Genomic DNA, 71690 nt, shown 5'->3' with positions numbered 1-71690 from the left:
GCCGGCCTCCTCCATCCCCAAATCCTCTTGCCCTCCACGGCTCCACCATGGACAATGTCTGCGGTAGAAGGAGTCTCCTTCCCTCAAAGCTCGTACGCAAAGGCTTCGAAGACCCCCGAGATGAAGCCGGCGGCCACCGCGCCCCCGAGGATGCTGATCTCGACATCGCTCACCCACTCGCCCACCTCCGGCTTGCGCCGCATCATCCACTTGACGGCCAGTCGGACCACGAAGAAGCACCCGGCGACGAAGGCGGCCCCGTGTAGCGCCGCGGGTTGGAGGCGATGGTCCGGAGGCGCTCCGGGTCCTTGATGGACTTTCCCACCATCTTGTTGTCCGGCATTGTCTGCCACGTCTCGGCCGGGCCGAAGAGGAGGCCGTAGAGGAAGAGGAGGACGCGGGAGGGCTTCATGTCGTCCGGGATGACGAAGAGCGGCGCGGAGAAGATAAGCCCCGTCCAGACGCCCGGCTCCGGGGTGTGGAGGTACATGAGGAGGGTGGTGGCACCGCCCATGGACTCGCCGAAGAGGAAGGCCGGTAGGGACGGATGCTCACGGCGGACGGAGAGGCAGAAGGCGAGGGAAGCCGTGGCGACGAACTCCATGTCGCCGAGGTAGCAGCGGATCCCGTCGGAGCGGCCGTGGCCGAGGAGGTCGGCGCAGTAGACTTTGCAGCCCCAGGTGGCGTAGGCGATGGCGATCTTCTGGAAGAGCCAGCCGGTGTCGGAGCCGTAGCCATGGGTCATGAAGACGAGCGCCTTCACGGGGAGGAGCTCGCCGGTGGCGCGGTCAATAGGGTGGAAGGACTGGGTGTAGAGGTGGCCGTGCGGGGTGGCGAAGTAGGCGCCCAGATTAAATTTTATTTTTTTATTAAACGGGTTAAACGGGTCGGGTCGGGTTACTCGTTTAATAAACAGGTCGGGTTCAAGTTGTAATTTTCTGACCTGTTTAATAAACAGGTCGGGTTCAGGTTTACAATTTTCTGACCCGACCTGCATGTGACCCGACCCATTTATGTCTAACCCGACCCGATTGCCACCCCTAGCTATAATAGCTTCTTCTTTTTTTATTCTTCTATTCTCTCTCTCTCTCTCTTTCTTTTCTGGCTTACAGCCTCTGAACCAGGATTTCTTTTTATCCCCCGGCCCCTACCCGGGTCTGCCTCACCCTCATTTGGTGGGATGTGTTCTCTAAATCATCAACATAATGAAGCATAATCTGTGCTTTGTTGACTTTACAAAATATCTTATCTCCTTAGAGGCATCTTATGAAATTGGAATAATATTGCAAAGTACTTTCATAGTCACATTCTTTTTTGATAAGTTATAGTCATATTCTTTCATGTAATCTATCACTTATGGTAGTTCAATATTACTTGCACATGTTCATAGATTATGCAAGGCTTTGCCCAAAAATTAACATAATTTCCTAGGCTTAAGCCTGCCTCGGGCTTGCTGAATATTTATTCCAATTTTAAAAATTACTTAAAATGCTTAAAAATGCTGAGTATGACCGACAACAAATAGCAATTTCAACACTCAATAACTAAAATAAGATACTCTAAGATTCTAGATCTTCTCCCTTAAGTTTACATATTAACAAAATCTCAGAGCTAATCATAAAAAATAAGGATTAAAATGTTTCAGGCCGGGTCGGGCTAGGCTTTAATCTCCATGCCCAAGGACGGTCCGTTTATCATGTAGCCTTATTTTTCAGGCCTGGCCAAGCCTGACGAATCTAAAACCTTGTCCCAAGCCCGCCCAAAAGGCTTCCAGCTTGAGCGGGCCACCATTTGTCTATGTATAAGCCGCCATAGAAAATTAATAGCTGCCATGGTAGACAAACTATTTTGGCAGATGATTGAGATCAGTTTTATGAGAGATCCATGAAACAAATCAGGTCCATCTTCAACATGGTCAAGTAGATAACTACCATCAACATGATTGTTGTAGGATAGAGGAGTTACAATTACATCCCTCTTTCAATGCAATCTTTGGATTATCGGTTGCCGTAAACTATAATCTATTGATTGAACATTAGAACCCAAGTGCACTCGAAGAGTTAAAATCCAATATATTAGATTTACCAATTGTAACTTATGAAAATACGAAAGAGTATGTCACACTTTGAAATAAATATCTTTAATCATAATTGTTGTAGTTCAAATTTGGCCCGAGAGTGACCATGCCGGTGGAGTCGAGGGAGCCGCCGATAATTGGAAGGGAAAGACGGGAGCCACCTCCTGCGCAACGGCCGCAGACCTGCACAAAGCCTCACCGGTGTTCCCGGTGAGGGCCCTTCGACAATCAAGTTAAAGTGGGGTAAGTTTGGTCTAGCCAAAAGTCCATTCGAAGTTATCAGATCGAGCTATTTATAATCTCGGTGGAGTGGCCCAGGTGGCAGAGGCACTGTTAGCCCTCATCATGAGGCAGCATGGCTCTGAGCCGGATGGCGCACAGCTTAAGCTGGCTGGTGGCGTGCAGTACTGCCCGTTCTTAAGAACCATAGGATGTTGACAGTTACGACAGGGTATGGCCGGAGTAGTCAAGGTGTCATCTGATTGATGAAGGCCGGTTATGAAGAAGTGACACGGTAGTGTTGTGAAGTACGGCTGTGTAGGTTGGTGTAGGCCCGCACATGGGTGCGGTCGTTGGCGAGGCCGAGCTCGTTAAGTAGTCGCGTCATGCGTTTAACGAGGTCGGCTTGGCGGGGGCTGAAAATAGCTCGGCTTTTCGGGTTCCGATGCGTGCTTGGTGGAGCGCCCCAAGCTCGAGGGTCGGGGCATACAGCTGGAATAGGCGCCCCGAGCTTGGTCGGGGTGGGCGGCGAATGTTTGGAGGTACCTCGAGCTTGGTTGGGGTAGTCGGCGAATATCTGAAGTTGGTGGAGCTTTTGGCAGAGTCCCGAAGTCGAGCTGACTCTGGGCCGAAGTGAAGATTCAGCTGATTGTCGTTGACGTTTACTGGGCCGAAACTGGACAGCCTTTTAGTTGTGGGCTGGACGATCCATTTTTCTCCCTATCAATAATGTTTAGAACTAAGTTATGTTGCTATGCCCATATGGCCAATTCTTAGCTCATGAATTGATGTGTGAGGATTCATGTGGACATATATTTAGTCCCACTCAGAAGATTTTGGATGCTAATATAAAGTTAAAGAACCCAAATAATACCTTATGGTTAGCATTCTTGGGAGAGATTTTGAGTCATTATAAATGGTATTAGAGTAGATTTAGCCCATGGTCTATGTGAATTAGGAGACACTAGCACGGGTCCATTGAGGCTAAAGATAGACAAGACATGATGCTTGTGATTGAATTTGAATGAATTTGGATCCTTAACATGGCGAGGACGCCAGAGCTTAAACGAAAAAAGTATACTATGATCCGTATGTATATATATTTAGTCTCACATCAATTGTGTATTGAATGAATCTTGGATACTTATAAAGAACCAAGAAACTTAAATAGTATATTCCAGCTAGCTTTTTTGGGTGAGATCTTAAGTTGTTACATGATAGAAACAAATTTAGTTACAGCAAATCATGGTGTTTAGATGTATTGCATGTTAAGATTAGAACTACAATTAAGTTTGCCTGCATATGCAATTGCACACATGAACAAGAGGGAGCTAATTAGAAAGGGTTTGATGAAAACATGGGAACTTTAGATATATAGAGAGAGAGGGGAGAGAGAGATCCTCTCTCCTTCAACATAAAAGAAAAGATAACTTGCTTAGTCATAGATTGCCCTATCATGCAGTTATGCAAGGGTTATAGGAGCACCAAGCGATGATAAAAGAGGAAATTCATAAGGTTTGTAAAGCAGGTTTTGCTTCTTGGTCTTGTTCTTCATTTGCCGGCTTTGCTAGATATGGGGATAGATAAATAACTTCTATTATTTTTTCTCCTTTTAAATTTTTTTGAAAAAAAAGAGAGAGAGAGAGGGAAAAAGAAGCAAGAATGTAGCTTGGGGTCTCAGGAATCTGTGGGAAAAGAATCCCCCTTTGCATACCTTGGGATCTAAAATTTTATTTTATTCTTTTGGATAAAAAATAAAAGTGATACAACACAAGGACATCCCAGGCTCTCGCACTACCATGCTTTATTATGTCGTTATGATTGAATCTGATGTTCTAGTTTTGATATGATAAGACTACTAAATTGAAAAAATTAACGTATTGTAAAAATAGAAGAACTCCTTTTCTTTTCCTCTCATCTTGGCTTAGTAATATGGAAAGAAGAAAAGATAGATCGAATGTAAAAATATATAAGAGATGCAAATCATGAAAGATAATATAATTGTTTTTAAGTTGGACAAGGGTGATGGTTGACAAAGATGCATGTAATCTCCTACAAGCTATATCATTTCACTCAAAAGTAGTTCAAAGTGTCAATTGACAGTTTTGCTATTATAGTAGTTCTCTTGTGTACAAATATATGCATGCCTTTCATGTTAAAGTATATATGAACCTTTTATTAAATATTGTAAATAGACATTGCTTCTTCTTTTTTTTTTCCTTTTTTTTTTTTTATCAACACCCAGGATTTGAACTTTGGACCACATGGACATCACTAGTTGTTATCAATACTAACAAGTGTCGTACCCATTAAGATGTTCGTTGCCTCCTATATAATGCATGAAAAACATGAGATCCATAAGGAACTACCTTCTTCAGTGATTCTAATGTCCTTAAAGTTATTTTTTTTTTTTATCATATGAGATGTTGTCTAGTATCTTGGTGTGACATGACCTTTTCTCTGAGAAGTCCATGAAAACTGAGTAGACCAATGCATGAATATGTATATGTATATGTGTGTGTATGTGTGTCTATATATATATATATATATATATATATATATATATATATATATATATATATATATATATATATAACTTCATGATTTTCTTAATTTATTTTGTGCTAATTATTTAAATTCACAAGGTTGTAGAAATCCCAATAATTGGTAGAAGGTAGTGAAGGCTATGATAACAAGAGCTAAATTGCCTATGGAAGGAGATGGGGGTGCAAAAAAGTCTCCTAGTGCTTCTTATTTGTTATGGTTTGTTATTAACAACAATTTGTAACTGCTATTCCCAATGCCTAGTTCTCTCAACCCAACTAAGCCATAATCCCAAACTAGTTAGGGTTGGCTAATGATTAGTTGTAATAACCAACTAATTGTAAATGGGTTCCCAATTCATTATTTTTTATAATGTCCAATGATTAATGGTCGTAATTAAACAGCTGGCTATGACAATCCCATCTCGAAATGTCTTGATTTCTAAGAAAAAAAAGAGAAACCATCTAGTCACAATGCTAATAACAGCCAATTGTCATGAAATGAGATTTTTTTGTAGAATTTTATGAATATCTAAGCACATAATTCTAGAGTAAGCTTTTACTAAAATTTTTTCCTGATGCGTAATTTTGCCACTGTATTTATCTTTGATCTTGTGGTAATTTTCTTCAAGCACGCCGAAACAAGTTCTTATCATGAATTTGAATAGAGCCAGTGTTGATCTCCCATTTTAGAGTATTTTGTGTGTCAAGCTTAGATAAGTGACAATTAACTCAACCAGCCTGTTAGCCTTTATTTGACACAATGACTGGCATTTTGATTTTAAAAAAAACTTATTATTATATATATATATATATATATTCTTAATTATGTACCGCCTATAAAACATAAGTATTTGTATCAGTTATCTAGAGATAAATAAGTGTTTTAAAGCGACAAAATACTATGGTTGTCTTCTTTTAGATCCTCAAAGGAACATTCAATAGTTTCAGATGTTCGGAGGGGCAGACATGCAATTTCCAAACTTTTCTTAAATGGATATAAATGTACATTAATCTTTTGTAAATAGAAGACAAATAAATACTTTTTGAAAGCAATATATACAAAAGTAATTGAATCATCAAAAATCTCTTGTTTGTTCTTCATAGCCTCCATACAAACTTCTTGCTCATGATGTTGTAGACTTAAAGTACACGTACACTTGGTAATGGACATGTACAGTCGGCCAATGTCTCGGTAACACCAAAATCCCCAAACAATAGATCAACAACTATTGTCATTTATGCTTATAAAGAATAGTGACCATTCACTACAAGAAAAAGGAGCATTAGCGACGCTTTTTAAGATCTTTATCGACGTTTATAAGCGTCGGTAAAGATTCGTCCGACGCTACCAAAAGCGTCGCCGAAGCGTCGGCGATACCTGAGTAGGAAAAATTTTTTCCGACGCTTTGGAAAAGCGTCGTAAAAAGTCAGTTTTTAGCGACGGTTAAAAACGTCGCTAAAAGCCTCAAAATTTTTTTAAAAAAATATTTTCTTCAGAAGACGAGCCACCAGCAAGGACGAAGACGAGCCGGAGCTCGATCCCTTAGCAGCTGCCCTAACCTCGGCGTCGAAGCCAAGAAAGTGGATTACTCGGAAGGCTACAACTCACCATGCGATTGTTATCAAGAAACTACAAGAACCTCAACTCACCATGGATTATTTGGGAGGCTGCAACACCAGAGTCTCCTTCTTGCCGCCTCTCTTCCGCTATAGCCACCGCCGCTGCTCGTGTCTCCTTCCCGTGCTCGAAGGCCCTCCTCCGCCTGATTCAATCATGGCCGAGCAAACCGAGAAGGCATTTCTGAAGCAACCGAAGGTGTTTCTCTACTCAAAGAAGGCTGGAAAGGGAAAGAGGCCTGGTAAGGGTGGGAACAGATTTTGATAGAGGGAGGAGTTTGGAGAGAGGACCGGAGGAGACCTGTAAGCTATTGGAAGCTCCTGATCAAGCCCCATCCATGGGAACCACCGCTTGCATAGATGGGACTTGACCCATGTACCTGTTAATGGGAAAGATGAATATTCTTTCCAAACACTATCATAACAAATCTAGAATGAAGAACAAGAACAGGTTGCTCACCCAAAAGAAGGAAGGCCCCAGTGACGACGGCATCTCGAAGAGCACCATACGAACTCTGTGGACGGCCCCAGTGACGACCTCGGAGCCATCGCCAAAGTACGCCCTCTTCCTGACAGAGTTGCCGAGGCCGACGACGCCGTCGGCGAAGCTCCAAGGGGAGCGGGCGGCTGGAGGGTCGGCAGGGTCACCAACGACGAAGAGGGAGAGCTTAAGGAGGGAGGAATCGGGCATGGCGGCTGGGACTGAGAGGGAAGAGATCTGATGATGAGAGAAGGAGAGGAGAGGAGAGATTTTAAGGGATTGATGTTGGCGCAGGGGGTAGCTAGGGCATCGATCGAGAGGGGGGTGAGCGGTTGTGAAGGGATTTGGCCTCCGACGATGCTTTTAAGCGTCATCTTAGGTCCAGACTTTCGGCGATGCTTTTAAGTATCGTCTTAGGTCCAGATTTACCGACGCTTCTAAAAAGTATCGGCAAATTTTGGCGCTGAACCAAAATTTTCCGATGCTTCCTCATAGTGTCGGAAAAAAAGCATCGGAAAATCTCGCTTTTTCTGTAGTGATTGTTTGCTTGAATTATTGTTTGCCAAATAGAAAATGATTTTACTAGCTGGCATAGATATTGAAATCTAAATAAAGAGCAAAAATGTTTACTAATAGCTGTCATTCTTATTATATAACAGCATCTATGACCAAATTATATATATAACGACCATCGGATAATGATCACTGTTTTGACTTTTTTTTTTTGCTTAGAATCAAGATTTGTGACATAATTAGAGGCCTCTGAAATCGTTATACATCATGACATTATAACAGCCATTATTTTAAATCTTTGTTTTAAACCCTAACGGGCCATTACAACATTATATAGAACCGAAACTCCAAGAACACATGCACTTGGAAACTAACACGGCAGCAATGGATAAGAGCACCATGCACAAGAATAGGCTTCAGATGGTGCAGACGTTGCTCCCAAAGGCCTCTTTTTCTAGGGGCCATGAACGCGGATGGGGACTGTCCCTATCTCCATGATGATCCAACTCTACCGTTAAAGCACTAATAGCCATCCAAGCCCTGCCCCACCAAGCCCAGAACACTCTTTCCCTTGTTTTTTTTTTTGGGTAAACCACTCTTTCCCTTGTTTACCATGGGTACAAGCTATGAACAGCGTCCACCGGCTCTCGGCCTGTGATCTTTTTTTTTTCTTTTTTTCTCTCAATCCGAAGAATAAAGCCTAAAGAATCCTCAAACCCACCAAGCCAAGCCTAGTGGCTTCCAAAGGCAACACAGAGTAAAACCCACCTTGTTCTTCTTCGTCGTCTTCTCTCTCTCTCTCTCTCGTTGAGAAGTAGGGCATGCAGTAGGCTTATTTGGTTCAGCCAAAACGAAAAGGTGGAATAGGAATAGAAATTTCTCTGCAATAGTTATTCTACAAGTTATTCCTTTTCTTTTCTTTTTTTTTTTATAAAAAAAGTGGAGTCGAAAAAGCCCGTATATAGGGTGGTACATAACGGGGTAAGCCCCTTCCCAGATATTTATAACCATCCAGACCCCAGTGTAGGCAGGATATGATCCTCAAGTTATTTTGTACAACTGCCAAATGACTTTTTCAACTTGGTAAGTTGGCACCTTTAATTGCAAGTCATTTCTGTTTTTCTGTGGCTAAAGTTCTTGGAGTCACTATGGACTATTTTTTAAAAGAAATGCTCCAGAAGCCTTTCTTTGGAATAGTTATTCCAGAAGTAACTATTGTGCCCTTATTCCTGTTTCATTCCAAATACTATGCCATCTTTCTTCGAGAACCAGATGCAACACCCTAGAGATATAGTCATAATTACTGTTGTTAGTAGCCTTTTAAGAGGAAAAGGGTGGGGTTGATGTGCTACACCGGTCAGGAGCCAGAGCCACAGGGCTACTCAGGCTCAGCCATGCAGAGAGCTAGCTAGCATTAGCAAAGAGCAAAGCAGAGTGATGCGCATCAGACGAGTTGTAACTCCATGACTGAGGTAGTGACAGCGAGAAATTATAATGGTCTGATAGAGATTTTTATCTACCACCATTCAGTCATCACCTGAGGATGACACCCAGCTCTGGCCGTTTCGAAAGCACTATAGCATCGGGGAGGGGGGTCGTAGGTTTTGGACGCAGCTAGAATGACCTGAGAGAGCTTTAAACTTCACAACGTCTCCTACATCATAGGCTCTAATCCAAGAAGTATATCTATCTGTAAGCTAGCAGGCTGTACTTCTACTCTTTTTTTTTTCTTTTTTGAATGAAAGCTAGTAGGTTGTAGTTGAAACTTGAAACACACCTGAACGGCTCTCTTATATATTCTTTCACAAACACGTCTATATTCTAATTGTATGCATAGATTCCTCGTACAACCCATGGCTTAAAACAGGGTCTTCTATTGTTGAAATGTATATCGTTAGGGTCCATTTGGTTGCTTGGGTTTGGTTAGGGTTCCCATTCATAGTGTGGTCCGGAGAAAGCGATGGAAGTTGAGGGGAAAGGGTGGGGAAATGGTCCCACTTATAATTTAAGTTAATGGACCCATTGGGCTTTCCGGGAGAAACCAACACATCTACCACACAAATCACTTGCTTCTATTAGCAGAAGAAGCTTTAAAAAATGGAAAATGCTTGCGTGCCCTCAGCTTACCCTGAACCGGTTTCATGTGAACAACTTGGGATGGAGTGGGCAATAAAGTCCTTCATGAACTACCTACCCCGTGTGTGGTGCACAAAAATCCAATTTGGATCTCCTTTTAGGTACTCGGATTAAGGGCTATGCCAAGAAGTACTCTCGAAAAATTTTCTCCATTGGTCCTCCTCTTGGTGTATTAATGATCTATATACATCATGGTCTTCCCCTTCTCTCTCTTTTTAAAGTGTGTTACCCCAAAGTAGAGTCAGGTATGTTTGATGCAGACTGAAATGACCGTGTGTTGGGTATCCCGGCCGGATTCGTGAGAAAACTTTGCTCAAAGAGAAAGAAAGGAAAGTCTTGTTACAAAGAATGAGATGATGGAGAATGTGGGCAACTTAGCGAGAAGGAAAAGAATTCTAATTAACTTTAAACATCACTGCAGATCCAAGGAAGAATACTACTCTACCGATTAATTGTAACAGATTTGGCTAAGCTGGTGTTGCTGCAGTAATTTTTTTTTTATCCGTGGTTCATATAAATGGGAGAGGTGGATGAGTAAATGCTTGTCAGGATACATATGGGTACGTGTCAGAAGTGGATCCCTTTGTGAGACCCATAAAGGTGAAAATATCTCTCAAACCAAGGAATGTGCCATTTTTTAGACGGTGGGATGGGGGGATTACGTGATCCTGTGGTCGGGATAATCTTATTCACAGTGCGGGAATAGAGGAAATTTCGGAGGTCCAAGGTAGCAGGGGGCCTAATGTGACGACAAGTGTGACGGTGTTAAGGTTGGCTCGGCAATCGAGAAAAAAGAAAAAAATAAAAGACGGCATGATGCTGCCTTGTCAACCTAAAGCACTGTACGACGGCCGACACGTAGCACAGTGATCACGCTCTGCCCGTCACGAGTTCGTCCCCTCCTCTTACATCGGACATTACCACCTAGTGACCAGAACATAGTAAGACCAAAAGGGTAATATCCTTTCATCTCCTCTTTCCACATTTCTCTCTCTAAATTAATGAAAATCTTAAATTACTTCCCATTGGAATAAATAAAAAGGGCCTCCTTTTAGAAAGAGCAGAGATAGGAGGGTGGTAGCATAATTTCATTTCGGCTCAGCAGAGGAGGGAAGGTGGGATGTTTGGGGAGGTCGGAGACATGGCATTGGAGGGACCATTTTAGCTCATACTAGCATTTTTTTGGAAAAATATTCCCATATTCAGCAGAAGAAATTATCAAAAAGGTGGAAGGGGCTTCCATCTCTAATTTTCCCATTTGAAATTAAGACAGAGTGTCAAAGTTTTTAGAGCCCTTTTGGTTGGAGGTAATCTAGCATCTAAAAATAAATTCCATATCAGATTACCATATTTCGTGGGAAAAGTAAATAAAAGAGATAGTAAAATAAGTAGCGGATTTCATGCTTATTGTTCTCATAGAGAAGATAAAATAAGTACCACCATGGAGGTATTATTCATTTTTCTATGTTGGATTACCGAATGGAGATAATCTTTAATTTTTTAATAAAAATACCTCCACCTATATTATACTAATATTATATTCATTTTATTATATAATTTATCTTAATATATTTGTTAATAAAAAATTATTAATTTTCCATAAGTCTAACATAGGATTTATTAATAATTAACATATTTATTTATATAACAAAGCATATTAAAATTTGTTTATCACAAAAAGTATATTTTCTAATATATTTATGTCGACGGGCCATAAATAGATAATAAATGGATCGAGAAAAAATATTATTACTCGAATTATTTATTTAAAAATATTATTGAAAATTTGATAATATTTTCATATAATGTTACCTCTAATCAAATACAGTAATCTTTGGATGTTATTTTTCAAAATAAATTTTTCTATAACTAATAATGGTAAAATTCATTTTTTTTAGATAAATAATTTTTAAAAATCGTCAAAATATTATCTCAACCAAACGGTAAAACACAAAGAAAGAAAAAGGACGAGAGAGAAGAGGAAAAAAATCGACAGTGCTAGTGCCCTTTCTTGTCAGCGTCTATTATTCTCTCCCTTTCACTCAGCTCCTTGCCTTCCATTATTTTAACCTCTCCTCGGGCAAGTGTTTGGAGAATACAAGCCAAAAGAGGAAGCAAAGCTTGGAGAGAGGAGATCGGAGAGAAAGAATGGGGAGGGGGAGAGTTGAGCTGAAGAGGATCGAGAACAAGATCAACCGCCAGGTGACCTTCTCCAAGCGCCGCAACGGCCTGCTCAAGAAGGCCTATGAGCTATCCGTCCTCTGCGATGCCGAGGTTGCACTCATCGTCTTCTCCAGCCGCGGCAAGCTCTACGAGTTCGGCAGCGTTGGGTATAATATTTCTTCTCTTCTCTTCCTCTTTTCTTGCTCACTCTCATCTCCCCCTCTATCTACTCTAAGAGACTCTCGCTCCCTCTTTATGATTTCCTTGTTCTCACGATCTGATGTTTAAAGTTTCGAGCGGTTGAAATTAGGGTTTGGCGGCACGTTTCTTGGCGTTTTTATCGCATTTCTTTGTTATTTATTGTATTCAAGGCTTCAGACCTCTGATCTAATTCTTTGCCATTTTTATGCTAAGATGGACGGTAAAAGTTGTGGCTCTTTTTTGCCTGCTTCATTTCTTTTATCCTTTTTCATTCTCTCTTCTTGGAAGAAAGAGAGTAGGTTTAGGACTAGCGATCTATCATCAGATCACTATTTGTTTATTACTGTTTCATTTTTAGGATATCCTGCCGTCGCTTTTGCGTTATGCTCTCTCCTGCCTGTCCATGAACAGCTCTAGCATTAGGTCTGGTATGGGGCAACGACTGGATGTGGAATCTTCCCCTCCAATCTATAAACCCTAACAATAGTTTCACCCTCCAATATTCTCTTTGTAGGGCACCTCTCTCTCATACTCTCTCTCTCTCTGGTGGCCAAGTCTTCTATTAAGAAAATGATGGTTAGGATTACAGGTTTGTAACGAGAAAGATGAGCTTGTTCTTTCTATTTTTGTCTGCCGGCGTTTGAATCGTCTCAGTGTATTTATGATTCGTCTATCTCACTGCCTTAGTGATTTTTTGTCTCTTTTCACACATGCCAGCTACCGATCTTCTTCTTCTTCTTCTTTTCTTGTGTGTGTTTGATGATAAGTGAGGTAAAAACCACCGGGCCAGCTGCCGATCTAGGGTTCTTCTTTTTCACCTGAAAACCATTCCTAAATTTTTTTTGAATTCAAAAGAGACCTTCTACGAATTTCTATTTAGCTTTTCCAGTTTCGGTGTTATGTACGTTGAGATCATGTTGTGTTATAAATGCTAAGCAGGCGAATACTTCTTGATATTTCTCATGTGAAGCGAGTTGTTTGCACGTCATCTTGTGCAGTGTTTCGAATCTTTCAATCTTACTGCATTTTAGTTTGTATTATGTCTTTCTTCCAACTTAATTTTATTTCCTTTTGGAATAATGAGTAAAAGAAATTTCTCTCTCCTTGATTTTTACCTTTGTATGATGTAGTTATTGAGATGGCACTCCTATAATATGTCAGGCGAGATCATTAGCTCAATAATAGGATGATCCTTCATTTTTTCTCTGACAGGTTAATAAATTATTTTCAGGTGCTCCGTTTTCATTTTTCCTTCTCTGAGACAGCAAACAAAATAGTTTTAGGTGCTGGTTTTTTCTTTCAACCCCTCGGATAGTTAATTAATAAAATTGTCTTAGAAAGTCATCTTAAAGCTTTAGTTATTTTTGATTTTTTTATTTTTTTTTAGCAAGACCCGTCGACCTACTCCAAGGGCAAGCCTTAGGAGAAGGATGCTAATTGTTACCATTTTCTTAGGCTAACTGATCTGGCTAGCTCTATGCTTTTAGGTGGATAGGCATCTTTTTTTTTTGGTGAAAATGGATAGGCATCTTTAAAGTAGCTGTATATTTAGCCATTCGAAAGGCGAAATTGATAACAAGAAATTCGAACAAGATTATGCAAATTGTAGGACGTAAAATGAGCGATGATGTTAACTGCTGTGATGGCTGATAATCATCCAACTTTTATGCATAATATAGTTCAATAAGAATGACCATGATGCCTTATATAATCCTTTAAATGTTAATAGGAGAAAAATCTTACAACACTTTGTGATTATAAAACATAATATGAATGAATACTGTTGGTTTATTTACTTGTTCCTCCTGGTCAGATGATGGTGCAAGTATGGTCCAATGTTAATCAGATTTTTCTTGTCAATTGAGAAAGTTCAAATGCATCGCACTGCATAGTTTCAAACTTATATTTACTGCACTTGGAGGCTTGTTTTAGGACAATCTTATGCTATATTATGCATTTTAGAATCTTAATCAAACAGTAAACCTATAAAACTCCAAATATACTTCAAGAGCATAATACACAAATGACCAATATTATGTGAAAGTATTCAACATAAGTTGCATGGAAATATATTCTATGATTATCTGGAATTTGTTAGTGCTCTGTTAAGAAGAAAACGCTCGAACACCTCCAATATACATGGTGATTGGTATGAGTTAAGTATTGAAATTCCAACATAAATAAGAAAAAACATCAAAAAGGCATGTAACTTGAGTTATCAATTCATTAAAACAGTAGTTTTATTCATGCATGTTTAAAATTAGAATTCTTATATAAATAAGAAGAATATATGATTCAATTTCTGATTGCTTATTCACCAAGAAATGTATAGCATGAGTCGCTATACTACCAAAATTTCAAATTTTGTTTCTAAGGATTGAAGTTAGTTATTTAAATCTGTCTAGTTCTACAATGGAGTATCCACTTTTCTAGTTAAGCAAGTTACTGCTTCTTTTATTTGTTAATCCTTTCTTTCTTTCGTTGGAGAGAAGATGAGCTCAGCACCAAGCTATAAACAAATAACTCTCAATTATGACCACCAATACAGAAGCCACCCGAATAGTGTTAGCTCCCTTCGAATTCCTTCCAGATCAACCGAGGAAGCCTCAACACATGTGTTCCGTTTTCTCCCTAACAAACCTCAACAAACTCCCAATTCCAGAATGTTCCTAGGAGGGTTATAAAACCTCTGCCTCACCTTCTCTTGTAGCCATGGAAGTATGAAATGAAATCCCGTTATCTTCTCCACCAACTCCCTTCTCCTTCTTTCTTCACGAACATGATTCAGTAACTGGCACTTCAGTGCCAGCTACTGTTCACCGTTCGTGCCAAGGTATAATCGTCCTAGTTATCAGTGATTTCATGGTATCAGAGCAGGGAATCCTCCCTGTGCGTTCGTAAGCTCCTGACATCCTCTCTCCCACAGTTCATGCCATCTAACTCAATCAACCTTGAAGTGATCTTACCTCCTCTCCACGACGAAGCCATGGCATCACCTGGGTCGACAAACAAATCCAACGAAGCCTGCAGAAGTTTCTCCAACTCTGCTATTTCTCCAAATCTGAAATTCTTAATCACCAGGATTCAATCCCTGGTTCCAACTCAGCTCACCGCTGAGTATTACCTTACCTGGCGCTCACAAATCGCTCGTGTCTTCAAGGCGAGTGGTTTCCTTAGCTTTCTAGACGGTACAACACCCCCAGTGACCTCCATTGACTCAGAAGAATTCGAAAATTGGTCGTTTACAGACCAATTTTTATCCACTGCACTGTACTCTACCATCTCTCCATCTCTTCTTCCTTTTGTGGTCAATCTAGAACACTGTCACCAGATCTGGAGGACTCTTGAAAACCGTCTGAATTCAGCCACTCGGACACATATTATCCAGCTGAAGAATGAGCTACACAACATTCGGAAGAACAATCTGTCAATGCAACAGTACCTCAACGAAGTCCGATCAAAGGTCGATGCTCTGGCAGCCGCTGGATTTAACCCAAAAGCTGAGGACATCATTCTCTACATCCTCAACGGATTACCAACCTGCTATGACTCCTTTGCCACTGCCATTCGAATTTGTTCTTCCTCCATAACTCTTGATGAATTATAGGCTCTCCTCTGCAGTAAGGAAATCATCATGAACTCCAAAGAAAAGCAACACTCTGCATTCGATAATTCTTTTGCTCTAATGGCAGCCAGAGGACGCGGCCGTGGTCGTTTCTTCTCCACATCTCGGGGACGTGGTCGCTCAAGACAAGGCGGCTGGTTTCAATCCTCTCAAAGCAAGGATTCCAAACCTCCCATTGAATGCCAGATCTGTCACAAGCAGGGTCACTCAGCAGCTGGCTGCTGGTTTCGAATGGATCCTAGTTATCAAGGCAATCACTCATTCAACCGTCCACAAGCTCACATCGCTCATTCATCGACAGGATCTTCCCCTGGTGATTGGATCATGGACAGCGGAACCTCATTACATATGACACCAGATTCGTCCTTGGTTCATCAGCCAAGTTCCTACTCCGGATCAGACAAGGTCATACTCGGCGACGGCTCTTCCACTGATATCAGTTATACAGGTTCAGGTATTCTTCACACTCCCTTACACACGTTCCACCTCTCTACCTTACTACATACCCCACACATATCACATAACCTTCTTTCAGTCCATAAACTTGCTTTGGATAATAATTGCATCCTCATCTTCGACTCCTCTGGTTGTGTTATCAAGGACAAGAAATCCAACAAAACTCTATTTCACGGACGATGCTCTGAAGGTCTTTACAAAATTCCTTTCACTTTCATCCAGTCGTCCTCCTCCTCTACATCCCCTAAAGCCTATACAGCGTCTACATCCTTAACTTCTTCAATCTGGCTCCTTCGTCTGGGTCATCCGGCCAACAAGGTGCTGCAACACCTCTCCAACAACCTCCGCCTTCGCCAGACAAACAACTCCTCTTCTCTCTGCGAGTCATGCTGCATTGCCAAGAGCAATCGCCTTCCCTTCAACTCACACTCAAGAACTACAAAGTCCCCTCTAGAACTCATCCACTCCGACGTCTGGGGTCCCTCTCCTCCAAGCTCAGACAATGCCGCTTGTTTCTATGTGTTGTTTGTCGATGATTTTACTCGTTACTCTTGGGTCTATCCCCTAGCTCATAAATCTGATGTATTTGACACATTTTTACAATTCAAATCCTTTGTTGAACGGCAATTCAATCACTCAATTAAACGCTTTCGCTCTGACGGAGGGGGTGAATTCGCTAATAATAGATTCAACTCCCTCTTCTCATCTCTTGGCATCGTCCATCAATTCTCAGCACCGTATACCCAGAGCAAAACGGAATAGCAGAAAGAAAACATAGACATTTACTTGAAGTTATTCGCAGCATCCTCATTCATTCCTCCTTACCCACAAAGTTCTGGATCGACGCCCTGCTCACAGCCACATATCTAATAAACAGGTTGCCTACACCCACTCTCCACTTTAAATCCCCATTCGAGGTGCTTTACAAACAAACTCCAGACTACAACTTTCTCAGAACATTCGGCTGTCAATGCTACCCCTGGCTACGTCCTCAATCCAATAGCAAGCTTTCCCCTCGTTCTGCACCTAGCATCTTCATCGGTTATTCCCCAAACCACAAGGCCTACAGGTGCTACAACCCAGCTACAGGAAAAGTAGTCATCTTCAGGCATGTTCGCTTCGATGAAACTCATTTTCCTCACTTTTCACCTCGCTCCACTACTTCAGCACAACCTCCTCTACTGCCCTTTCCCTGCCTTGTCCCACCCTCCTTACTACCCAACACTTCACACAACATTTCCATTCCCTCTCCCCCCCAATCCCCACAATCTCCAATAGACTCATCTTCCCATGCCTCACCACAGCTAGACACTCTCGACTCATCTTCCTCCATAAATGACACACCTCCACCGCCCACCCGCCACCACATGATCACCAAACAGCAAACTGGTTCCCTCAGACCTAAATATATATTCTCACTCCTCAGCACCTCACCAGAACCCTCTGAACTGACATGCTACACAAAGGCAGTCACTGATATGTAGTGGAGAAAAGCCATGTCCACCGAGTTCGACGCCTTGCTCAATCAGCACACATGGGATCTGGTACCTCGGCTTCTCTCTCAACAAGTTCTCGGATGCCGATGGACATATAGAATCAAGAGGAACTCAGACGGATCCTTAGCCCGGTATAAAGCCAGATTAGTCGCCCAGAGATTCAAACAGCAATTTGGCATTGACTACATTGAGACATTCAGCCCAGTCGCCAAATTCCAAACCATTAGGCTCCTCCTTGCTCTAGCAATCACCAAACATTGGCAGGTTCGACAACTGGATGTATCTAACGCATTCCTTCATGGAAAACTAGAGGAGCTGGTCTACATGGAGGAGGAGATAATTGCATTTCCTAGATATTCATCATAATATGTAGGATCAGATTCTCTAGACAAGATGATCATTATGGTGGGTGTGTGACTGTACATATGGACTACCATATCCTTTAAAGAATGATTATTCTCGGAACTTGCACTCAGGTGAATGCCTTGGAGGGGTTACACATTTCTATTTTATTAGATTCAGGCAATAAAGTGCCTAGCACGTTTGCATATGAGAGAGGATTCTAGTTTTTGTGAATTTTGCGGTGCTTTTTAGTATAGAAGAAAATTCCCATTCATCCCAAAATATTAGGTAAATAAACAAATAAGGAAGAGGAGATATGACAATTTGGTGATAAAGTAAGGCTTTCAAATTATGTGGCGAGTCTAAATTAGTTTTAAAATTGTTGCATGGACCTAAGGTGGCTCTTATCTATATATTTTAAGAAATTATACTTCATTCATCCAAAGGGGACTTCAGCAGGCTTGATAAGGTCAGTTGAACGTTAGCTACGAATTAACGGCAGATGGATATTGTAAAAGAGAAAGAGGTGAGCTGCCTCTGGATAGGAGTTACCCTATCTTGAGTTAACCAAGATTGGTGGAGTGTAGTAGCAGTTTAGTCCAGGAGATGGTTTGCTCATGATCTAAAAGTGAGGAGGAAATGTTGAATAACGGAAGTTCTAGATACATGTGGCTCCAATTCTGGATGCCCTCATTCCACACTAAATGAAGAGTTTTTTTATGCTGATTTGGTGAAGTTTAGAGGTTAATCAGTAATTGAGGAGTTGGAACTATGCAGAGATGGAAAAAATATGATAGTAATAATGCATTAGAAGTCGTATTAAAGGGCATTATGTAGCAAACAATAGACCAAGATGAGATATTAGTGGGGCTACGTGCTAATAATCACATAATTTTTGAGATTGAGAGATGGATGCTGCCTTTTGCAAAATCTACAGGAATTATCCATAGGAATTTGGACATGATCCTATTCCTTCTGCTGATAATACAGAACATGCTTTAGATGTCATGGAGTTAATGATGGTTTCTACTTAAAATTTTATTCAATATTATCAGATTTTTCACAATGTTAGATATGAAAGCGCATGATATGGCACAGACAGCTCCTTATCAGGGTTTTATCACATTGGCTAACCCAAAATATCTGATATTTTGTGAGTCTGAATTAAGTGAGGAGTATAATGATGCCAATTACTAGGTACAGTTATTCTTCTCGGAAGAAAAGCACATACGTGATTGAACTAAGAAGCGGTATAATCACAATTGTTATACTTTTTCATTAGCATGATATCAGCTAAGACCGCAAATAGATGTAATGTGATGAAAACTTACAGCCACAGCAACTCTCCACTAAAACCCATCCCATTTTGGGTTTCCCAACATTGCTCTTGTTGGAATATAGTCAAAGGCCTTGTCTAGTTCAAGATCAAGGTTTTTAAATGCTGAGATCTTGGTCATTTCAGTAGACAACCAATACTAATTAAGATGAACTGAGATCTTGATTTTTCTTTCACAAGGTTGAAGGTAAAAGTTTTTGAAAATATTCTTGATTCTCCTAGATCGAGTCTGCTATTTTAAAACTATTTAAAAGTCAGTCGATATTGTATATTTCACATTATCAGCTATTGTCAAACTCTCATTTTGAAATTACTTAATGTTTATTAAAAGTTTTTTAATTGAGAAATATACTTTGATATGTATTGTATTGGTTGATATCTTGATTTTTATGATTGAGAAAGTAGGAGCTGAGATTTTCCTGCCTTAATATTGAGGAGTGCCCAATACCAATATAAAACAAGATCTAGCATGAGACGGAAACCTTGCTCATGGTTAATGCATAGATAACCCATTTTATCCCTTCCTATTTCATTTATTCAGCCAAATGGTCAACTTTGATCCCAATTTGAGCATATTTACAATGGATAGAATGTAGATTTCCAATAATTGGTAACCATAATTTCCACTTACTCGGGCTGCAATGCCAAAGCAAATTATAATCCTACCAAAGTAGTAGAATGAATTTAACCAAGTTAACCCTTTCATTTCTTTGAAAAAATTCATGTAAATCCCTCAAAGAAATTCCTGAAATGATATATGCCAATTTACTGCCTCTATTAAGCTAGATCTGAAGTTTATTTGGTCGGCTTAAACAAGAATCAGTGAATTAAAAACTCAAGCAAAATGAACTCCCCTCCGCACCACCACAACCGATAACAATTTGTGTAATATTTAGTTAATGTGGAAGTACACCTTAAAGGAATTTAGAATGTAAAAATCAAATATTAGATTTCTAAATCAAGTTTTTCACTTTTATTATCAAATAGATGAATAAATAATTACCAAAAAATTAGATGAGTAAACAAAAAAGCAATAGTGCTTGGGAAGGAAGAAGTATGATGTTATTGATTTTTGTAAAGCCTTTTAATATGAAAAGTTTATATGCATGGAACAAAGCAAATGGAAACAAATATAAGTAAACTTAAATGAAGACATCATGTTGATATTAAGAAATTTGCTTAAATGATTGAGGTTCTATATTTATAGTCAAATATTTTTCATAAAAAACCAATTACTTGTGGTTATAAAATGAAAAGTAAGTTGCTTAATTTTCTTAGTTGTAATCCTATTTTATTCTAATTTATAAGTTAAAACTGAACCAAAAAGCTAGCTTCTAGGTGGTTGGTAAAGCTACTAGGTATCGATACTATTAATTCGAGTTCAAAACACACTTTCACCCAACCTCGGACAAGCTTTCTCTATCCTAATTCTCAAAAAAATAGAAGCTCCTATTAATCATCTCTTTCTTTAAGTTTTAGAATATATGTCAAATATGTTATTGTAAAATTGTTAGAAAATTTTTCAATAAAGATCTGGGTGGCAATTAGCCTCCCATTTTCATCCAAAAACAAATGGTAGGAAAAATTGCTTCCTTTTCCTATCCACTTGCTTCCTTTTCCTATCCACTTGTATATTGGAAAAGTCAAAATCTAATACAATATTTTTAGTTAATAAATGTATAATTTAATCACAAATTATTTTGAGCTTTACAAAATGGTAACTATTTTACTTTGAGAAACATCAGCAAAATAGCAAAAATATCTATCCAAATTTTATTTCAAGCAAGTTTCTTAGCTTTATCTAGCAACCAATTCTCCGATAATAGTTTTTATATTACTTATTATGTATAAGCTCATGATTCCTATTGAATTAAGAGAACTATAAGTTTTCAAAATTATAAGTTTACCGATTCTTAATAATATTTTATGCTTGTTTATATCTTCTATGCTTCAAGGCATTCAAAAAGATTCATGTTACTAAATGATGATAAATTCATTTTATTCTGTTGATGCCTAGCACACCTAGCTTAAAAAGATATAACATTAGAAGGTAAGATATGGTACCATCAAAATTTAACAAGTAGTAAGATTTGTTTGTTTATTTAGTTATACATGGGTGACATGGTTGTGCATAAATATAAATAATTCCATAAGATACTACATTATATATTAACATACTATATACATAAAAAAAATTTAGCTTTTTTATTTAGGAATATTATATTACCTTTTTCTACACCTTAAGTAGTTGACAACCACTCTATATTTTAAAGTAACATCATATTTTGATATAGCTCTAATTTTTCATACTGTGTTGTCCTTATTGAACTATCTTATGTCAAGCCATTGTTACTTTCTATTGAATAAAGTAAATGAAATTCAATATTGTACCTTTCTCTCAAAAATAGTTTGAACCATATTGTGGTTAGTTTTGTTAGCAAAACCATGAATCGGTAAACCAAATAAATACTAAAAATACTACATATAATGTAGCAAAGAATGATACTTGAAGTGTAGAGACATCTATAAGACTTAGCTAGTGTAATACTTTTGGGGGGTTTAGTATGAATGGAATATTTTCAAAATCTTTTATGATTTTCAATCTCAACAACTAAATCACACTATAAAAACCATTATGGTAGATTTTTCTTAGACTCTCTTATAATGGGAGCTTCTAGAGTACATGATAGGCTTTCTTGTTTGTTTTGTATGGTTCTCTTTCATAGTTCCACCCCTCTTCTCTCTTTCTCACTTCACTCCCCCATCAATCTATCTCTCTATCCTTCACTTCTTCCTTTAAATAGCCTTCTAAAGTTCTAGATAGAGCAATGAATATGGATAGAAAGGCAAGGCATCTGTTTAGGTCATAGAAGTTGAATTTGAGATAGGAAGAAAGAAAAGAAAAGAGGGAAGAATGAATGGAAGAGAATTGGATCTCATTCATCAAATCTAACAATGTCATAACCCCCCAACTCCCCCTTGCCTTTTCTACCTATCCGAGTAAGCATGACTATTGCCTTATTTCTACAATTGCAGATAATGCCTCATCTTTCTCTACACATGTGTGTCTAACTACCATATCGAGAGGTCCTTAGTCAGGATTGGAGAAGTTAATAGCATTGCTAAAATAATAAATTAAGCTTGAATTTTTTTTTATCTCCTAACTCTTATATGTAGCCAAGATAAAATTCTTTACTCTAAAATCCTCTATTAATAAGGATGAGATGTTGCATTTTGAATATGGCTTTCAAATAAGTGAATTGTTGTTAATAGTTTTAATATTTGAGTTTTGTCCTAAAATTATACTCAAATAAGTAAACTATAGAACAAAAAATATAAATTCCATTATAATGATTTAAGAGGAAATTAATTTGCTTCAATTACAATATTATAATTTAGTAAAAATGTCGCTATTATCATTGTATAAGAGACTACATTTTCATTTTCTATTAAATTTTTACGATGTTGGACACTAATTTTTTAGCCTACCCTCTCTCAATGGTAAAAATACTATTTCAAGACTTACTAATGGAGCATCTCTTGGTGATCTTAACCCAATTATTGAGCTCCAACTAAATTATCGTGTATTAGTACCTTAATTATCTAATTCACTCTAGTATGGTTATGAATTCTATTGTCCATTTATCTACAAAAGATTGTTTAACATAATATTTAGTCAGGTAATTCATATTTGCAACAATCAAAAAATATAAGGAGTTGCAAACTAATTGGAAAGTTAGTAAATATTAGTAGTGATTATAATTAAATCAAAGGTCTTGATCTTCATTTTATAGAATGGTATCTATCAATTATTAAACTAGAAGATCTCTCCTTTGATTTTCTTTTTCTTGCTAAATACAAATTTTAATTAGCTAGACAAGGTTCATTCATGACTATAGTAGTAAATATGGTAAGCTAATTGATATTTTAGATATACAATTTTTTTTAATATTCAAATTTAGTACCATTGAGCTAATTAATATTGACATATAAATTATAAAATTTTCTATATTTTTTTAACTATATTTCATGCAACAAAATAACTAGTGACCGAAATCTTTAGAATTGTTTTAATCATTTGGCCATTAATCACTAGATCTCCTAACCATTTAATTATAGAGAATTCTAATTTTTCAAATTATGTTTTCATGCAATTTCTAGTAGTCATCAAATAAAAATAAGTATATTGTAATGTTTACTTTCTTTTCTTGAGCAATTCCAAGGATTTGAATCTTGGACATCATCTAAGAGCATGCCTATAAGGAGGAGGTGCCGACAGAGTGATCTAATAGTTATTATCATTTTTATATTTCTACATGAATGATAATATATTTTAATATTATATTCACATAGTTTATATTTGCAATGGTTTGAAGGGATATAGTAGAAATGTAAGGGCAAAATTTGCTTTTTGGAAAACTCTAAAGATCATTCTAGCTATCAAGAACAATAAAGAACAGGGTCATTTCATATAATAGAAATATTTGGGATGCATGTAGTAGTCATCTATCCTTCTAATAATGTCAAGTACACTAATTTGATTAAAATAGATGCATTAGGAAATAATTATGCAAATGTCAACTTTTTACATTCAACATTGAAACTTTGTAGGATATAGTATTTTTGGGATTTATTCTTACATCTTAGTTTAGTCAAGTGATAAGTAAAGTTCTATATTTTGATTCCATTATGAAATATATTTCTCTATGGTTTGATTATTTACATGTGGCATTTAAATCATTGTTTTATATTTTTTTTACATTACTGCTTGGAGCTATTAATTACCCATAAATATGATTGCTATCTTATTTTCACACTTCATCCTGCCAAATATCTTTGCTCCTATCTAATATCTATTTTATTTGCCATTGCCATAAAATTTCACACTTAATTATTATTTAACTCTAGTACTTGATATTTTACTATTGTAGTACGAGCAAAACTTTAGAGCGATATCAACGTTGTTGCTATACATCCCAAGATTCTAGTTTTGCTGATCAGGACACACAGGTATTAAGCGTGCTTTTAATTTTTTTCCAATATTATTTTGAATAATGTGGATGATAAGAAATTATATTACTACTTATATATTTTCTACAATTTTGGATTGTAATCCTTGATATATTCATATATGCCTTGTTGTATAAATATGTGTACATTTTCCTAGAAGAAAGAAAGCCATTTAATATAAATGGAGGTTTGATGAGTCCTTTCAAGCTTGTTCATAGAGGTAAAATAATGTATACATATATCGAGCCAAAAAAAAGAAAATTTTTTAGGTTTAGCCTAACATCAAAATTCATCAAAAAACATAATAATTAAAATGAAAATAAATAATAAAAATAACTTGAGTAATGGCAATCATCTCTTTTAACTAGGGGAATTTAGAGTTAATAACCATGAAATAGTTAAGATAGGAAATGACTTAAGCAAAACAAAGGGATAAAACTATCTTGAATGGGATTTCGATCAATTACCTTTTACTCTCGTACCATTCTAACTTAATATTAGCTGATAAAAGCTTAAGTTGTCAAGGAATGGGTTCTGCAATGCATTTAACTATCACAAGTTGTTTGATTAGTGAATTAATATTATATTCATATAGCCGCCAAAGCAGCTTGGTGTAGTATTGCTTTGCTTTGACCACTTATAGTCCTGAGCATTAACAAGAAGTTACAAATTACTCCAAACTAGCTATTATGATTAAGTGTGCTATTGCTAAACTCTTTACAACTCAAAAATATAGATAAAGAAAATAAAACATGCTCATTTACCAAAGGACTTGCCAAGTGTTTTTATTTTCGACGAAACATTTGGAGAACTAGAACTTTGGCATATGTGTCAACATAACTTACTTTGGAACAAAAATAGTTGCATAATATAAAAAATCCATGCAAAGTATACCATCCATGAGAAGCCTTAAAGATCTTTTTCCAATATGTATCTAACTAGAACATAATGAAATACTCAAAGTTTAGCTCCATGCCCCTGTTCATCTCCTCTGCTGATTCAAATGAAAAAAAAAAAGTCTAATCTGATTTAAATTGTTGAATTTTAATGACTACAAATAATTATTGTAAAAAATAATTTCATTTTTCCATGTCCGTATTTAGTTTTGTACTGGCTCATGAAACTCGATTTTAATTAGTGTCATTGTAGCAAGTAATTTAGTTTTATTTTCTATTCATATTTACTTTATATAATGGTATTTTAATTTTATAGACTTTGTGATCTATATGATCTTGCTTGTTTTGTTCTTCTCTAAGTAATTGTGTTTTATAAACTTTTAAATTTTTAGATCAATTCCTAAATTCTGAGAGGAAACCAATTAAAGTAGTTCATGAAAGAAATTTGAATTCTAGATTGACCATCACATTTAATTGTATAATTGTTCTCTCTTTTTTTTTGTTTGCTTTTGTCATATAATTAGTAGTATGACAAAAAAAGGTATTTCATTGCGTCTCCTACTAGAACATAAAAAAGGCCTTCCAAAACTTGTTATAGAATTAGGGAGATATTCCATCGTGTACAAGAGAATAGCCATGCGTCGAGCATTTTTGTTGAAGTTGCTGTTTGGATACCATTTCTGATTTATCTCCAACTTGGTGTTTGAGTTGTTTATGGCATTTGGTACTGGAGAACAGAGGAAGCAACTCAATGAGACTATATAAACACTTGCATCATTATGAAGTTTCACATGATTGGGAGGTGAAAGAACATATATACACACATACACGGACAAAAAAAAAATTTCACAAGAGATATAATATTTTGTTTTAATTCAAAATAACAATACCTCATTCATGTTACATTGTTGAGTTACGTAAATGAACAAACTTTTATAGAGCAAGTGCATAAAATTCAAAGAGTCACCTAAGTTTCCGAAGGAACATTATATATAACTAGGAAATTTAAAAATTCGGATGAGATGTGCTTCATGGATGAAATTACTTTCCTCGAGCTTCTCAGCTCTTCTTTTCTTTGAATCTAATTGAAAAGTCTAATGACAGGCTAGATGAAGCCCAAAATTTTGGTCGAGCTATCTAAGATTCTGAGCCTTAAGGCTACTTTTGGCCAAGTCATAACCTGTTATAGCCGGTGTAGGGATTTAATTATTTTTCTCTATATTTGCATCTAGATGTATCATTACATATTTCAGCTTTAAAATCAATTTTGCTAAGATACCTATCCTTATATTTCAATTTTCTAGCCTCAAAACCTCCCAATCTGCATGCCTCCCGAGCACTCCAAATCAAAATAAAAAATACGATCCTCCCTAGCTTCTCTTTCCCATGCATGCATGCCAAGGTCCCAATCCATAAAAATATTATTTATTTTCTTTTTAATACAATTTTTTAAATCCAAAATTTTGTAATTAAAACTAATCCTATATAATTAGAAAGATCATGGATAAAAGTAATACTATGGATAAAATATATTTTCCTTTTTATATAAAACAATCGTAATTATCCAGAACAGCTCACATGGATCGCACGTGCTGGACACTACAAGGTTATTATTGCAAGGTTGAAGGCTTAGATCACTCGGTGTATGCCTGTATTTGTGCATGTCTATAATGTGTTTCATCTCCAGACCAGAGATGAATCCCAGCCATTTGGGAAACACGTAGCTTGGAAGCCAATCTTAAGCAGCTGGCATTCTGTTTGGATTCGGTCCCAAATATCGAGACCAAGGCGTCAATCTCTCGCTTGGAAATTCTTCTTCCTTGTGGGAGTTGCTTGTGGGACTCGAAAATTCGCCCGTTGACGTTAGATTGCATGAACGAATGACTAGATCTATGTTTGATGTATTCGCTCATTTCTCTTTTACGCGAGAGTTTCCCAGCTGGAAAGTACTTTATTCTTTCTGTATGGGGTCTTTTATCACTCCTACAATCACTTTCTTTGTATATATAACATTTACAGTCAGTTGACAATAGCCGAGAGCTCAGCACATGATCTTGATCTTGAACAGAAGTCAAGGTAAGTTTCAAGATCCTACGCATTGAGTCATATTATTGTTTTAAAGAAATTCTCTGTTTCATTCCTGAAAGTATTTACTTGTGTCTGTTAATTCAGCTACAGTGTTATGACCTACCTAAGATATTTTGCTGTATTAAGTTCGCATCGATCTTTCTTCTGCGAAATGCAAGAAAAGTTACCTGCTCCATCATTCTAGGTTTGTGATTAAGTAAACTTAGATGTCTTCGACAAGTAATACTGGGCTAGTTTGAGGTATTGCACGCACCTCCAAGATTTCATGATTGCGTCATAATTATATTAGTCCGGAGAAGCCATGATTATTGAGAGCCAACACATTTTCTTGTTTTGATTTATGTGCTAACATGGTTGCGAGATGTTATCACAATAAAAAAATGGATGCTCTAGGGCTCTAACCCTTGCCATATCGGACATATCAGTCCAAGTTTTTTACCATCTCACCAAGCATGACCCTTGTGAGATATTATCACAATCTATAGTAAGGTCCTCATGTCAGAGAACTTTGCTACTACACGCGTAGCTTCCTTGTCTTATAATGGTCTTAGCTAGCATAAGCGATTATAGTCTGTAATATTCAATACTAGTAGGCCTCCGCATTGCAAGTGGAGGCACATGAGGCTTGCTTGGGATTACTGGATTTTGAGTGTCTTCAAACAGAGTGCACATGATGTTTTTTCAGTGGATCAGCATATTGTTTCCAGTTTTTCTATGGCTTATGGTTCTAATTATATGATCGAGCACTATGAAAAAAGATGTATGGATAGTGTTGCTGGAAATTGGACCCGAGGGCGACCACTGGCTGAGAAGGAGGGAGCTCCGGCAAGAGATGGCGGGTGGCGGTCCGTCGGCAGGCGGCGTCCTCCGGAGGACCTACAAAAAGCCGGTGGCCGAGATTTCCGGCGCCGGCCCTCCGATGCTTAAGTCAGAGGGGGCTAATGTGTAAGGGGAGAGAGATTATCCTCTCTAGTTTTGTAGAGTCCAGCCATTTCTAAGAGGGGGAGGTTTCCTTTTATAGGAGGGATATAGGGTTACCTGTGATGTGACCGAGAGAATTAAATGAGTTACCGTCATGATTGAGTGTGGTCATCTGAATTAATGCGTTGCCGTGGAGGACGGGACTAGAGCCAATGAGTTGTTGTGGGTGACCGGACGTAGTTGAGTGAGTCGATGAGTTGCCGTGGATGACCTGAGATTTTGAGTAACCCGAAGATCCGTGGAGACCGTGTGCATTAATTGTTGACAGTCGTAGCAGGGTATGGTCCCTGGTTGATGTGTCGTGGTGTGGCCGGCAAGCAAAGCACGGTACGGTGAGATTGTTGCAGGGCGTGGCCGGAGCATGTGGATGACGAGCTCGGTCTTCTAAGCTCGGCCTGCATGAGCTCGGTATTCTGAGCTCGGTCTGCATGAGCTCGGCCTTCTGAGCTCGATCTGCATGAGTTTGGCTCGGCCTGCATGCGCTTGGCCTGCTTGAGCTCGGCCTTTTGAGCTCGATCTTCTGAGCTCGGCTGCATGAGGTCGGTTTGCATAAGCTCGGCTCGGCCTGCTGTCGGATTTGGGTGCTTTAATTGTACTTGTGGGGTGGTCCATTTTTTTCCCCAACACTACCCCCGACTTTCGAGTTCGAACTGTTTTTTGGCTCGGGCGAAGGAAGTAGTCCAGTCATCGATCATCCTGTAATATAGCCAAATGTCTATGGAGATGTATGTGCTAAGTAGGGTGTACCTCTCGTGCAGTCGGAGCTAACGACCTTAAGTCGAGCTGTCCAAGCGGAGCTAAGCGACTTTGCTTTGAGATCGACTTCAGCAGCCTTCTTTAGTTTGTGGTTGACTCAATAGGGTGCCCCCATTCAGATCGGAGCGTGTTGTCGTAGGAGGCGTCGAATGGCGTTGAAGGGCGTCGAATAGCATTGAAATGGCGTCGGATGTTGTCGAAGTGGCGTCGGATGGTGTCGAAGAACGTCGAATGCCTTCGAAGGACGTCGAATGTAGTCGAATGACGTCGAAGGGCGTCGAATGTCATCGAATGGCGTCGAATGTCGTCGAAGGGCATTGAATGGCGTCGAATAGGCGTCCCGAGCTTGGTCGGGGCATCATTGGAGACACCTATAGGAGACGGACTTCGTCCGTTGGCGATCATGCGCCCTTTTTCGGAGCGGGGCGACGTTGGAGATAGAGATACCCGTAGGTCATTTTTTGGATTCTCCGACCTGAAAATAGATAAAATATTAAAATTATTTGAAGCCAAAGTGGTGTCCTGTACATTTTGGAGATATTTTGATGGCTCTCGAGCTTCGAAGTCCTTCAAGACTTGGCTCAGCATTGGCCTTTTGAGGTTGGTCTTTGGAGCTCGTTCTTCTGAGCTCGGTCTGCATGAGCTCGGCCTCATGAGCTCGGTCTTCTGAGCTCGGCCTCATGAGCTCGGTCTTCTGAGCTCGGTCTGTATGAGCTCGGTCTTCTGAGCTCGGCTGCATGAGCTCAGTCTGCATGAGCTCGATCTTCTGAGCTCGGCTGCATGAGCTCGGTCTGCATGAGCTCGGCTTGGCCTGCATGAGCTCGGTCTTCTGAGCTCGGCCTTCTGGATCATGAGAGGATTTAACTTTATAGTACTTTCTTGGGATGGAATCTCCTGTGAATCTAGCCAGAGGAGCGCTCGGCTCGGCCTGCATGAGCTCGGTCTTCTGAGCTCGGCCTTCTGGACCATGAGAGGATTTAACTTCATAGTACTTTCTTGGGATGGAATCTCCTGTGAATCTAGCCAGAGGAGCGCTCATCCTTTGGAAGGCATTACAAATAAGGCATCAGCCGAGCTTTCATTATGTACTAAAATCCTTTTTAAAGCCTTGCAAAGATGAAGAAAATAGCTACAGCGCCGTCATAAAATTCTTTGGTCTTCATCGGAAAAGAAGATGACTTTCGTAGTGCACGGATGCTTTGAAGAAGCTCCTTCTTCCGAGCTTGATGCTTCAGGCGCCTCTACTCGCCCACCTTCTGATGATATTGTTGATGCCCGCGAGAGGTCAGTTGTTGTCCCGCTCCTCACGCGGCACTGGGTTTTGTTCCTCATGCTCTCTCTTGTAGGCATGATCATGGACAAAACAACTCAACCGACCTCGGCGGATAAGTACCTCGATCTCATCACAGAGCTTGTAGCAATCCTCCGTATCATGGCCGCGTTCTCGATGGAAGTGGTAGTACTTTTTCGAGTGCTTCGCGACTCTGTCAGTCGCATCCTCAATGGAGGTCGGAGGTAGCCCTGACCCTCAATCTCCATGAGGATCTCTGCTCGGGTGGATGTGAGGGGAGTGTATGTCTGAAACTTTTGGAGGGGAGACCTCGAGTGAGCTAGGCTCTTTCTCATGCCAGGGGGATCTGCTGCTTGGTTGGGAGCGCTCCTCGTGGCACGTCTTCTGCATTTTGGCAGGTCGTTTGGCTGCCTCCCGCCGAGAGGCCATGGCTGCCTCCCGCCGAGGCATACTTGCGAGCTCGGGCCAACATTTCAACAAAGTCGGCGGGGAAGCTCTTCTCGATGGAGAAAAGAAATTTGTAGGATCGAGCTCCAGTCTTCAATGCCGACATGGCGATTGACTGGTCGAGATCGCGAACCTCCCATGTGGCCGAGGTAAAGCGACTGATGTAGTCTTTTAAGGATTCTTCCTCCTTCTGTTTGATGACGAAGAGGGAGTCTGAGGTCTAGCGCTAACGCCGGCTAGCGGCAAAATGGGTGGCGAGCTGTCTGCCCATTGTTCAAAGGAGAGAATCGAGCTGGACTTTAGTTCGAAGAACCAAAGACGAGCTGCCTTGCGGAGAGTCGCTGGAAAGGCTTTGCAGAGTAGAGCGTCTGTGGCTCCTTGGAGTGTCATAAGGACCTTGTAGCTCTTCAAGTGATCCAGAGAATCGGATGAGCCATCATATGGCTCAATTTGTGGCATCTTGAACCTCTGGGGGATTGACTCATCCATGATCCATTGAGGGAATGGAGACTCTGTTGTAAAGTCAAGGTCGACGTCTCGCTTTGGGCCTCGATCTTGAAGCATCTGTATCTGCCGCTCCAAGTCCTCGACTTTTCTGCCGAGCTCGGGTGGGGCTCTTGTTGCAGCTTGGCATGGGACAGACCCCGCCTCAGATGGGTGCTCCCGTACTCGAGGCGTCAGGCTTCGGTGCGAGCTCTCAGGATAATGGATGCGAGACAAGCCCTCCCGGCTTGGGGGTCGAGCTCGGTGGGAGCTTCGGTGGTGGCGACGCTTTACAGAGAAATGATGCCGTGAGCAGCGTTCTGAGGACTCATGCTCGTGAGGAGAGAGTAGAGGTTGGTCTGCTACTTGTTATAGGCCTTGAACGGCCGCAGTGAGTGCTTGGACTTGTTGAACAAGAACTGCTCTGATTGAACTTGGGGGATTGGATCCACCGGAGGCCTTGGTGATAGGTTCTGGATTGAGTGTCCAGAACTTGGTACGCGATGCCGGGAGGCGTTAGAGGCTCCCTTACTCCTTAGCTTCATGGCCACGACTCGGTCCCTTCCTCTAGCGCCAACTGTTGCTGAAAATTGGATCTGGAGGTGACCTCTGGCTGAGAAAGAAGGAGCTCCGGCAAGAGATGGCGGGTGGCGGTCCGTCGGCGGGCGGCGTCCTCCGGAGGACCTATAAAAAGCCGGTGGCCGGAATTTACGGCGCCGGCCCTCCGATGCTTAAGTCAGAGGGGCTAATGTGTAAGGAAAGAGAGATTATCCTCTCTAGTTTTGTAGAGTCCAGCCCTTTCTAAGAGGGAGAGGTTTTCCTTTTATAGGAGGAATACAGGGTTACCTGTGATGTGACCGGACGAATTAAATGAGTTACCATCATGATTGAGTGTGGTCATCTGAATTAATGCGTTGCCGTGGAGGACGGAACTAGAGCCAATGAGTTGTTGTGGGTAACTGGACGTAGTTGAGTGAGTCGATGAGTTGCCGTGGATGACCTGAGATTTTGAGTAACCCGGAGATCCGTGGAGACCGTGCGCATTAATTGTTGACAGTCGTAGCAGGGTATGCTCTCTGGTTGATGTGTCATGGCGTGGCCGGCAAGTAAAGCACGGTACGGTGAGACTGCTACAGAGCGTAGCCGCAGCATGTGGACGACGAGCTCGGTCTTTTGAGCTCGGCCTGCATAAGCTCGATTTTCTGAGCTCGGCTCGGCCTGCATGAGCTCGATTTTTTGAGCTCGGTCTGCATGAACTCGGCACGGTCTGCATGAGCTCGGTCTTCTGAGCTCGGCTGCATGAGCTCGGTCTGCATGAGCTTGACTCGGCCTGCTGTCGGATTTGGGTGCTTTAATTGTACTTATGGGGTGGTCCATTTTTTCCCCCAACAGATATTACACTAATTATTTCCTTGCCAATTAGAAAACTATTTGTGATTCACTTTTCTGAAATTTGAGGAATTCATCTTTACATGGTCTAATTATAAAATTAGACCTCAGACAATATTGAAGCATGAAAATTATGCATTCTACAATTCCCGGTGGCTACAAGAATTTTCATAAGCCACAATTCATCAACTTTTGGAAGTTATTGATAGTATTTGTTAAAGGCTCCTGAGGAGAATGTCAAGGCTGAAGTTCATAAAGAACAAGAAGCAAGGGTAGAGGTGTGAAGAGAGAAGACCGATACGGAATCAAATAAATGCATGTCCTTCCTGTGTCATATTATCAAAAAGATCAGAAATGGAAGCATAAGTCCCATCAGTTTAAGTAGCAGATCTGCCTGTTCGCTTTTGCAAGATATTCTGTGCCTGTGGGAACATCTTCCAACATGGTACAATGTCTGTTTCTTAGAAAAAAATTGAGTCTCTTCGTCTGGGACTCCATGGTGAATATTATAGTTCAGCATAGTGAAATTCTGTTGCTGTTGCTTCAGTGTTAACATTTCAGCAAGAATGATTGTGAACATTCTGTGACGAAGTACAAAATTATACAAGCATTGTTTTCCAGAGATTTTTTCTATCCTAAAAATAAAGACTTGTTTGATTCATGTTGAATAAAATGAGATTTTTTGATAGTGACATTTTTTTCATGATGCAGAACTGGTACCAGGAGATGTCAAAGTTGAAGGCAAAGTTTGAGTCTCTGCAGCGCTCCCAGAGGTTTTCTTAATTTTTTTCTGCAATAACATGAATAATATTGGCACATTGATCATATATCTTCTAGCATTGCACAAATATTGGACACGACAAATTTGTGAAAACAATGACTGCTACAATTTCTGATATTAATAAAAAAAAGTATTTGTGTGACAGTAAATATTATTTGTTTTTATGAAGATGCTAATATGTAATTTATGTCAAGGCATTTGCTGGGAGAAGACCTCGGACCATTGAGTGTGAAAGAACTGCAACAACTTGAACGTCAGCTTGAGTCTGCTCTGTCACAAGCCAGGCAAAGAAAGGTGCTTGCTTTCTTTATGAGTTGCTCCAGCATCAAGTAAAATTGTTCATATTTAAATGCAAGCAGAATCCAATCCTCTCAAAGTATGCATTGACACCTTGATTTTGTCTTTATAACTATGATCATAGAGTGTGAAAGTTTGAAATGCTTGAATTCTGCATCTCAATGTGTTCAGACCTATTCTCAATCGCTTTTGTAATGAAAAGTGGGTGGTTGTTTCCTTTCCTCTTACTCCTTGTAGGTTACAATAGTTGCTTTAAATCAATCTAGATTTAGGCTAAGTTAATTGTTGATATTTCAGTACCTGATAAAATTCTACCCTCTTGTTGATCTCTACAAGAACCTGAGGTCAGAAGAATGGTCGGATTGTCTATTTACAAGATAACTAGGAAGGCTAAGTAGCAGGAAAATGCGTTCGTTGGGTAATTTTCTTTGCTGTAGAATGTTATGGATATACATTGTGAGTGATTGTATGGTCTGACATTTGATCATTACATTTGAACAAAATGACTATAAAGATTTCTTTTTCAGTCTCAAATTTGTTGAATCCATTTGTAACTTCAAGAAGCATTGTGCTGCTGTTTGGAGCAACAAATCAGAATGATGGTGTAAAAATTGTCCTTTGGTCGGATGGCAAGGAAACTTAAGGTTAGTATAGGTGCGCACTCATGTCCACTAGTCTGAGGCTATTGTAATTATCAGTCTTCCTTCTTTTGCATTAAGGAAACATGTTAAACTGCAAATGAATAAGCAGTTCATGAACATCTTGGGCTTGATTCAATAAGATGTTTGTACAAGCTTGTTCAGCTAGGAAACAAGCGAAGCCCAAACACCTCTCAAAGTCCTGTCGTAATCGAGCTAAAGTGTGAACCCTTTGGGCTTGCGAAAATGAATAGAAGCTCTCTTCACCTTGATACTAAGTTCTTTCAAAATTGATCAGACAAGAAACATGCCAAGCTTGAACATATACTCTCAAGCTTGGCTTGAGCTTGATTACCTCTTATCCATAATTTGCCAAGCTAAGCAGCGTGCTCATCATCTTCGCTTGGCTCATCTGGACCCCAATATGTCATTGGCTTTTGTCACTTGGACTTGAGTTCTTTTTAAATCTGTGCAAGTCTATGCGTTCAGTCCTTTCAATATCTAAGAATTTCTTCTAATGGATATGTATCTAACGTGTGAAAGCCTTGTCAAAGCATCTAATGTAGGTACTTAAGGCTGGGCCGATGCATCCAGGTAACATGGTTGTTCGTTGCAAATGGCTGTGCACTTGATAGTTTAACGGGCACACTAAATCCTAGATTTTTTAGCAAAAGATAGTCAATATTATAGTTTCCTCTTGTGCAAAACTACTCTTAGGCTCTGTTTGGGAGAGCTGTTAGTAGTAGAGTTTTTAGAAGTAGAGCTGTTGGAAGTAGAGCTGTCTGAAGGTGCTATGGCACTTTAACATGTGCTTGGTAAACAAACTGAAAAAGTACCTTTGTGTGACAAAATGATCATAAAGGACATTACTAGTATTATACAACAGAGCATAATAAAATATAATATGTATTAATATATAAATATATGATATAGTATAATATTAATGTAATGTAATATAATATTATTATAATATAGTATTATAACATTATGTATTATAGAATAATAATTTAACATAATATTAAATTATTTAACATAACATATCAATGTATTATGATATAATGTAATATAATATTATATTTATAGAATAATACAATAATAAGTATATAAAATATTATAATTATTAGTGTAAATTAATTTTTCATCCTTCTAATAATTATTTATCTCTCTAATAAATTTTCTAGCTAGGTGATAAAATTGGTTAAATAATTACTAATATTATTTATTTATATATTTATTTAGATCAGATTATTTGCCCATCACCCATTATTTTTTTATTTATTTATTTTATTTAGTTATTTATTTATTATTTTATTTCATTAAAATATAGAGGGGTCGTCGGCCATGGGTGGTGGCCGGCATGGTGGCTGCCACCATGGGCAACCACAAGCTCCCAAAACAAAAAAAAAAAGAAAAAAAAAAGAAGAAGAAGGAACAGTGACGTCGGCGTTGAGAGGAAGAAGAAGAAAGAGAGGGAGAGGAAGGGGATGGGTGAGAGAGGGAGAGGCGGGATGAGGATTTTGGGGGAAAAAGTGAGATTTAAATGAGGTATTTTGGTCCAAAAAACAGCTTCCTGACAAACCTAAAAACAGCGTTTTCGGAAAGCTCCAAATTGGAGCTTCTTCCCAAAAACTGTTTTCAGCTTCCCGCAAAAGCCAAAACAGCTTTCCGAAAATTTTACCAAACACCATTTTTTATCTGAAAGTACTTTTGGAGGAACAGAAAGTGCTTTATGGCCCTCCAAAAGCTCCCTCAAACAGGGCTTTTGTATGAGATGACTTCATTGTTGCTACTATAAATTGGCTGCTCTGTCCATTTAAAAAGTTGATTTGCAATCTTCGATAGTCACCAAGAGCATGTTTTGATAAGCTAAAATATATTAGTCATAGCATATGAACTCGTCAGATGTTCTGCTAATCATTCTGTTCTTATCAAATACTGTAGCTTTCCCGGCATACAAAGAATTGGAAATAATTAGTAAAGAAACATAAAACAAAAATATACAAGCTATGAAAACTTATTCAAGATTAATTTTGAAAATATATTGTTTTATTTTGAATCTTTTAGTTTGTGGTTTCAGTAGCTTCAGGCAGAACTTACTATGCTGTGCTTTGGACCATTGATTATGATGGCTCTGTGCTTATCCTCTTTCGAAATTTACTTAACTATTACTCCAAATTGCAGACTCAGATAATGCTGGACCAGATGGAAGAACTTCGGAAAAAAGTAAGCAATGTTGTGAATCTTTTTATTATTTGTTTGACATCAATTATTTCTATATTAAAGACATCTTATTTTTAATTGCATAATCTGCAATAATATGTGCTCACTTTTAATATCCTCATTAGTGGTTATTACAGGTCCTTACTACTGCATTTCAATATCTTACTCTCCTGCCTTCTTTAACATGATTGGCATGTCCTTCATAAGTGCACTTTAATCTACAAAGTGCTTGAACATGGAATATGTATCTAAGGTGACTTTTGTATAAATCTTGTTGTTACATTTATAGGCTTCATGTTGAAATGAGATATTGAGTTCCCTCCAACACATATTATTCAAATGTCAAGGCTTTCTAGCTCATAACTGCTACTCCTTTTAGACAACTTAAATGAAATATTTGGCCACCTTTTGATGATGCTCGTTGTTGCCACCAAAACTCGATCTGGTAGGTGGAAGACCATTGCTAGATCCACATGACGGTGAAAAATCCGATCTACGCTAGATGACCCACACATAAGTAATGAAGAAAAGCTCAAAGGTCATAGGAGCTGATCCAGTCGGGGCCCTCCATCGCTTAAGTTAGATGGGGCTCTGGGAACAGAAGGAGGAGACCTCAAATAAAGTAGAGAGAGAGTACATAATAGGTATATGTGTTGTGATGCGTGTTTGATATCTTGGGCCTTTTTGATGAAAAGTTCTTGTCCATCGAGATTGGACTCTACTAGAGTTTGGAGTCAAGTGGAGAGCGGATTCTCCATTCTTTATCTGGATCAGCTCGGGCATCCAAATCTGATTGAAATAGGTCTCCTTCAGTGCCACATAACAGTTCATATTTGAATGATAAATTTAGGCCATATAACATGTTATTGGACCGAACTGCAGCAGAGTGTGTGTTTGCTAGCATCCAGCTCAAAGAATATTGTGGAGAGAATTCATAAAAGCATTTGACTGACTCATTTCTAGAAAACTGCAGCTTGTTTTCGAAATATTACAATTTCAATGGCCCGTGTAATATTACTTTCCTCCAAAGTAACAATTGATTTCTTGAATTCTCCTCTCCCCCAGTAGATTAAGCCATGTATGTAGTTGTCGCATCAAAAGCATGTGCCATCAGTTACATTCATGTGGATTCTGTAGTACTGAACTTGTCCTGGTGCATGCAAAATATGTCTTTATTGTTGTTAGTGGCCGGAGTTGCCATTTATGCTTGAGTTTAGAGAACAGCCTTTGCTATCATTTGTGCATTTTTTATTGCTTACTCAAGTTCCTGGTGTTAAAATGAAATTACTGAAAGAATATTATTCGTATATCATCACCATGATTGCTATATGCTACAGTTATATGATTCTCAATTTTTTTCAGTGTTGTGACAAAATTGTTATTTTGTTTCCTGGCAGGAACGCCATCTTGGAGAAATAAATAAGCAGCTTAAGGACAGGGTCTCTTTCTATCCAATACAAGTAATTGTCATACATTCCTTTTTTAGGGGGTCATCTTAACTTCCTTGTGTCGATCTTGCAGCTTGAGACGGAAGGTGCCACTTTCAGAACCATTCAAGGATCTTGGGCTTCTGATGCGGTAGTAGCCAACAATGCATTCAACTTGCAGCTATCTCAGTCCAGCAGCATGGATTGTGAACCCACTCTACAAATAGGGTATTGTTATTTCTTCTTATCTCATGTGAATGGCAAAATTAGGTCATGATTTGTTGATCATGGAGTGTGAATCATTCTTTTGGTTCTTTGCAATTTACGAGTTAGTAGTGCTGACCATAAATGCACATATGTACTAACAGTTCTAATTTCGAAACAGGTATCATCCCCAACTTGTTCCTCCAGAAGCAGCCATGACGAGGAACACGGGCGGAGAGAACAATTTTATGCTGGGCTGGGTTCTTTGAAAACTTTGAATCCAAGAAGACATTTATATGGTTTGTATAATATTATGGATTGGTACTCGTATTCTTACTGTACCTTGTTCCCACTTTAGTTCCTGTGCACTGCTGCTGCTGAATCTTAACTGGTTTTTGCTGGACAACTCCTAAGACTACATGTTCATGTTGGCTTAAAATTAATATAATGTCAGTCTAAGCAACGTGATCAGCTCCTTGTCTGTGTATAAGTTCTGTGACAGTAACTGCGAGATAGGAGATGCATTCCTATTATATCTATCTCATTGTGATATTGGACAAAAAAGATAAAAAATTGTTTTTTGAAATTTCTACCGTGGTTTTTCTCAAAAGGAAATAAAAAGGACTACTTTGCAATATGGTATTCTTTACCTCATTCTTTCTTGATTTCATCTAAATTGACCGAGCAGGTTAAATCATGAATGGAAACAATCTGTAAAGTATGGCTTCCCTCCTTTCAGGGTAAATAGTGACAGGGAAGCAGCCATTTGAAGTAATTAGATTTTCAATTCTATAGTATTTTACTGACTTTCTGCCTTGGATTATATGTTGATAGATTGGTATTAGCAGTGGTGCAGTTCGTGAATTGACATAGTTACTGGCTAGATATCCATCTCTGAGTTTTTTGTTTCTTTTTGAAAAAAAAAAAACCCCATTACAATCTATTAGTTGTTTGATATTCTGATCTGGTAGTTTGGAATTTAATTAGCAATGTCCAATCTCATATTAAGTATAAGTTAAATCGTAGGCAAGTTTGCATGTTAGTTATTTATTTTTTTGAAGAATGTTAAATATTTAATTAAAGTGAGGTCTTTATCATCTTTCTTGCCTTCATAGAAGTTATCTCCCAGCTTCTTACTCTGTTTTGAGGCTCCTGTGGCCAGTTAAAGCTTGAAATCCCGTTCACCAGCACATACGCATTGCTTAGGTTGTGCTTCGCTCACACGAAATTTTTCTGCTCTTGAGGATGACAACCTCAGGTTAGAAATATGCTTATGCTTAATTGTCTTCTAGAAGCCGTGCATCCTCTCTAACGCTCACCATATCCTGTGAAATTTCACTTATTTAACAAGGAGTTATTTGCCAATGCACACAACAACAAGTGTTTGTAACGATCGATCATCCCGAGCCCATCCAGCCACTAGCATGAAATCCTACCAAAATTGTGTCCATCGTCTCGACATCCACTTTGAGTGTAACCCTCTCTGCCAATTGGGGCCTGAATGACACCACTCTGCAAGCTGGGATTTTCTAATTTCCCTCTAGGCGTATCCCCATCCTTTCAGTTGCACATTTTGCTTTGTCCTCCTGGCCCTTTTCTTCCGGCAAACTGAAGGAAATGCTTGGGAGTGTTTGGGGAGTTTTTCGGACAGGGACGAAAGTATTTTGGGCCTCTTTCCTGTTAGAATCCATTGATTGATTGATTGCGCCAAACTTAGTCGGTCTTACTAAACTTCACCGTGATTGATTTGTGATTGATTGTATCAAACTTAGCTAGCCTTACTAAACTTCACCTTGATTGATTTATGATTGATTGTGCCAAACTTAGCCAGTCTTACCAAACTTCGTCAGTCTTTTAGTCTATATAAAGATTCCTCCTGTATATTGTAATAGACAGGCAGAAATACAATTTTCTTCTCTCATTCTTCTTTTTTTCAACATTCTCTTTGCACTGGGAATAATTAGATGTTTTAAGAAGAAGGTACAAAGATTGCATGTAAAATGGACTTTGAGATTGGCTTTTGAAATGTGTAAATTACAAAAGAAAAGGGGAGGTAGTGGCGGCAAATGGACCCTGGTTTGTCCAAGGTACATGGGTAACTAGCCGTTCTCTTTAGTGACCTTTTTTTTTTTTTTTGGTAAAAGCAGCTACTCATTTCATATAACTCTAACATGAGTACAACCAGCCATATCGCGGGAAAGTAAAACTTTAGTTACCTTTCGAGAAGTTCAGCAAAATAGTTAATGGTGGACTTACAGCTAATTGGCTGATGCTGCTAATCCGGCAAGAGGGGGCCTCCACAACCTTCATTATGAGAGATGACCCCTTCTCTTGCATCAAATGGACTTGGCTAAACTGAAACTCTTCCTTCACTAACTTGAGCTTGAAAATAGAATTAGCGAAGATTGATTACCATAAAGTGGCAAAAATCTTGCTTGAAGCTTGCACAAAGTGGCCTCTAAAGTATCCATAACGCACTCAAACCCAGGCTATTGTATGCATACGGCGTTGGTTCGTGCTTTCCTGAGGTCATGCAAGTGCCCGACTCCTGCCGAGCATCGGTGTGGAGCGACGAATGGCCTGAAGGCCACTGGGATCAAACCATAGCAGAAGAGCTCCAAACTTCTGCAACCCCCCTCCTCGAGGTCTTCCTCAAGACCGTCCAGCTCATCTCTACCAACGCCTGCCGCCGGCTCCCCTCACGTCCTCTGCCCTTTATTCGAGTCCCAGCGCCTTTGCTGCGAGATCTTCCGCTCCCTCAACCCCATCAAGCCCTCCTTGCCACCATCCGTGCGAATCCCCAACTCTACATGGAGAACGAGGAGGAGTTCGAGGACTACCTCAAGGGCTTTGCCTCTGCTGTCTAGAATCTTCTCAGACCTCCGACTGCCTCCACTCACCATGATCACCTAACCATATCTGCCATTAAGTTCTTGACCACTGCCAGCACTATTGTCTGCGATTCGCTCTTGGGGAATACCCTGAAGTTCTTCAGCAGATATACAAGAGCGTCGTGCTTCTTTGATAACGATACAAGGAGAACTCGGGTGTTTGATGAAATGCCACAGAGGGACTGGTCGGTCACGGCTTTGGTCATGGACAGGCAGTCAGAGGAGGCGCTGCGGCTCTTCAAAGAGATGGTAGAGCAAGAACTAGTGGGCTAGATACGGCCAAGTGAGGACTAATGGGGTGGCCACGAGTAGACGGTGATGCTCCTACATGTGGCAGAAGATTTGCAAATATATGTCCACTGCCTTGCGAATACCAGATGGCTGATCGGAGATGAGTGTGGATGTGATATAGGACCCATGAGTGGACTCTCTTTCTTTAAGACATTGGTCAACTATGGTCAGCGTCGAGGCAGTGGACGGACTCTAGTTCTGCAATCTTCTTAGCTCGGAGGGGAAGGAGTGGGACGTCGGCAAGATTGGTCAGCTATTTGGTGAATACCTTGTTAAACATATTCGATTGCTCCCGATTCTGAGGTGTGCTGGCCTGGATGTGAGGGTTTGGAGCACGTCATGCAGAGCTAGTGTCAGGGTGGGAGATGTATTCAGTGTCCTCCAGCAGGAGCACAAGCCAGGGATGGATTCTGCTTGGATCTGGAGCTTCGGACTTCACCCGAAGGTAGCATTATTTCTATAGAAGGGGGCATTCAACCCCAGTATCCGGATTGTCGAGTGGACGAGACGGTGGATCATATCCTATTCCAGTGTGCATGGGCTAGAGGGGTCTGGAGGCTCGTCGACGTCACGCAGGATGCCTGAGGTTGGATGGGGCCTTTCCTGTAGGCAATCCGTCCATATGGTCCGACACCTCCTAGATGCGTCAGGTGGCTATTAAATTGACCTGCATAGCTTACGATATATGGTTTGGCGAGGCACGTTCAGACTTTTAGCGAGAGCAGTCCTTTTTCGAGGTTCATCGTGGAGTGCGCCCGAGTACAGGTAGCACAGATTATTCATGCAAGCTTAGCACATGGGTCTTTGATAGTTCGAGACACTTAGAGCCCCCACTCTGCTCAAGCAGCGCCTTATACGGTGTTTTTCAACTTTGATGGTTCTGTGCTAGATGGCGGCAGGAGAGGAGGTATTGGGTTTGTTATTAGGGGCCCAAACTCTAGGATAGTGCTTGTTGGTGGCTGCCAGATCTTCAATACCTCAGTTTCTGAAGCAGAGCTGCTGGTGGCTTGGGCTGGCCTAAGCCATGCATGATAGATGCTACAGACCAGCTCGATTATATTAGAAGGTGACTCGGCCACCGTGATCAGCTGGATCCAGGGTAGCCCGAGTGGCGGTGGAGGGGCACACCCCCTGCTTTAGGATATTTGGGTGATGGTGAGTGACGGGGTAGCCTTTCGAGCTAAGCATGTATTTAGAGAGGCCAACGGAGCCGCAGACTGGGTGGCTTCTTATATGGCCTGCCACTCCGAGGGTACCCTATGGGCTAGGGAGGCAGAGTTGCCTAGAGCACTTCGAAATTTATTATTTTCTAATTTTAGGAGGGTGTCCGTACTCGTAATGTATGAAATATCCGTTTTAGTAGAGAGAGAGAGAGAGAGATGGTAGAGCGAAGGGTGATGTTGGGATCGGTCCATTGTAAATTCTTCCTTCGGACTATCTAGGACTCATTTGCTTCAGGAAATATAGGGGAGAAAAGTATGGTCATAAAAAAAAAAATTTCATATTTAGTTAAAATTTTTGAGAGAAAGATCATTATCTAAGACTGGCTATCCCATAGCTGAGAGTTGATCTGCAAAGAGCTTAGCCTGAGTTAGATACTCATAACAGCAGAGATTACCTTGCTGTAGAGCCTGCAATTGCTTCTTGAGGTGAGTGATTTTGGATCGAGATTGGGAAGCAAATCTTGTAGTGATTGATTCCCAGGCAGCTTGTGAAGTATTCAATCCATTCATAGAAGGGAGCAGTGATGGTGCTAGAGCAGACAGTATCAAGGTAAGTAGAGTTTGATCCAGTTTATACCATTTGGCTAAAAAGCTACCCTGCATTTTATTCGAAAGCTTAGAGCCTTATGAAAGTTTACAGTAGTGGTTTCCTTGCAACCGCTCAGAGAAGGAGCAGAACCATTTACAGACCAGAGCTTTTGACAAGCATACAGGAGAAGACTAGTTTCTGAAAGAGTAAAACAAGATGACCAGCAAATGGAAAGCACGGAGTTTCTTTCTGAAGAGGAGAGAAGATGGCCGCTACGGGAATATCGTCTAATATCCTAACTAAAATCTATGCAGAAGCTCCAAGTTTCATGAATTCCACATCCACCTAGATCTCTATTAATATCCTCTAACAAGTTAGTTTTGATCTACACAACGGGCATGTCCAACGGCCTTCGTCAACCCATGAGTCGAGGCAGGTCCTATGGAAAGCATGAGCACAGTTGCTGAGTTCCCTGACCTCATGGCTTCCATCCAAACATCGCATACAGATGGCGCACGCATGCTCTTCTTCTTCACCCAATCCCCATCTCTTCACCAGATTATCGAACTCTACCACTGGGAGCATCTCCTTCACCGACTCCGGCGTCACCGGCGACACTCGTGATGAAATGGGACCCAACTCCGAGGATGGATTGCTGCTATCCCCAGAGGAAGCTGGCGAATTCGAGCTGAAGTAGAGACCGAGATGTCTGGAGGCCATAAAGAATATGAACTTCATTAGGCCTATGAGTTCGAGGAGATAGATATAGGGCCTAGGCATCGAGAAGTAATAGAATCCAAAAGCCATGATGCTGAGAAATATTGAAGAGGACTGAGAAGGAGAAGAAGGTAGTGGTTGGCTTTGCTTTGCTTGGTGGGCGGGGAGACACAGGTTAGATAGAGGAATCGAGACGTGGTGTTCCACGGGCCATGGCTGGCTGAGAGGTTGGGCGTTTGGCCTAATGTGCTCATTTTTTTTTTCTTTGGTTAACTCATGTACTCATTCTCCTGGAATAATACGCGTCTATATTATTTAGGCGGGAGGCAAGCTGACTTGCTGATCTTGGATATCGTGCCATTTAATGACTTCCAGAAGGCATTTGTCATTTCTCTTCGCAGCCCATGTTCTGCCAATCACAAGCTATTTTACCGATCGGCTGTTCTAGACAGGGTATCACACCTGACTCTAAATAACCGGATTTAAATAAAATTAATCAGACGTGTTTGAATATCCAACTAATTTTTTATTTTTTGGTAGATAAGTTTTAAGATTTTTTAGGCAAATTTCTAATAGAATTTGAGATGGGTTCAGATTGTAGGATTCTAAATGGTTTCAAATATGAATAGAAAAAAATTTACGGCACCCTATGTGTTGCCATTTCTAGAATTGTCGTATCATAATAACAAGTTGATATTTTTTCTTGTAACCTAGGAACAAGAGGTTTCTCTTCAAAATCTTAAAGAAAAGAATGGTAATAATTTGGCATACAATAGCTTCTGGATTAGTGATTTGGAATTACATTAAAATGGAACTTATTGATGACTCCGTTATTGGACCAGACTTTAATAAAAAAATCTCTTCTCACTTTTTTTTTTAACACCCAATCCACTAAGCTAGGTATTTTTTAATTTTTGGTCTCTCTCCACCGTGCAAGATGCTTGTTGATGTGGCATAAAAAAAGGACCGCAAATTAAAGAGTCAATAAACATATCCTTTTCTTTGCAAGCAAGTAAAAAAAGGGACCACATGTTAAAATACAATGTTTTGAATCATAACAATTCGCCAAGGTTGTGCGTAATATCTAAAACAAAGGAAGAAGAAGAAATCTCTATATATTGTATATTCACTAGTCCAACAATATGTACATCAATATATAGCCTAACAATATGGATAATCAGAAAAGTATATCAAGACTAATAAGATCAATCATATTTGGACTCATAAAGTAACGTAATAACCAATATGCTTAATATCCCCTCCCAAATTCAAGACAATAAAGTAGAACTCAGCTTGAGTTTAAAAACCAGATCATGAAAGCATCCAAGTGGATGTGCTTTGGTAAAAATATCCGCAATCTAATCAACTTGGGTGACTGAAAGGAGTCGTAGTATACCACAAATAATGTATTGGCATACATAATGATAATTATTTTCGATATGTTTAATGTGCTCATGAAAACATCGTTGTAAGCAATTTGGATAACACTCCGATTGTAACAAGGACGAACAATGGCACTGAAGTGTTTAACTCCCACATCTTCTAATAACCAACGCAACCAAATAAGCTCTTGAGCAGTATCTGCAATAACATGATACTCAGTCTCGGCATTGGATCTAGCAGTACATGTTTGCTTCTTACTTCACTTACAAGAGAATTAAGAAAAAATAGTAGCTAGTAGTATGGCGTTTATCAAAAGTATAATATCCATCAGGGCAAGAGGAGATCTCAAAACCGAGAAAATAACTGAGAGGATCAAAATCTTTCATTTCGAAATAAGGACCAAGATCTCTACTATCATTTTAAACAAGAGCAAAGGATGAAATCTCTATATATCGTATATTCACTGTTACAACACTACGTACATTAATATATAGCCTAACAATGTGGCTAATAAGGAAAATTATCAAGATTAATAAGGAAGTATCAATCATGTTTGGACTACTACAACAACATAATGGTATATATACTTAACAATCTGTTCGAAATACTAAACTTAGTTGTTTGAGCATAATTTGGAGGTAGTAAGATGTGTATGTAATTTTCACTTTATACAAAAGATTGTGGATTTCCACAACAATCATTTATCTGGCGAGCTTATACAAAAAAGTGAGAAGCGAGGTCTTCGGAGATGGACAAACAAATGGAGCTCTCACATGGTCATAAAGCCCTCTTTTTTAAGGACAGAGATCATATAATTGCTGCATTAGCAATTTGAAGAGTAAATAAAATATTGTAAGTGAACTTTTCATTCCCTCATGACAAACACCATCCTTCAGAAGTGGACCGAAAGTGACTTCCCTTCCTTTTTTTTTTTTTTTTTTTCTTTTTTTTTTTCAGGCAACGGCAAGTTTCAACAAAATAAAACGCATACCTTTTCGATTCTAAAACTTTTCAGGACACCATCAGACCATCTCAATAACGTTGCTAACGGTAATGAGGTTGGTTGCAAGGTTTAAAATAACGACCGCTGTAATGATTTTGAAAGCCTTATGTTATAGAGCTAAGATTCAAAATACAAAAAAAAAAAAAAACAAATATTTTCATGGCTAAAAATTGAAGAATCTTCCTTCCTTCTGTTATATGAATCAAAGGTTCCAATTTATCCCCCCCGCCCCCCCCCCCCCAAAAAAAAAAAAAAAAAAAACATCTCTTTCTAAGTGGGTGACGGCTGATATCTATCTAATCATTACACTTATATCAAGGCTAATATTTATCAAACACCAGAACGGGTCGGGGGGTGTATCTTTTGTGGGAAGGAATGCTCGGATCCTTCTTTCGTGTGAAAGATACAACCCCAATCCCACCAAAACAAAGGTCATTATTGCCTATCCGCCTTCGGGTCGGCTTGAAAGATGGGCCGGCGTTGTGCTCTTGGGCTGTTTAGGATTTCGCTGGCCTGCTATCCTCTTTGATGCAGTCAATTCCTTTTTCCAGCCATGGCTGGCCAGTTTTTTTCCCCGGCAGCTGTTGAAATAAAATGAAATGAAAATAAGGTGACTCGACGGCCTTTACCCCATAAAAGTAGTTATTTGGCATTTATACTGTTATCAGAATCAAATCTTCAAACGAGCTAGGAAGAAATATTCGTCCTAATGTGTTCGCAAAACCCAAGGAGAGAGAGAGTTTTCAGTTTGTTTGAATGCACTGCTTCGGAGAGGTGGTGATGCTCTTGGTAATTATATATCCTCCTTCCGAATTAATTACGACCTCTACTGTCTTCTTCCGATGTAAAATGCTGGAAAAACTCCATATATATGCCATTAAGAGAATGAAGAAGGATACATCAAAGGGGCCTAGCAGGCCCCGAACAATTAAAGAATGTACTACACTATTTTTTCACAAGTTTATGTTACAAAAAATATTTCTATATGGTAATCATCATATATTACTACAAACCTAATCCACCCCAAGGATCTCAACCCTAATTCCCTACTCCATCCTAATTAGCTAGGGGATTGGCTACCTAATGCCGAGCCTGAACCCTTCAAAGAATGGAGTGAAGAATGAGTCAGAATAGTGACAGAACAAACGCTTGTTTTTGGTGCCAACCATCACGCTTCACCAAAACCGTAGGAACCATGCCCTTTTCTCTTTCTTCCCTTCTGGGGGCAGCAGCTTGGACCTGCACAAGGGGCAAGTCACCTGACCCGCATCCACCCACTTATCTATACACTCCACATGGAAGCCATGGCTGCAGTTGCCGAGCTCCCTAACCTTCTGCCTCGCCTCCAACTCCCCCAAGCAAACTGCGCATGCTGTCTCCTCTCCTTGGCACGCCTCCGAGCTTCTCTTCGACAAGCTTGAGAACTCCACCACCCGAAGCCTGCTCTTTATCAATGAATGAGTGGTGACGGAGACCGATGTAGCGGATGACGAGAGCTCGGCTGCCTGGAAATAGAATGCGTAATCCTCCCAAGGAGAGAGCGGCGCTTCGGATGATGGATAGAGGCCAAGATTATAGAGGACCAAGGAGAAGATGAACTCAATGTAGTCGATGAGCAGTATTACTACCACCACAGGCTTTGGCAGCACAAAACCGTAGGAAACTGAAGGGTAACCCATGAGGGAGAAGGGAGTGACTTGCAAAGAATGGTGGGTTGTGGGGGTCTTTATATATAAGAGGGAGCTGAATTGTTTGAAGGGTTTGAATGGTTGGAGCAATTGAGTGGAATTTGGCTGCAACCTGGACTCCTTGGTTGTATCTACCAAGTCGCAAGTTTGGGAATCTTGGAAGGCTTCTCGATTCGGTGTACCAAACCTGCAATGACTCCGGATATTATGTCACCTCACCTACCGTCTTGGCAAACTTTTTTGACTGATAGGCGTTTGACTGGCTCGTATGATACGTTTAGAAATTAGAAGCAGCCCCTCCGCTCACCAATTTTGGAGCGCCGCAGGGTTTGCTGACCGAGTCCCCTTCGCACGTGTAGAATGAACGGTTCGTTTGACCCCGTAAGTCGTTTGAAACAAATCATAGAAGAAAATGTTTAGACTGCATATACTCGGTGCCAAATTCAACCTCTCTTCAAAATTCAAAAGAAAATAGAAAAAAATTATAAAAAGATCAATTTTTTGAAAACCATATTAGAAAAAAATTTGCACATATTTATGTGAAAAATATCCATACAAAAATAACTTCAATCAGAAATTCAATTGAAATTTAATTGACAAAAAAGAAAAAAAAATTAACCAGACATTCAATCATAGAAAAAAAATACATGCCACTCATGCGCATAAGAGCTTCAATTTATATTTATATTTTTATTTTCTCCTCCGGCATATCATCGTGTGTGGGTATCATTTTTGTGTAATATGAAACAGGTTAATCTAATTATGTCGGCAAGAATACAGAAATATCGAATATAATAATTAAATGTTACAAAAAAGATTTATATCAAGTGTAGCATTTCTCTATCCATCTTTTCTGTATAGAATGGATTAAAAAATAATAAAATATTAAAAACAATAAGTACTTTTCATTAAAAAAATTAAAATAACCTAATGAGCTTATACTACTTTAATTAACAAGATTAGATTATACTTTAATTCATATATTTTTGTAGCTTAGATATATTTCTTTTTAATTATATACTTCTGTATATAAATTGTAGATTTGAATATAGCGAATCCATCGAGGCATACAAGGGCATCGCACCTCCTGCTCTCAAGAAATAATACTGAAAGAATTTGGGTATACCAGAATGCACTTTGGTCAGCAATTCACGGCTTGGGAGTTCGTCAAACGCTGAGATCTTCGAATTTATTATTGTATTGTTATATTAGAGTGGTTTCACCACAGAATCTGTACCAAAAACGAGTCCGGGAATCGCGGCCACGGGTAGCTTTTTTCCTACGAAAAACAGGAGTTGAGCAACCGAGTGTTTCTTGTACCGAGTAACCAAACAAATCCACCATCTTTTTCTTCTTGATGGTTAAAAGAGAAAGCTTGGTTAAGCTAAGTTGGAAATATTACAGCAACTTCAATAAATAGTTTAAGTTTGCTGACCAAGTGATCAACTTTGTGCTTAGCAGTTCTTGGTAATCTACATTATGTCCATAGGATTAGTTACCATGAGTACTACAGGTTGAGTATAATATTAATGGAATTTTGAGTTTAAGAAATTAATGAAACTCCTGCCGCAGGGGAAGGAGAGGAAAGGAAGACTAAAGAGTTAGGAAGCATGAGGAGGCTCTGATTCCTAATAATCTTAAGATTTCCAGTTTTCAATAAACTTGGCATTCTCTAATCAACAACTCCATCCGTCTATGGGCATGCCATGAGAATCGGATCTCCTAAATTTCATTTTATCATAATTACACTAGAACTAATTGAGTATGTTAATCTTGGGATCTAATTGACCCATTTGCACCATTGGTTGAGGGTTAGATATTGCAAACGCTATTGTGGATTATAAAACCAAACATGCAATCATTGGAAGAAATCTTTTAGACTTGCGGACAAGTCGGAGCACCTTAGAGAAATCTTGCAAGAAATATTTAACCAGCAGAAGAGAAATTATTCTCTGCTATACCTTTTCTCTTTGAACTGGTCATCTAGCACTCCATTGCTTGTGCTTGGGAAACATGAGATCATAAAAGAAAATATAAGTAAAGACATATTTTTGCAGGATAGAAAGGTTTAAATCCTAAATAATATCCCAGCAATCTATCTCTACGGGTGGCTAAGACCAAGATAAATTAGATCTTTATTTATCTCAATCGACATGGAAGGTTGGGAAGATCTTAAAAGAATTGAGACAATTACTTGAGATATCAGTAGATATATTAAAAATCTAGATTTTGAAAGATGAACTGACATAGGCACGACGTCATTGTACTTTTAAAAAATGTCCATTTTGTATTCAATATAGGTTAAAAAAAAAATGTATAATATTTTACTTCTAGCTAACTGAGATGTCATAAACCATAATCAAGTGTGGATTTGTACTTTGAGAGAGCCATCATTTATTTTTATTAAGAAGCGTTCAGGTTACATACCTTGAAAAGCATTATACATACCCCGACAAGTTTTAGCATATAATTATACTAAATTTACTATATTTCATACTTAGGATGGGATGTAAATTAATAGAACTATGATACATCGATATCGTAAAAAAATAACAGAGTTGTTGAAGGAGAAACTTTTGAACATAAAAACAAAATATGCATTTCAGAGAAAAAGAAAAAAAAAGAAACAAATTTAAGAGATTAATAAGTAAAGCAATCAATTTGCTTAAAAGAGCAAGCAATAGTTGATAGTGAAATGTTACTTTAGTAAGTAGATCACTGGCTTTCAATGACTCTATGGTCAAGGTAAGTTGAAGAGAGTTGTTACTCCCATGCGCATACTTTGGCCACCAAAAATGACCTTGCGCCAATTATTGTGTGGACCCTAAATGTTAGTGAAACCTATAGAAGGGGAATAGTTGCAGAAGGGCTGACGTAGACTACATTTTTTCATTGGTATGATGTCAACTTGTTGGCTGGCTAATGTCATTTTAATAGAAAAGTTTATAACCAGTTACTAAAAAATTAATAATACATCAATTATCTCCTAAATCTCTCCTACATTTAGATTTATGAAACATTTTTTTTGAAGTTCTGATGTAAATCTCATGTAATTGCATCATTCACCTGTCACTAATTTTTATATGAAAAGGTTTAAACTGTAAACTTTAGACCTCAAGAAATTACAAAATTGGATGGGCGAGGGCAGAGAATATAATCTGGTTTTGTTGTAGGAATAGAAGAATTTTGTGTCTGGAGTACTTCGAATTTTCTGAAGACCTCAGACTTACATCAGGTCATCCACACGTGCAGTCAATATCCAAACGAAAATGTTGGGTCTCCCCTAAAGGTTCCAAAAACAGCTGCTATGGACTAAGTTGGCATTTTCTTCGAAACCACAGCATCGCTTATGCGGACTTGCTTCTAGATTCTTTATTAGTTTCAACATCATAGAGTGCCGTGAAGCGCACGATAGCCACCATCAGAAAATGGATGGATAAATGGCTATAAATAAAGATACGCCGTGTATGGCGTACAAAGCCATTTCGTTTGATAGCCATCTATTTGGTGGCCACCGTGTGCTGCACAATACTCTGTAGTTCAAACCACACACCACCGTAAATCGTAGGATTCGTTGTCTACAATATTTGTACCTTCTTTCTACAGATACTGGAAAGTGGTCACAGAGAACCGTCGTGTGAATCCGCTCGGCCTAATTCATGATTTGGGTAGAGCTCGGGTCAATACATACTAATTTGGGTTTGGCTTGGAATATTAGAAGAAAAAAAAAATGAGAATCCAATGTGAACCAAATAGGTTATTTAGCTCGATCCCATCAGAGCATGACCTTTAAGAGTTCTTAACTCGAACAAATTCAAATTCAACCCATTTTTTTTAATTAAGCACCCAACTCACTGTAGCTTAATCTTGCATGAAGCAACTCAACCTGGCTTATCTAGATCATAGGTATGCAAACAGGGATAGTATGTGCAACAAAATCTTGTTTTGGAGTTGTAATCTACTCATATATCAAAACCAGAGATAATTTTGTGGTTGCAGTCTATAATCAAGATATTGATCAAAAAACATTCGTCGAAATCATATTTAATCCATTTAGTTAATGAAGATGGTCATTTATTACTCGGTCTGCTCTCCTAGTTCGTCTGTCAAATGTCACTGCGAATTTTCAGTTGCTTTATTTTAATCCTTTCAGTATCATGCCTTCAGTATGATAATGCTTGATGGCTTTTTTGCAGCCGGCTGGCTGGCCAATATAAGTGGGAGCCAAATTGGACCACATTTTGGCCTCCTCCGTAGCAACTGCACGTATTTGACCGTCTTTCTGTGGTCTGTGCTTGGGCATTTCTCAAACCAAATCAAAATGGTAAACAGAGACATTAAGGAAGAAAAAATCAGTTGGTGACATCAACTTATTGAAGGCCTTATGACGAGTGGCGATAGCTCTGCTGCACCTAAACTCCTGTGCCAGCGTACCCTGCAAACGAGAACCATGTCATTCAAGTATAAATAAACCAGTGCTCGGTCTGTGTGATTCATATGTGCATGCGTTTCCCGTCGCAGTTGGTGACTCCTTTCAGCCACCTTCCCCTCCTCTTGATTCGTATGTGACGAAGAAGCTTAGATGGTCATATACTACGGGAAGGCTGATGTCTGTGATCTCATCTCCAACGTATTCACTTTGTGTAGCTGATGTACTTCGACGAGGGTCAAATAAATTTAAATGTATGTTTATTGGACGGGCATGTTTTAAAAAAAAAAAAAAAAAAAATCCTGGGCCTTTTGTATTATGTGGGAGTTAGTGAAGGCTCGGAATAATTTTAAAAGCATGCAGTACGAATGCATACTTGCACTAGGCACGCGACAGGGCTTGAAACAACAGACATTTTGATTTTGCCACCCCAACAACCGTTCTAGAAGTTATATGATCACCTGTACAACTCTGTCATCATGCATAGCGAGCCTAGTAGAACTTGTCATTGCTTTCATGGGTCATTCTGATGTGTATGAAAAGAACAAGCATTTGACAATGCCTTAATCTGTTTTTTATTTTTCTTTCAAGTAAGACAGGAGGCAAGCCTCGGAATCTATTGAAAAGCCAACCAAAAACATCACCAGAAATTGAAAATAGAACAGTCCTAGCAGCGAACCAGTCTGCAGGTTGGTTGCCCTACTGAAAATGGGAGATTACAATGCCTTTGTCTTCCAAACTAAACTCAATGAACCGGCTTTTTATTGATAGAGAGATGGATAACAAGTACGCTTTGTTAAAATAAATGAAAATAAGCAGCTATTGTTATAGATTTCAGAAAAATGAAACATAGATCAATACAATTATGGAGAACAAGAAAGTGAATTTAGAGTTTCGAGTGACAGTGTATCCCAAATGGAGAACATTGGAACCGTTATCATGATCTCCACCATATTGAGTTCATTATAAATTACCAAAGCATTCGACATTAAGAAGAATTTGGTTCAATAAGAATTCCATGCATCCTCCTCCAGCTCTAACATTTCTTATATTTATTTTTCTGATGAAAATTCAGCAATGTTTTTTTGACAAAAAAATGTTGGTTTACAACACATGACCCTGCATATACATAATTAAACTGGAATTAGATTGATATACATGCCGAAAGATTTAAAGAGAGTAGACAGTTTCCCTGACCGTAAAGCATTTAACAAAACATGGATATCTTAAATATGGTCATTTTAGAAAGGCATACATCGTCATAAACATCGACCAACTTAAATGACAAGAAGACCGACATTACCAAAATATGTGGATTTAAAATATTGCATGAACAATAGCGACAGCGCATCATTAAAATTCTTGGAACATGCAAAATAATGCTGAAGTTGCAAACAAATCTTTGGATGTTTATTTCAGTTGATTTAGCACTAGATATGCATCATCCGACAATTCAAAATTTTCATTAGTAAAATCAAAATTTAATTGATACCATACGCACTGATTGTTAACAAGCATAATTTCGCAAGAAATCGAGGATAGATGGTAGCAACATTAAATGCAACAACAGCCAATAGTCATGCACTTGGCTACTAAAATATGCCTAGAAGGACTGCCATTCATCTTGAATCCTGATCTCATAACATTTGAATGTTGATCGCATTGTATTTCCTGAGTAATGTTCCATGAGTGAAATAAACAAGTGCCCCTTCTCATGATCAAGGAACATACAGTGAAATAGACATGTTTTGTTTTAGAAAATAACTTACACCCTTATGTTCGGCTTACCTTTAAAATAAGGTTACAACTACTATTCTAAGAACAAGCTTTCAGTCGAGGTGTTTGGCATGCAGTGTACAATGAGTGGTTTTGCCAATTCTGATCTAAAATCACATAGAAGAATTTATTATCAACATGAGCAAGCCACTTTCCCAATTGTAGCCTTCTTCCAACTGCCTTGCAACCACCACAAAGACTTCATGCCATTGGATTGGAAAATCTACAGATTGTCCCAACAGGATTCCAACTTGTCCCCCATAAACAAGCAAAAATGCGCAAACCATCTAGGCAATAACAAACACCTGAAAATGAAATTAGTTACCAAGACCATCTAGCAAAATTTTCCAATAGAATCTGAAATCATAATAATAAAAGGACTTTGAATAACGTTTTTCATCCATGAAATTAAAAATCATCAGTAGATTATGTATGTTAACAATAAGCTGAAAATAATGGCTCTTCAAAAATTCGAGACCTAAATCTCATCTGAGTTGACATAAAAAGGGGTCAAGAAGGAAATCACTGAGATTTCAGAAAATATAGCAAAGAGATCATAAATTCCATACAGATAGGGCATGATAAACAGATATCACTTATTTTGAAATTTAAGTGGATTTTAGCAAACATCAGTCCTACCATAGACAATGTTGTTACCCCTAACGCCCAGGCATTAGACCGTCTTGGCTATAAACAGGCCTCAAGATGCCTAAGCAACTTCATCTGGATCATTACACACAAAATGTCTACATGATGTATAACCACTTGTTCCCTTGCTCGCACACAAACATAATAGTATATATAGATATATGCACATGTATATGTTTACACAAACAAACACAAAAATGATATGCATAAACAAATAATACATCTGAAATGTAGTGTTGCACATGTATATGTATAAAGACAAGCATGCATTGTTGGTATATGGGTACATAAGAATATGCTGTCAGAAACCAAAAGGATACACATACAAGCATGCATTATTGGTATATGGGTACATAACAATATGCTGTTAGAAACCAAAAGGCAGACCTTCCATGGGTTCAGAGCGATAGAATTTGGAATGAAATAAGATCAGATAGAGAAATCAGCAAGGTAAAGCAACTGACTGCTATTTCTCTAACATTTGCAGTAATATGCCATTGAAATATATTTCTTTAAATAAGTATTTTACTTGAAATCAAATGGTTATTTTAGTCAAAATGTTGATGGACTGACGGGCTCAAGTTACTACATTTGATGTAGACATGCAGTATAAACCATCTATGCATTCCATATTCTTCTATTTCTTTTTTATAAATGACACATGGTTGTTGAAAAGATGAGAGATATATCAGACAGAATCTCAAGGAAAAATCAAAATCGTAAGAAAGTAATACAAAATAAATTCATCACTACAAACGAGACCATAAAAACATGATTTGGTATCAAAGTCTGTTGCTGGGTGAGTGCCTGGACATTTAGGCAACTGCTTGTGCTACATGCTAGGTTCATCACTTGGAGTTGCCTGGGCTATTTGAAAACTATGACTCTAGATGACAAGCAGTCAAGTGAAATAGCATATAAAACAATACACACAAACAAACAATTGTTCTGTTAATGTGCATCTGAAAAGTAAGTACGATAACTCCTTATGCATAAATGATTGGATGATCTAACAGATCTCTGGTACTTGCTTCAGCCTATCCATGACAAGGATGTGATGGAAGACCTGATATATAATGTATTCGTCTCCTTACGTCCAAAAGAACTCAGATATGCCACATAATTTGTTTTCCCCTTTTTCTTTAACTCTGAAAGACAACTAGAACCACATTGTATTTCTCTCCAGCAGGAGATGCCATCAGCCAGTCTTACGGCAAACATGCTGGGATGAAACAGGGACAGTAAGCTGGTCCTGCAACAAGCATTTCCATCTTCAATTTCTTAAATGTACCCTGCTTTGTCAAGGAACATAGTGCTGAGGAGACCCTCGTTGATTAAGACATCAAACCTCTTTCCTTTTTTTCACAATTTGAGACTCTCTTGCAAATCTGGGATGACTGCAATATATCCAATTTTAAAAGGTTGAACTTAAGCAAGATAAATCAAATTATGAGATGTCAGAAGAACTTTTGTAAGGAGGAGCAGTTGGCATATGTTGAAGCATGAATTAATGGAAGTATGAAAAGAAGCCTTCCTTATTTGTTGGTAAATAAGCCCACACCAGAAGAAACAGCAGCAAGCAAAACCACCATTTCTCCGTTTATTTTCAGAAGTTAGAGTTTTGATCAGTTTTGACCTATACTGGCAAAACTGATGTTCAGCCTCCTTCAAAGCCTGCTGCATAGGTTCTGATGCTACTTTTTGGTATTTGTACTCTCATTTTATTCATCCTCCAGTGGCTTTTCATTTTGCAGGATGGATAATGCAATTAGCTGCTGAAATCTCAATTGATTTAATTCATTGAGGGTTTTGAGCTTGATTTTAAGTAGTCCAACTTGTGGGTTCATCCAAGCAACACAGCAAGTAAATGTTTTCAATCAAACACAATTTTTTCATGAAATTTGTGAGATCTAGATGAAATAAGCAGCATCCTGCAAGGTTTGCATCAAATACAGAGTAACTGGGCCAATTTCATGCATCAAAAATACTTTGAAATAATTTTTTTATATATCTAGAAATAAAACCTTAATGTGATCTTGTATTAGGGGACTACAATCTAACAAATACATTTTCCAAAATTAACTAGTAGTATTTCTAAAACTTTAGTGCTCCATAAAATTTTCAAGAATTGAAACTATTTTTTTTACAACTAAAAAATCAAAATTGTGGTATGCTCATATTATCATTCCCATGATACCAAGGACTACATGAAATTTTCAGGGTTTTACGACTTCCCAATTTTTAAACTTAATTTAAAAAATGAAAAAGCGAAACCACATATTCAATATAGTTTATCAATAACAACAAAAAGCCGAAATTTGGAGCATATGCCAATTAGAAACTTCTAAAAATACATGGTTTTATTTCTTATTCACTTAACAATAAGTTATTTGTTTTCGCTTTCAAACAGGGTGTTTAGCAAGCATGACTAATATGCCAATATTAAACAGACTGATGTCATGAATTAGGACCTAATAAAAAATATTTTTTATAGCAAATATGTACAACTATTGAATATAAAGTCATGGTTTATAATATGTATATTAACGTACAATAGTTTTTGCTCAAAAAAATTGAAAATTTTACAAATAATTATACAATTATGCGGACCAGATGTAAAAACATTGTACTTTATTGTTAACTTGATTATTGGTTTCTAGTTTGATTACTGTGTTGCCCATTATGTAGGTTTTCAGTCTTGTGATTTTTTTTCTATCATCTAAATATAGCTTTACCATGACTAGTTTAAATACATACAAATGAAATGTTGGGTGGCACCATCATAGGATGGTTGTGTACGATCGAGCAAGTGAAGTCTACACATTGTGCAAAGAAGACAGGTGATCTGATATGGCACAACATCATCAGCTTATAATGCAGTGAAAAAGAACACATGTATTGATTCAACAAAAGATGAGAAAAAGAAAGTGCAACAAAAAAATGATTCCGAAGTTAAATGCCAAGGATGCAACTGATGATCAGGGCAACACTGATGACTATAGTTCATTCTGGCATCTAAATGAAAATTCGCAATGTACCAGATTCTATATACCATTTTAGCAGAAGTTCAACTATTCTGGCATTCATAAAGGGCAGATGCAATAGAAGCATCCCTCGTGTTAAAATAACACAGTGTCTTCTGCTTTTGAATATGGTGGTAAACTATCAAACTACCATCTCTTTTGATAATCTCAGTCACAAAGAACAATGATCAAGATGAATGGTGTAAGGCACGTTACAAGAAACAGCTAGTAATATCTAGCCTGAAACCATCACAAGTATCCACTAGAGTTGCTTTGGATATTTCTAATACGAAAATCATGACTGTCCCTTTTAGAAATTGAAATTTAAAATATCAAAAGGTAAAATTGTTTGGGATATGTTTGGTTCCTAAAAACATGAATTTTTCATAAAAAACACAATGATGATAGAGAGTGAAAATATGAATTTAGAACATTCTATTCAAAGTACAAAATTTTCAGATTTCATGATTACAACATATCCTTGCATAACCAAACACCTGATATTACAAAATCATGACTTGTAATTTCAGAAAACACATAAAATCATGAATTTTCATGAACTAATTCTCCATAAAAATGCACCCAAGAAGTCCTTGGTCAATACGATATACTCTAAAATAACATGTATATTTTTTCTAGGCTTTATGATACTTATCCATCATTCATTTTCTTTTCTTTTCCCCTTCAATATTTATTAATTCCTCCAGAAAGGGTATATGCAACGAAAGGAAGAACATGGAACATAAAGACAGTCAAACCAAAGAACAATTGGTTGACTTGTAAATGGGGAAGGAAATTCAAAGGAGATACCCTATTTGTAAGGTCTATCAAACTAAGTTAACAAGGAAGGTGAAGTGGAAACCTATGTCAAACTTATATAAAATAATAATAAGTTATCAGAGGAATTTTAGTTCAGTCATCGCAGATGGAAAAACAAATCTTGTTTTCAACAATTTTGTCAAGATAATGTGCCTTAAGAAGATCTAGCTAGTTATGTTCATTATTTTGGTTAGAGAGGATAACAAAATTAGGATGCAAGGTCAATGTGAATTTGTGATTCTATTTTGGTAATTGTTTAATCAAATCTTAATATGAGATTGTTCTCATTGCTCCAAAAAGAGATCAACAGGGGTAACCTTGGATCAATGACAAGTACACAAATATGCAAAAGGATACACGTGAGTTTTATCACAAAGTTCAAATAAATAATTTGCAGCTGAATAAGCAGCAAGAAAATGGTTTCTCCCTCAAGATCAATCAGCTACCTATTAAAGGTTCTCTGAATCAAAATCTAGACTAGAACACGTGTTGGCTAGTTATCAGCTAATATACTCTTACTGAAAAACATTCAACATATACTACAGCCAAATTATATTAAAAAAATTATAAAATGATACGTATGAGAAATGATCAAGTAAAATGTATGAACTGAGACATGTTAGGGCTTAAGCAGTTAATGCATTACATTTTGAATAAAAACATAAAACTCCTCATAAAGTTTTTGTTTAAACAATATGGGACTACTTTCTTTCAACAATTGTGGTGCCATACAGTAGGATGGAAATCCTGCTAGAAAGAGGCATCCTAGAGTCAAAATTTTGGTTCAAGTTATTACCTACAAGATACATCTTGATTCACCTAACTTATGTATGTTTGACCATGGAATCTAGATAAGACTACAGTAATCATCGTCAGACATAACCTAATTATTTCTTTCACCAGTGATGTGCACAAAAACTTATTAAACTGATTCACTCCATACTTCATTTGCCCCTATATGTTGTATACTGAACTAGGAAGAAGTGGATATTAATCAGTTAAAAAATGAAAGTGTGTAAGCGGGTCAAGTACACCTAAATCTAACAAGCCAAAACATTTTATACATCTAGTTCTTTCTATGTCTAGAAAGAACTAAACATATGATAAAAACTAGATCAAAACAAAACCACTTATAAATTAGGTGCAGTGATGCAACACCAAATGAAGAATGACCTATGATACAAAAAGGCAATCATAATGAAAGAAAGGAGCAGCACAATGTTCTCATTGCTGGTCACAACCGCTTACAGGAGCACGAGGAGCAGGCAACAAAGTATTTTTGTTCACTGTTTTGGCCTATGAACAGTCCCAATTGGGCAGATAATCAAGCAGGAATTTTGTTGTGATTTCTATGATATAGAGTCTAGATTGCGCACAAACTGAAGGCCCAGTTGCAATACTTTCACCCATTAGCTGCTGTCTGGAAATTTCCATCAGACCAAGTCATCAGAGCATGTCTTAGTGAAGTTCTCAGGAAGCACTGGAGACCATGTCTTTGTTAGTCTTCCTAAGGAGGGTTAGAGCCAGCTGGTTTAGGTTGCCTTTGTGACCCTCATTATGGCACAAAGCAGATCGAATTAAGCCAGATCTGGACATTCTTTCAATCTTTGGCCTTCTCTCTTTCTTTAATTGTTGTTTAAGATTTTTTAATATCATCTTCTTCTGCTCTCTAACTTCTGCTGTTTTGGACTTTTCTTAGACCAAACTTACTTGGTCTTGGCTGATCACATGTACTTGGAGGCCTTAAGACACATGAAATCATTAAGATCACTTTGGATCTTAGAAAACCCAAATTGTGGATTCCCATCACCCAAATCTCAATAAATATATATGTAAGTGCAGAAAGATCCCAACCCCTTGGAAAACCTGTCAAGGAATTTTTCTATTGGATCCTTATCCTAGACCGTACTTTCAATTAACACTTCCTAGACCTACCCCTAAAAATCCTGGAAATGTTATCCATCATTTCCCTTTTCCCTCAAGTCAGAAATCTATCCAGACATGCCCTATTTTCCCTGCAGTACAGAAGCCATTAGATCAATTCAATAATGATACTTTTCATCCATTTCAGCCAAGTTGCAACCATCATTAGGATGCTAACACCACCTTAGGATCCTGTTCGTCTAGTCCATAAATTTCTGATCTAAATATACGCTATTATGAAAGTAATTGACCCACCACTCGATGGATGCGCTAGGATTTTGTACAAATACTGGATACTGGTCAGCACATAACTTCTCCATTTCATCCAAATATCCATTCATTTGCTGAAACCAAACTCAGTGCCACTCCATCCTTAACGCTTCACATCATACATCACTGCAACTTCACTAATAACTGCTACCCTCTCAAATAAATATATAATGCTTGTAGTTCATTTTTCACTTTAAGGGCAAGAGAAGAAAAGAGATACCTGTGCTTTCCAGATTAGATATGTATTTATCAAATTACATGAACAAAAAAACATATTCAGCTTGGGGAATCACATATTATCTAATTCCATTTATATAACCAAAACTCTGGATGGCTCCATTCATCAGGGTCTTGGGGGTCTCCAATCCTCTTCCACCCCCATAACACTATAACTACTCCCCTCTTGAAGTTGATATGTCCCATTTCTAATCTCTTACCTTAAGGGAGAGTTAAATTAGGAGTACATCTATTGACCAAAATAAGGAAAAAATTAATTGGATTAGGGGAACACAACAATCGGCACTCTCCCTCAGGTCAGTAACATGAGCTAAGGACATCGTCAAATCAAACTCATAGAATGTGCCTGGATCCAGAAATACATACTAATTCTAGTTGCCCAAGATGTGGCACATAGCCTCCTCAAGCGCATGACAGACCAAGCTGATTATCAAAATCCAAAGACCTTATCTATTCAGCAACTTCATGCAGAAACATTTATTGCTTTTTGGTCCCAAGTCCAAGATTAAGTCTACATATCTTCAATACAGCATTTAACAACAATAAAAGGAAAGGTAAGCACATCTTCACTGATAATGGATATCAAAAACACTTTTTTGTCACAAAGTTATACCTATGGTGTTCTATTACCCCTAATATCATCATTCATAAGTTGATAAAGGCATACAGTCCACTGGAAGCAAGCAGCTTTATCTTCTACGTATGTAAGTAAGTCATCCACTCATTATCATGTTAATATTAAAAAGAAAAATTTTGAGGATCATCTTTCTTTATTAATGCAACCAAGATAATCATGTATTCATGACAAAGAGTAGGATATTTGTTTAAAAGAAAGTCTAAAGGTTCAGTGTATCCTTGCAGAGTTTTAAGTTAGTAGGGGTTTATTTAAGTCTTCTGGGTGTAGATGGGGCATTTCATTGTTCCCTCATTTTTGGTACTTAAAATTTGGTATTTTGATAGGAAAAACAGTGGCTACTGAAAATCACGTTTGTGTCGCGAAAGATTTAAGTCATCAGGAGTAAGTTTGAGAATGATAATATGGTTTTTCTATTTTAAGTTTCAGAGAATTACCACATGCTATTTTCGGAAAGCATTTGAGGTTCTTTTTTCGGCTAGGGAAGTACATGGAAGAGTTTTTGTCTTCTTCCAATTCCTATTTTGAAAAAATTAGTGCTGCTATGATCATAGAAGAGAATGAAATCTGTTGTAAATCAAGCTCAGATTTGCAAGAAACTTTATAAATTTCTTCTCACATCCTCATTTCTTTTTCTTTTGGATCTTTGACAGCTGAGGGTTGATCTCTTGCCTCCTAGTAATGATTTTGTTCATTACTGTTGAATTTTGTTCAGCAAAACATCCAGAAAATTGTATCTAACATTTTTCCTTTGGGATCTATATCATCTATAGAACATCTGAACTTGAACATTATTACACTATTATGCCTCAAGTTTCTTCAAGAATTCTTAAGAATGAGGCTACAAATGTAGAAGATACACATCTCATAGAAATGAGCACATATGGTGCATGCCTTGCTCCTCTCGCTTTGCTAGTTATAATTAGCAATCAACACAAGCACTGATTTTCCAACATTATCCCGCGTGATGGGATAGGTTGCATCTATATTTTGCATGCTGGTGTGATCTGTAGACTGAAATACCAAATGCATTTACAGTCGAGAATTAAAGTATTGCATGCTAGTGGTGTGCTGCCAAGCACTGGAACTGTACATTCCAACTTCTTTTGTTACAGAGTGACTACTTAGAATACACCCAATACATATTTGATTAGGTATAGATTTTTGACAATTTTGAAACAGGATGCTGCAGATAATTCAAATGAAAATACTTCTAATCGGAGACAGGTTTCAGCTTGTTCAAAAGTTCTCTCATAAAAACCTTAATATAATAAGTTCACTCATGTGCTCTGAAGATGACATTGAGTTCCCCTGCGACTACACTTGCTAATCATCTCCGAACTACCAAAATCCATCATATATTCTATTAATAATAAAAGGTAACAAAGGGCGAATAGATCTTTCGCACCTCGGTAATAAAAAGTCCTCAGACCCTCAGCAGCTGCACCTTGTTGGCGAGCGCTATCCCGATCCAGTCCGGGTGCGTCGCCGACCACTGCAGCTGGTTGATTTCCGCCCCCGCGGTGTAACACAGCGCGGGATCAATCCCGTCCGGCGACACCGTGGCCCCGGCGGCCGGCACCTCCCATAGGAGCGCCTGCCCGTCATCCCCGGCGGAGCAGATATGCCGGGCAGCCTGCGGCGCCCAGGCGACTGCATTGACGCTGGCGTGGTGGCGCTGCAGCTCGGCGACGGGCACAGTCGGGGTTCGGATGTCGATGATGACGACGCGGTTGCTGTCCATAAGGATGGTGGCCATGTAGCGGAGATCGGTCTTGTTCCAGGCGAGGCGGAGGAGCGGGGTGTCCGGGCGGGGGCTCTCGTAGACGATGGTGGAGTGCTCCTTGTCGCGGAGGTCGAAGATGCGGACGGAGCCGTCGGCGGAAACGGAGGCGAAGACGCCGGCGTCGCCCCAGGCGATGTCGTAGACCTCCTTGTCGTGGGCGATGAGCTGGGTCTCGATGGCGCCGCGCTCGATGTCCCAGACGGTGCAGGTGGTGTCGATGGAGGAGGTGCCGATGCGGCGGGGCTCCGCGTCGTTCCAGTCGAAGGAGGTGATTGGGGCGCAGAACTCGCTCGACTTGCTGTTGCCGAGGATGCTGCGGAGCTCGACCGACGACGAGTCGAGCCGCCAGAGGCGGAGGAATTCGGAGGAGGAGGCGAGGAGGGAGAAGGGGGAGTTGGGAAGGGGCCTGGGGTGGAACATGAGCTTGGTGGGTGGGTAGGGGTGGTCGAAGGAGGAGGAGGGTTCGGGGCGCAAGGAGCGGGCCTCCTCGTCGAGGGTGACGACGTCGACGCGGTTGGCGTAGCCCTCGATGAAGGAGCCGAGGGCGAGGCGCGGGGGAGAAGGCGCCGGGAGGGAGGAGAAGGCCATGGCGTATACCGGGTGGGGGGAATTGAAGGTGTACGTGTTCTTCGTCGCCGTCGCAGGGGATTCTTGGGTCGAGCTCTCCATTCCAATCCGAATTGATTCGATTCGCTCTTTCTCAAACGAAGGCACAGGTCTTCTTGAGTCGAGCGTGTTTTCAGTTACCAGGGGTTTGTTGATGGCTTAATAAGATTTTTACCTAATAAAAAGGAGGGAGATAATAGGAGGTGAGGCAGTGGTGGAGACCGGAGCCAGTTGGTGGGGTGGGCGACTGCCGACTGGTCTAACGAGCGGCCAGCGTTGGTGGGGAGCTAAGAGAGGGAGCCCGTTCAACTCCCACGTGCGCAAGGACTCAAATGGAGAAATTATTAGTTGGGTAGATCGGATAATTAGAAACACCACTTGTCCTATTAAAAAAAGGGGGGGCTTTTCTACCTCCGGACGCTGCCAATTTCTCCGTTTCCGCTCCCCTCCATCTGATCCGGAGCGGATCTACCGGCATTTTTCACCTCCCCTCTCCCCCCTCTCGTTGTCTCCCAAATAGCGCCCTCCTTCGTAGCCACCTTTGCCACCGCCCCAACCGCCTCCTCTCCCTCCCTCCTTGCCCCGCTCCCCTGTGCTCAAGCAGCTCCCTCCTCTCTTTCCTTCACTTCGCATCCGCCGCTGCTGCCTCCTCCTCCGCCAAAGATATCTGGTCTTCTTCACCGCGCTCCAAACCCAGATCCTTGAGGCCGTCACCAAGCTCCAAGAGACCTGGACGCGTGCTTCATGCTCACCGCGAGATCCATACTAAGAGAGGACCGTGGGTCGGCCACTAAGGAGACCTAGACGGCGGATGCGTTGGCGGAGGCACCACTCACCACCGAGAGAAGAGTGGCCGGCCGCCCAGAGAAGTGGTGGCAGTAGTGGTTGGGTGGTGGTGGGCGGCGTGGAAGTGGTGGTGGAGGAGGAGGAGGGAGAAGAGGGTTTAGGGTTAGGGTTAGAGTTGGGCCTGAGGTTTGGGTTAAGCTAGTGGGAATGGCCGAATGGGCATACTGAGGTGGCGAAAATGGATAACATGGTGGTCGATTATTGATCCGATCTACTGAGTTGGTACATCCGCTAATAATCTCCCTGAAAAAAAAAAAAAAAAAAAAATCAACTAAGCTAACCGGCGACCCCAGTGGCATTCGTAGGGGTGCAAATAGATCGAATTGACCCATAATCCGATTTGATTAAATCCACCCAAATTAGATTCTAAAATTAGATCCAACAGAATCTCATCTCAGTTTTCTAAATTCTAGCCTGAACAAACCCAACTAGAACACAAATTTTTTGGATTAAAATCGAGTTATATATAGATCCAGCCCGAATGACCCGTTGGGTCAAAAATTGTAACCGTGGATCCAATCCAACCCAATTTTCTATTGAATGAAATATGAATCTAAACTTAGGGCTCGTTTGGTTCGCAGGAAAATGAGGGGGGAAAGTGTAGTCAACGGGAAAGTAATAAAATGCCTCTTGTTTGGTTGGAGTTTTCAAAGGAGAGAGATGGAAAAGTTGTATTCCCATGGGAATATGATTCCCACATTTCGGGCTCGTTTGGTTCGCAGGAAAGGGAGGGGGGAAAGTGTGGTCAACGGGAAAGTAATGAAATGCCTCTTGTTTGGTTGGAGTTTTCAAAGGAGAGAGATGGGAAAGTTGTATTCCCATGGGAATATGATTCCCACATTTCATGGGAAAGTCTTTCCCATGAGAAACATGGGAAAGTTACTTTCCCATGAGGTGGGAATCACTCCTTTTTTATTTTTTCCCAAAAAGACCCTTCAGCATTAAAGAAGCATTAAAGAGGCATTAAAGACCTAATTTTTATTAAGGGCATAATAGGAATTATACATAACTTTCCTAGGAAAGTGGATGGTCAACCAAACATAAACACTTTGGAAATTTGTCACTTTCCTATGGTTAACCAAACATGCCAAAAGTGCTTTCCTAGGTATCCTCTTCCTAGGAATCTGATTCCCAGGAATCATATTCCTAGAAGGGAAAATACTTCCCGCGAACCAAACGAGCCCAGAATGGGAAAGTCTTTCCCATGAGAAACATGGGAAAGTTACTTTCCCATGAGGTGGGAATCACTCCTTTTTTATTTTTTCCCAAAAAGACCCTTCAGCATTAAAGAAGCATTAAAGAGGCATTAAAGACCTAATTTTTATTAAGGGCATAATAGGAATTATACATAACTTTCCTAGGAAAGTGGATGGTCAACCAAACATAAGCACTTTGGAAATTAGTCACTTTCCCATGGTTAACCAAACATGTCAAAAGTACTTTCCTAGGTATTCTCTTCCTAGGAATCTGATTCACAGGAATCATATTCCTAGGAGGGAAAATACTTCCCGCGAACCAAACGAGCCCTTAGAACCCGAACAAAAAAATTGAATTAAGCCATCTGGACCCCTAAGTGGGGTTACAATGCAATGCATTGCACATTGCTGGTTCTCATATTAAAATAGCATTAAATGTTGATTTATTTTTTTGGATTTGTCACACAATCCGTTCTTACATTCATCATTGTGAGATCAGAATATTGGGACTGCATTGGACAATTAGATGATCTGAATCCCATGGATAGAGGCAACTTTAAAGACTTTGGCATAGAGTATTAACGTAGTAATGTCAATACTGCGAATATTAAGAATCATGACAGAATAAATGAGAGTTTTATAAAATAGAAAATAATATTGATGGGAGCATTTTAATTATTTAGTCAATAGCTTCTTTCTTACAAAATTGTACAGGCAAAACAACATAAAAAATTTATCCCACCAAACTTAAGCCAAGTTAGGCCATCTTCATAAAGCAATAAAGCATGCTACTTGGGTGGCTGGGAGCAATATGAAAGTCATATATCATCAGATATCAGATACCTCGAGTATAAAACACGCTCCTATATCAAGCGGAGTATATTGCCAAGGCATCGTACCATATATAACATAGACTCTCTTGCATCACGAGCCGTCCAATAATACATGGACGGTCGAACTGGACCATCAAGTTAAGCCCTGAAAAGTTCCAAGCATTTTCAAGATTTAATTACAAGATTTAGCGATCGGAAAACTACCCATGGAGAGAAAAACATCTTGATAAATATATACTGCAACACTGTAAATCATGCAAGTCCACCATGGCGCCGCCACTCTTCCTTGCATGATGTAGATTATTTTGGCAGGAAAAGTTTGACGGCAAGAGCTGAGTACTTCGATATAAGGTTGTCTTCCTACATTAAACTGAAATAAGAAAGATGAACAAGCCTAAAGGGCTGGAAAGATAGAGACATCAAAACTTTATAACGATGGAAGAAAAGAATGAGTTGAGTAGTTTGATAGAAGTGGTCTGATTTATTATCTTATAGGTATGAATTGAGTGCATAAAATATAAAAACTTGCAGCACAAGAACATAAAGTAAAACCAAATTAATGGAAAATGGCTTTATCTAACAATGAAGGTTTTTCGAAAAAAAAAAAAAGAAGGGAGAAGATATCTGAAATGAAGATAATATCTATGTAAATTGCACTACTCTGTAGATACTTGGTAAGATCAGGTTTAGTGTTGGACCAGTAGTACAATAGCAGCTGCTGAAATAGGTTGACGCTGGCTTGCGAATATATCTTAAATCCTCAGAGAGTATACTAATTTAAGGTCCACATCCAAGTGATTGTTCTTGATAGCTCATTATTCCTTAATCAAAATCCTCTTTACTATGATGGATTCATTCACTAGTTTGCAAGTAGGATTTACGAAGAAAAAGCCTGCAGGCTTCTCTTTGGATCCTAGATTTTGCTTCCCCAATTTTGTTCTGATCATTGATCATTTCATGTTTAGAGAGCACAAGTTCCAGTAAAAAAATATACAACCACCAATTAAATCTACATGAAACAGTTGCATCCTTCATTGACTAAATTGTGTTAAACTTTGAAAGATGTTGTGGGAAAATGATATATATCTGTCAATAGGCAACTTTGTCAACAAAAATTTGCCTGACCACAAAGAAAGCCCACTGAAGCTTGATTACTCCTCAGCAGTTCTTTTTCTAGACTTGCCAGGGTTAGTGAGATTTAATGACCAATCACACACGCTCTATGTTTCAGCAACTTTCTCCTGAATATTCTACTCAAAATCCTTCTCCTTATGCCTCCTCAAACTTTTGCAAATTTTTTACAGAAACTTCATACAAAATGATAATGTGGTCAACGGAGAAGCAGAATTCTGGTAAGCAATTCTTGTAAGAGGTGCCTTTTTCAAATTTGCATCATCAATCTTACAGCTAAATGTGAACAGCCAAAGGAAACTCAAAATTTTTCATCCAAATAACATCTGATGCTCGATGTAGCAAGATTGTCAGGCAGTAAAGCCACATTAAGGTTTTAAGCTTGGCCACGGTGATAAAGTTTTCAAGCATTAATCAGATCAAAATTGGGGAAGCAAAACAAAATACAAAATTGATATAAGAAAAGAAGCAAACCTCTTGATTTGTGATCCATCATCTGCACCATGTCTTGGTAACCAATGAATTAATGAACCTTGTGTGAGAAGGAATTAATGAGCCAGAAATGTGGAGTATTTTTACATCCAAACTGTGTGAACAATTTTACAATTATTTTATGATATACAATATTTAAAAAAAAAATCTAATACAGTTGTATAAAAAGAACCAGCACCAACAACTAATTCATTGCTCATCTAATTATGAAATAGTCCCAGAGAACTAACAAATACGGAAAGTGAGAAAAAGTCCAAAATTTTATTTCAAAATGAACTAACCATCAGACTGCAGGTAGATGGGATAAGTTTCGAGCTGATTATCAATAGTCACCAGCAATGCTAGTGAAAACTCTTGGAGATTAAACTAAGAAAGCCTGAGGAACTTATTCTTATCATAGAGGAGAATGAATTACCAGGATTTAAACATGCCATGCAAAGTAATAACTCAGTATTGACTTCTATAAAACAGATGTATTAACTCCTGCAGCCATGACAGAATAAAATAGCTTCAGTTGATAATGACGCAGAACCATTCTTCATGATCAACCTTGAGGTACAAATGTATCATCCATGTTTGGGACATCAATCTCATGTTTTTCACAAAACATTGAGACCTATGCAACAAGTGAAACTCACGCATTATCCCTCATCTCCTGTTAATGCTGTTTTGACACCTTAACAAGATTCATGGCAATTACAATTCATTTGAAATCCCCAACATAGTTTTCATCGAGGGCAAGATGAATGCAAAATCAAAAATGGTCAATGAATCCAATAGAGTACTCTCTTCAGCGCTTTGTTCAAAGTTCAAGCCATCCTCCATGGCTGTTTTAATAACATTGACCATGGAAAGAAACATGAGCATTAGTTTTATTAGTGAACAATAGTGAGAACCTCAACGTTTGTCACCAGTCCATTTCAGACTAGTTTACTTGAAACCTCGCCACTACTAAGAACTATAAATTCAGCTGCTTGGTGTTCACAAAGCTCTCTCTATCTCTCTCCTCCTCTTCTTCTTCTTCTCTTCTTTCTTTCTTCTTCTTTCATAGCAAAACAGAGGAAGAAGGAGGCCAGCTGGTGGCTCTAAACATAGTCGTCCGGCAAGGTGCCAACCAGAGATGGTGGCGGAAAGTAGAGAACGGTCGTGTTCGGCCAAAACAGAAAAGGGGAGAGAAGAGGGTAGCACCCCTAGCGACCTTGGTGGCAGCCTTCTCAGCCCAAGGAAGCATCGACAGGGATGCGGAACTCACCGGCGAGGGGTGGAGGTGAAGGAGTTCGGCCAGCGGTGGCGATTTCCGGCGAAAGAAGAGCGTCAATGGTCGGCCCGTGAAAACATGGGAATGAGGTGGTTTCGGACAGCGGTGCTCAGCCGAGGTGGCACGTCGGCCACCGGAGAAAAAGAAAGAGGGAGGAGAGAGCTTGGTGGTGGATCGAGTGGAGGAGACTCGGAATATTTATCAAAGGTTTTAGGAGGAAAAGATAAGCTTGGCTTACCAACGGATCCGGCCAGCCATTCGCCAGTTGCAACAGCCCCCAACGGTCATCAGCTGTTGGTACCAGTCCCTCGTGGAGTTCACGCCGGCCGTGCCTTCCTAACGGCGGCCATTCGGGCGGGGATCGCAATCCCCTGCTCCAATATTTTTGCCCTCCAATGGCAGCTTGGGCTAGGCCAAACTTGGGTCAAGCCAATCGAGCGAACCAAGCCTCAACCAGGCCATCACAAAACATATTAAGAAAAAATCAAGAAATACTTTACTAACACAAATCTCAAAGACTCAAACAAAAAAGTTACATAGTTGACATGTAACTCTTCAAGAAGCTAGCTTCGCAGATTGTCAAAACTATCAAAATAGCTAGAACTTAACCAAAATTAGGTAGAACATGTAAGAGAAGGTTCATGAACCATAGGCATAGAAGCTTTATGAAATGTGCCATCTATGATAAAAAAAAAAAAATTAATGGCCTTTTTTCTATAAAATTTAACCATCTCTCCTCATGTAAGGACCCATGTAGGTGTGTGTTTAATCCCACATTGATTATTCGCTAGAAAAATTTTGGATACATATACAGAGCTAAGAAACAAAAAAAAAAAAAAAAACCTTACAAGTAGTCTTTTTGAGTAAGATCCTGAGTTGTAACAAATAGTGTCAAAGAAAACCTGGCCAATAGCCCATGTAGACTAGGAGATACTGCGGCATGGGCTCATTAAGACTAACCACGAATTGATCATGATGCAAGTGATTAGATTTGAATAAATTTAGACTTTTAGCCTGATGAGGACGTTGGAGCTTAAACGGAGGGAGTATGTGAGGACCCGGGCATGTAAGTGTATGTTTAGTCTCAAATCGGTTTTTCATCGGAGAGATTTTAGATACGTATACAAAACTAAGCAACCTAAAATATATCTTCCAGCTAGCCATTTTATCCTGGGTTGTGACATAGGGGACGTAGGGCAAACTTTGCGGTAATTACTCAACCAGCTTCCCAAACTGGTTTCCCTATTCGTTTTCCTAGAGTTTTCCCTATATATACTATACCAATCCTCCTTCCTCATCACGAAAGAGAAAAAGAACTAACCAGTAACAGCCATGACAAACCAAAACATATCAAGAAGGGAAAACAAGAAAAAGAAAAGATCTCATAGTACGGAGGAAAGAAAAGGGAAGAGAGAAAAGGATGAGTACTGACGTGAAGAGAAGAGAGCTGAGCTGACGAAGGACGGCCTTGCGGACCTTGCCGGCCTGGATCCGCCTCGGAGACCGTTAATCCCTCCATCGACTCCTGGGGGAAAAAGCCCACCGGCTGCCGGGATTCTGGTTTGCCATGGAAAACCCTAGATAAACCGTTCGGATTTTGACGGACTCTTCTGGTTTGAATCCCAACGGACCGCACGGCTTCCGACCATTTAGGAGCCCTAATTGGTTCTAGTTTATTTTACAGATGAGACCTCTACTATCACATATTTCCAAGCAAAGATCTTTCCTTCTCATATATATAAGTTAAAAACTGCATTTATGTTACTATTTGTGTTTCCCAATGAAACCCATAGTGGACTTCATTTCTTATTTATGCTGTTTTCTTGAAAATTTTGTCATATTTTTATAAATTGCTGTCTTTACATGACTAAGCTACCGTTCAATGTTCATTCTATAATCTATTGATATTTTTAGTTGTTTCAATATCATGTGAAAAGGGGAA

General features: G+C 39.2%; 2 protein-coding genes and 3 pseudogenes across 8 annotated transcripts; 1 reads left to right on the top strand and 4 right to left on the bottom strand.

Moving 5' to 3' along the window:
• The window catches only part of LOC148703177 (caffeoylshikimate esterase pseudogene), a 1377-nt pseudogene extending 340 nt beyond the window's left edge, over positions 1-1037 (bottom strand).
• A 10576-nt stretch (positions 1038-11613) lies between these two features.
• LOC103712799 (MADS-box transcription factor 6) lies at positions 11614-38579 on the top strand. The gene is made up of 8 exons (XM_008799424.4): positions 11614-11919; positions 24140-24218; positions 33261-33322; positions 33525-33624; positions 36447-36488; positions 37883-37924; positions 38007-38140; positions 38298-38579. The coding sequence occupies exons 1-8, from the start codon at positions 11738-11740 to the stop codon at positions 38383-38385; spliced, it is 729 nt and encodes a 242-aa protein (XP_008797646.1). The 5' UTR covers positions 11614-11737; the 3' UTR covers positions 38386-38579.
• An 8419-nt stretch (positions 38580-46998) lies between these two features.
• On the bottom strand, positions 46999-47866 carry LOC113463074 (brassinosteroid-responsive RING protein 1-like). The gene has a single exon (XM_026806810.4). It carries the CDS (start codon positions 47830-47832, stop codon positions 47329-47331), a length of 504 nt encoding a protein of 167 aa, XP_026662611.3. The 5' UTR covers positions 47833-47866; the 3' UTR covers positions 46999-47328.
• A 6044-nt stretch (positions 47867-53910) lies between these two features.
• Positions 53911-65193, bottom strand: LOC103712797 (protein TRANSPARENT TESTA GLABRA 1 pseudogene; annotated as a pseudogene). 6 transcript variants are annotated; one of them, XR_003386746.4, is made up of 4 exons: positions 63009-65193; positions 56043-56091; positions 55761-55946; positions 53911-54351 (listed from the first exon to the last, which is right to left on the bottom strand). The product of XR_003386746.4 is annotated as a protein TRANSPARENT TESTA GLABRA 1 pseudogene, transcript variant X3 (transcript). The 6 variants fall into 6 exon arrangements; XR_015976364.2 differs by having other exon boundaries at positions 53911-54333; XR_003386745.4 differs by having other exon boundaries at positions 55761-56091.
• Positions 65194-68590: 3397 nt separating this feature from the next.
• LOC148714386 (uncharacterized) lies at positions 68591-70006 on the bottom strand (annotated as a pseudogene).
• Between the last annotated feature and the right edge of the window lie 1684 nt (positions 70007-71690).

Source organism: Phoenix dactylifera, chromosome 3 (genome assembly GCF_051530095.1).
Source record: "Phoenix dactylifera cultivar Ajwa chromosome 3, Ajwa_hap1_PhDact_Kaust_v1.1, whole genome shotgun sequence".
Classification (NCBI taxonomy): Eukaryota; Viridiplantae; Streptophyta; class Magnoliopsida; order Arecales; family Arecaceae; genus Phoenix; species Phoenix dactylifera.
This window is presented reverse-complemented; position numbering and strand designations above follow the sequence as displayed.

Bases quoted from the DNA above. Each gene is read 5' to 3' on its own strand.
- LOC113463074 (XM_026806810.4), bottom strand. From the start codon at position 47,832: ATGGGTTACCCTTCAGTTTCCTACGGTTTTGTGCTGCCAAAGCCTGTG.
- LOC103712799 (XM_008799424.4), top strand. From the start codon at position 11,738: ATGGGGAGGGGGAGAGTTGAGCTGAAGAGGATCGAGAACAAGATCAAC. The intron at 24,219-33,260 runs GTATTAAGCGTG...TTCATGATGCAG, and splicing joins TTGCTGATCAGGACACACAG to AACTGGTACCAGGAGATGTC. The intron at 33,323-33,524 runs GTTTTCTTAATT...ATTTATGTCAAG, and splicing joins TCTCTGCAGCGCTCCCAGAG to GCATTTGCTGGGAGAAGACC.